This window comes from Otolemur garnettii, unplaced genomic scaffold, assembly GCF_000181295.1.
Source record: "Otolemur garnettii isolate 467f Iridium unplaced genomic scaffold, OtoGar3 scaffold00144, whole genome shotgun sequence".
Taxonomy (NCBI): Eukaryota; Metazoa; Chordata; class Mammalia; order Primates; family Galagidae; genus Otolemur; species Otolemur garnettii.
The window spans coordinates 1,539,505-1,610,182 of NW_003852539.1; the positions used below are offsets into that span (position 1 = coordinate 1,539,505).

At 50.8% G+C, this 70,678-nt stretch overlaps 1 protein-coding gene and 1 non-coding gene across 3 annotated transcripts; both read left to right on the forward strand.

Moving 5' to 3' along the window:
* The first annotated feature begins 6,074 nt into the window (after positions 1–6,074).
* HIVEP3 (human immunodeficiency virus type I enhancer binding protein 3) lies at positions 6,075–59,722 on the forward strand. 2 transcript variants are annotated; one of them, XM_003799014.2, is made up of 6 exons: positions 6,075–11,120; positions 15,243–15,388; positions 46,298–46,473; positions 52,496–52,582; positions 56,777–57,657; positions 58,803–59,722. In XM_003799014.2, the coding sequence occupies exons 1-6, from the start codon at positions 6,075–6,077 to the stop codon at positions 59,610–59,612; spliced, it is 7,146 nt and encodes a 2,381-aa protein (XP_003799062.1). In that variant the 3' UTR covers positions 59,613–59,722. The 2 variants fall into 2 exon arrangements, with proteins under 2 accessions (XP_003799062.1, XP_023374435.1); XM_023518667.1 differs by having other exon boundaries at positions 58,806–59,722.
* On the forward strand, positions 36,247–36,353 carry LOC111728222. The gene has a single exon (XR_002775595.1). It is a non-coding gene; the product is annotated as a U6 spliceosomal RNA (small nuclear RNA).
* Positions 59,723–70,678: the final 10,956 nt, after the last annotated feature.

The window sequence follows — 70,678 nt, forward strand, 5'->3', positions numbered from 1 at the left end:
CCAGGAGAGAATGTGTGGAAACACCCCTCAACCACCCAGAAGCCACCCTAGCACCCAGGGCCCCTGTCTGCAACTCCAAAGCTCAGCATTTCCTGTGGCCTTATTCCAACCTCCCATGCTTTGCAATGTATAAAGCCAAAGAGGACAAGATGTGAGTACAGGATGGAGAGAAAGGAGGCTGGAAAGGCAGAGTGGACCTAATTATAACTGCACTGAAATGCCACTGGTGAAATCTCTCTGCACTGGGGCATTACTGAGAGTTCTTGACAAAGGGAGCAGCCTGGTGAGGCTGGAAATGAAGGGATTTCTCTTTCCACAATGAAAGAAGTGGGATGAAAGAAGGCTGGAAACTTGGGAGGAAGGTGATTAGCTATAGTAGGCAATGAGAGGAGTTTCACCAGCTTTCCCAAATGCCAGAAAAGAGGGTATGTCAGATTTACATGGAGAATTTTGCAAAAATATAAATTCTGGCCCCCTTTTCTTAGAGATTCTATTTCAGCAGATCTGGAATGAAGCTAGAACAGGGGCTTTTACCGTATGCTCCAGGACATTTCAGAGGAAGGGACGGGCTATTAAATAATGGTGTTAAGACAACTGGCTAGCTATAGTGAAAAAAAAATTAAGTTTAAGACCTCACTCCTTACACCCAAATAAATGCCAGATGGAGCCAAGATGGCAATGGAAAGGAAGCAAGTGAGGAAGGGAGGAAAAAAATAAATCATAAAGGAGCTAGAAGAAACACCCTAAAAAATAAGCTTGGACATGAAACCTAAAAGTCATAAAGGGAAAGAATGATGACACATTTGACCACATAGAAACAGTAAGTTTTCTGCACAACCAAGTTAAAGACTAATAACAAATAAAGAGAAAGTATTTATAGCGATATATAAAGGATTGATAATCAAAAGAATTTATATAAACCCATAAGAAAAAATAATCCATTGGAAACATAAAAAGATGTGAAAAAAATATCAGCTTTGTATTCCCTTTGATTAAAAATTTTCCTTCCTGGAAGTTTATCCTGTGATATACAAGTACACAGAGGGTATTCTTCATAGCATTTCTTGGAATAAAAAAAGCTGGAACTAAACTTTGTATCTTTCAGTAAGGGATGGCTGAATTTGAGTATAGACAACAATGGAATATTATTCTGCCCCCAGAGAGAGGAAGGTGAACCCAGGTATCCATACATAGGTTATAAAAAAAAAAAAAAAGCAAGACAGATCAGCATGTATAAAAATTTCAGTAGACACACACATATTGATATAAATGCAATAGGACGTTGGAAAAACATAACTGTAGCTCCTTTGGGAAAGAGTACATAGGAACAGGGGGATTCAGGAGAAAGAGCAGAAGACAACACATTTCTATAGTGATTGAAAATTTCTCAAGTACCTTTTTATTAAAAAATTTTTTTCTTCTAAGAGAGACAAAGCATTCCAGAGTTTCTGTTCTATAATTTGTCTTCAGAATGTCTGGTCTAGACAAAGACTAGGGCTGTGAACTTGGGGTGTGAAGCTCAAGCCTTCACAAAGGAGTTGCAGGGAACAGAAACAGCCAGACTTGGAGACTGACCCATGGCTGGAGGCAGGAACAGAAGCAGTGAAAGTCCAGGAGAGTGAGGGTCAGCAGGCCAAGATCTGGCCAAGGTCTATATGGGTAGGGGGCTGATGTCCAGGAGGCCTCGGTTCCTCACCAGGGCACACGCTGATCCCTGAACAGGGGCAGTTTGCTCTGCCTGGAACCAGTCGATGGCTGGTAGGTCAGTGGCTGTGGGGGCTTCTGACCTGAGTGAGATAAGAATCTTATAACTGAGTCCAGCATTTGGAAGAGAGAGAGGCAGGACTTCAGCTGACATTTGAAGGTTGGTTGGTATCAGCAACCACAGCTGAGGCTGGCACAGAGTCTTCCCCAGCCCTCCCCCCATAGTAGCCAAGTGAACCTGACCCTGCCAGTCTACTCTCAGCAAGATTCATTAGGAGGGTGGCCTTTTACAAAGATCAGCACTTGCCCTAGATATATCCTTACTGGGTGAGTGTATATTTGGTGAGTATAAAAATGATTGGGATTTGAGGCTTAATTTACCCTGTGGAATTCTTCCCCAGCTTAAGATCAATACTGTGGCCAGCCTGGGCTAACTAGAAAATTGGCCAGTATTTTTCAGTTGACCACACTTCCACCTGGTCTTAGATTCCTAAATCCAGAATTGTCAGAATGGAAGCGACCCTTGAGGTCATTCTACTCAAATTCTTCATGTTACAGAAGGGAAAACTAAGGCCCAGAGAGGGGAGTGCCTTGCTTAGGGTCACACAGTGCCTGGTGTTAAGCACCTGAGACCTGCCATGGCGTATATAGCAGGCTAGCAGAGAGTGCTGACCCAGGAGTCCAAGGACAAATGTGGCTTGAGCTGGCCTCAGAGGTGCATGCAGCAGGCCCCCTCCCTGGAGGAGCACCAGGTCCACTCTTAGGTGCAGGCTAGATGTAGACCCCAGGCAGGCAGTCCTGGCCCAGTGAGACACCTGATGACACACCAGTCGCCTGTTTCCCTCATCCACCCCTTCCTTCTCACCTGGCCCTGGGAATTGTGTCAAACCCAGCCAATGAAGGCTTTCCCACCTCCCTTGGAGAGCCTTGTGACTCAGGGAAGAGAGAACACAGGACTCAATGGTCCTCCCTGGCCAACTGACCCCTGCTCAGACTGATCATTTCACCACCCAGTCACACGCAGGGTCCCATCCATCCATGGGAAGAGGCAAGGCTTACCACCAGCTAATGTCCTGGAGGGTGCTTTGAGATCCTTTCATGAAAGGGTCAATAGAAATAGTAATATAGTCAACTCTGCACAGTGGCACCTAAAGGCCTTTCTCACACACAGGTGCCGGCAGGGCAGGAGTCCCAGAGCAGCCCAGAGAACAGTTCTCTGTCTGCACTGCAGATGACAGCCACCTTGTCTGATTTTTCAGAAGGCTCAGCCCTTCTGTCCACCTCCACATGGATAAGTGAGGCCTGGGGTGATGTTGCCAGGATGGGCTCCCCCCATTAGCAGGCTACCCACTGCTTCCATCAGGCATGCTTTGTGGGGTTGGGGCATAAGTGGAAAAGCCACCTCTGCTGCTCACTGTGGAAACGGTGATGTCCCCAGGGGTCATGCCCCATGCTTCTATCTATCAATAGGGAACCCAAGACCACAGTGCCCATTGTGTCACTGAAGTCACAGAGAATCTCTATTAATGGAGGTGGGAAACAAGCCCTGGCTGAGGATCAGGAGGCACAGGATGGCCCCGCTCTGCTACCATTCCTGTGTGACTTTTAGCCCTCACCTGTCAAGTGAGGGAGTCAGACTACACAAGCCATCTCTAACAACCCTTTAGGAGACCATGGTGTGATAATTTTAGTCCTCACAGCAAAGATCAAAAGTTCATAACAGAAACCCAGAGACAGTTATAGCGCTTGTGCTTGGTTTCAGTCACAAGGTAAATATTCACTGTGAGGGAAAACTTTTATTCTGCTTTGCCTGGAATCATCTTGGCTCATTTTCTTTGTTCCTTCATATTTACTAGTAGTGACCCTTTTGCTCTCAAAAGCACCCCAGTTTGGATGATATGCTACATGGCTTCCTTATTAACTGAGATATAATGAAATGAGATTCCCTCCCTTCCCCACATTCAGCCTGCGTAGGGAGGATGCCTTCTCCACCCAAGTCAAAAGAGGCCTTTCACTGCTCAGAGAACTGTCTGTGCTGATTTGTGGTCTTCCATCCATGACTGCATTTGCTAGAGGAATATTATTGAAGACATAGATCACCTATATCATTCACTGCCCCTGACTGAAGTACCCCCTCCTATAAAAGTTCTTTTTAAGCAACCCTTTGCTTCTTGCAAAGGACTTAGATGTTTCGTCCTCTCTGACTGTAAGGACTCCATAATCTCCCTTTTTCTCCTTGGCTGCCAGGAAGCTCATATATGTATAGCTGAACTATGGAAACACTGTTAGTCCTTATGATTAGTATAGCTGTGTTCTTTTTATCCCACCAATCCTGACCTTCTGTCTTATTTGAATTTTCTTTGTTCAGACTTGAAATTCTTATTTATAGTTTTCCTATATTTATAATTTGTCCTTCTTCTACAAACCTGATTTTGTTATAGTTACTTTGAATTCTTTGTAAAAACAAGATAGAAAATAAACACAAAAGGAATAAACTTAGAGGATGTAATTTTTAGCTAAAAGGTCTATCACCTCCCTCTCCATAACATATCACAGCATCCTAAGCTCTGCCATTTGAGAGATAATTTTTTGAGTCTTACAGACTTGTTAACCTGAGCACCATGGGTGCTGGGGCATAGCATGCTTCAGGAGAAGAAGGAAGTGCAGAGGCACGGACTGCTCACTCAGGGCCTCACCCAAGGGAGATACACACCTGAGAATGGGCAAGGGAACAAATTCTGGTGCTGAAACATAGGACCTTAAGTAGGTGTCTTCCTTTGGTGTTCCTTAGTCTTCTCAATTGGAAAGTCAGGGAAATGGGGGAGATGGAGTCCACAGTGACTTCCAGCTTTGAAATTCTGACCATCCTCTTGGGAATAAGGGCCCTCAGGATGCTCCCAGAGCCCAGGAAGCCTAGACCACCTGACTTGCAGCTGGCCCTGGCATGGAGGCACGTACTTAGGGCTCCACACAGACCAATTTTACCCCTAAACTGGGCAAGGATCTCTACCCTGAGCTACTTCCAGGGCATCCCTGAGGCACCCATCAGACAAGGAAAGGATCCAAACCTGGAGGAACCTTCTAGAATAATCCTGCTGGCAATTACTTGGATCAATTAGGTGGTTGTACAAGTGTTCTTTTGTGAGTTTTCACAGGCTGTGACAGTAGTTTGCAGCTTTGCCTTGAAACACGAGCTGGGGAGTGGATTAGCAAGGAGGTAAAAAACATGAGTGATGTCCCTTGAGGAAACTTGTAGAATCCAAGACCAGGGAAATATCCTACCCCAAGAATAACCTCACCCTTGAATAACTGATGGGCACTGCCTCGCACCTGCCACAGCACCACTCATGCTTCAGCCAGAGACATCTATGCTCCTTATCTCCTTGAACTCCACTGTGGCCCCAAGGTACAGTTGTCATAATTGAGGCAGGATTTGTTATTATCCATGTTATGGATTAGGCAACTGAGGCTTAGACAGCTCAAACCCATCCAGACTGGATCACAGACCAGAGACAGCCACCCAGGCCTCATCCTACCTGCCCTTCTGTAGTTCCCAGAGTTCACCCTGCCTCTGCCCTCAATGCCCCACAAGGCCCCAGTCCTCAGACACACATTGGTATTCAAGTCACCAATGTCATCTCAGAAGTAGGTGAGGGAAGAATGGCAGTGTGTGGGGACGTGGAATGAGGGCCCACAATTTTGGATGTTTCCCTGGTTAAGCATTGAGGGGTCTCAGCCATGTGTGACATGGCGTCTGGGCACCCTGGCTGCGGACAAATCACAGTAACTCTCTCTTTTCTTCTGTGTGTGTTTCTTTGTGTGTGTGTTTTATCTCATAGAAGAGCGTGATTTTTCCTCTGAGGCTGCTGATCTCCAACACGGAACAAAAGGGAAAAAGGGGCCAGCACAAAGCCACCCCCAACACCCAGCGTGGTATCTCCCGTGCTGGGACCAGGGATGACTGGGCCATGGACTCAGATGTCACCAACCTTCAACCGTTCGCATAGCACACGGGGGACTTGTGGGGGACACCTGCCACTGCCAACTGAAATAATACAATGGCAATACTGACATCCCTCCTGACGTTTTCCCGACAGACATTCAGGCAGAAAGTGCTGGTGCATTTTCTGTCTGCCAAGTAGAGGGCCATGGCTCACCAATATGAATAGCTTGGGCCCCAATGACCTGCTCTGAGTCCACTCGCAGACAGTGACACTTGCAAAAAACTCCCAAAGCCGTCTCAGATTTGGCTTCTGCAGCTCCTGGCCAATGTGGCTAAAGCTGAACACCTCCTTGGGACACTTGGATCATTCGTAAATGCAGCCTGCCCTGACTCTCCCTGAATAGCATCTGAAGTCTCTAGGAAGGTCATGGATCCTGAACCAAGTATCAAGGGTACCAAGAAGGCTGAGGGAAGTCCCCGGAAGAGGCTGACCAAAGGAGAGGCCATTCAGACCAGTGTTTCTTCTAGTGTCCCATACCCAGGCAGCGGCACAGCCCCTGCCCAAGAGAGCCCCGTGCAAGAGCTCCTAGCCCCGCAGCCCTTCCCGGGCCCCTCATCCATTCTTAGGGAAGGCTCTCAGGAGAAAACGGGCCAGCAGCAGAAGCCACCTAAGAGGCCCTCCATCGAATCCTCCGTCCACATCTCACAGCTTCCACAGCACCCTCTGACACCAGCATTCATGTCACCCGGCAAACCCGAGCACCTCCTGGAGGGTTCCACATGGCAGCTGGTCGACCCCATGCGGCCTGGACCCTCAGGCTCCTTTGTGGCCCCTGGTCTCCATCCTCAGAGCCAGCTGCTGCCCTCCCATGCCTCCATCCTTCCCCCCGAGGACCTGCCTGGCATCCCCAAAATCTTCGTGCCTCGCCCCTCCCAGGTCTCCGTGAAGCCCGCAGAAGAGGTGCACAAGAAGGAGAGGAAACCACAGAAACCAGGCAAGTATATCTGCCAGTACTGCAGCCGGCCCTGCGCCAAGCCCAGCGTGCTGCAGAAGCACATACGCTCACACACGGGGGAGAGGCCCTACCCCTGCGGCCCCTGCGGCTTCTCCTTCAAGACCAAGAGTAACCTCTACAAGCACAGGAAGTCCCATGCCCACCGTATCAAAGCGGGCCTGGCCTCCGGCATGGGCGGCGAGATGTACCCCCAGGGGCTGGAGATGGAGAGGCTCCCCGGGGAAGAGTTTGAGGAGCCCACTGAGGGAGAAAGCACAGATTCTGAAGAGGAAACCGGTGCCACCTCTGGGCACCCCGCAGAGCTCTCCCCCAGGCCCAAGCAGCCCCTTCTCTCCAGCGGGTTGTACAGCTCTGGGAGCCATGGGTCCAGCCTCGAACGCTGTTCCTTGACCCAGTCCAGCTCAGCCCTGTCTCTTGAGGACCCCCCTCCATTTGTGGAACCCTCATCTGAACACCCCCTGAGCCATAAACCCGAAGACACCCACACGATTAAGCAGAAGCTGGCCCTCCGCTTGAGTGAGAGGAAGAAGGTAATTGACGAGCAGGCCTTTCTGAGCCCAGGCAGCAAGGGGAGTACAGAGTCTGGGTATTTCTCCCGCTCTGAGAGCGCAGAGCAACAGGTCAGCCCTCCAAACACCAACGCCAAGTCCTATGCTGAGATCATCTTTGGCAAGTGCGGGCGGATGGGGCAGCGGACCTCCATGCTGACAGCCACCTCCACCCAGCCACTGCTGCCCCTGTCCACTGAAGACAAGCCCAGCCTGGTGCCTTTGTCTGTGCCCCGCACGCAGGTGATCGAGCACATCACAAAGCTCATCACCATCAACGAGGCTGTGGTGGACACCAGCGAGATAGACAGTGTGAAGCCAAGGCGCAGCTCTCTGTCCAGACGCAGCAGCATGGAATCCCCCAAGTCCAGCCTCTACCGGGAGCCCCTGTCATCCCATAGCGAGAAAACCAAGCCGGAACAATCACTGCTGAGCCTGCAGCACCCGCCCAGCACCGCCCCCCCTGTGCCTCTGCTGAGAAGCCACTCAATGCCTTCTGCCGCCTGCACTATCAGCACCCCTCACCACACCTTCCGAGGTAGCTACTCCTTCGATGACCACATTGCCGACACCGATGCCCTGAGCCGCAGCAGTCAAGTGTTTACCTCCCACCCCCGGATGCTGAAGCGCCAGCCAGCAATCGAATTACCTTTGGGAGTGGAGTACAGTTCCGAGGAGGCTGGACCAAGTAGCAAAGACACAGCCTCCAAACCCTCAGAAGAACCGGAACCCAAGGAAAGTGAACTTAGTAAAAAGAGCAAGAAGGGTTTGAAAACAAAAGGGGTGATCTATGAATGTAACATATGTGGTGCTCGGTACAAGAAAAGGGATAACTATGAAGCCCACAAAAAGTACTATTGCTCAGAGCTTCAGATCACAAAGCCCATCTCTGCAGGTGCTCACGCATCTCTGGAAGTTGAAAAGAGTCAGGCTGAGCATGAGCCGTGGTCCCAGATGATGCATTATAAACTGGGGACCACCTTGGAACTCACGCCACTGCGGAAGAGGAGGAAAGAGAAGAGCCTGGGGGATGAGGAAGAGCCACCTGCCTTTGAGTCGACAAAAAGTCAGTTTGGCAGCCCCGGGCCCTCCGATGCTGCTCGGAACCTTCCCCTGGAATCCACCAAGTCACCAGCAGAACCAAGTAAATCAACGCCCTCTTTGGAGGGACCCATGGGCTTCCAGCCAAGGACTCCAAAGCTAGGGTCCAGCTCAGAATCAGGGAAGGAGAGGAGAGCCACGTCCAAAGAAATTTCTGTCATCCAGCATACCAGCTCCTTTGAGAAGTCTGACTCTCTCGAGCAGCCCAGTGGCCTGGAAGGGGATGACAGACCTCTGGCCCCATTCCCATCTCCCCCACTTGCCCCACACGGACGCTCGGCTCACTCCCTGCAGCCCAAGTTGGTCCGCCAGCCAAACATTCAGGTTCCTGAGATCCTGGTGACTGAGGAGCCCGACCGGCCAGACACAGAGCCTGAGCCGCCCCCTAAGGAACCCGAGAAGACAGAGGAGTTCCAGTGGCCCCAGCGCAGCCAGACACTTGCCCAGCTCCCGGCCGAGAAGCTGCCACCCAAGAAGAAGAGACTACGCCTGGCAGAGATGGCCCAGTCATCAGGGGAGTCCAGCTTCGAGTCCTCTGTGCCACTGTCTCGCAGCCCGAGCCAGGAGAGCAGCATCTCTCTGAGTGGGTCTAGCCGCTCTGCTTCCTTTGAGAGGGATGACCATGGGAAGGCTGAGGGCCCCAGTCTCTCATCTGACATTCGCTCTAAACCCTTGGGCACCCACATGCTGACTGTGCCCAGCCACCACCCGCATGCCCGAGAGATGCGGAGGTCAGCCTCAGAGCAGAGCCCCAACGTTTCCCATTCTGCCCACATGACTGAGACTCGCAGCAAATCTTTTGACTATGGCAGCTTGTCCTTGACAGGCCCTTCTGCACCAGCTCCAGCAGCCCCTCTGGCACCAGTGGCCCCACCAGAGAGAAGAAAATGCTTTTTGGTGAGACAGGCCTCTCTGAGCAGGCCTCCAGACACAGAGCTGCAGGAGGCTACCCCCAAGGGAAGACCAGAGAGTGAGGAACCATCACCCTCATCCAGTAAACCTGCTGCCAAAAGCTCATTGCCCCAGACTTCTGCAGCAGGTGCCCTGCACGGTGGGCACCCAGGAGGCAAGAGCCAGGGGCAGGACAGACCCCCACTGGGGCCCACTACACCCTACACAGAAGCACTGCAGGTGTTTCATCACCCCACAGCCCAGCCTTCCTTGCATGAGAAGCCATACCTCCCCCCGCCTGTCTCCCTTTTCTCCTTCCAGCACCTCTTACAGCATGAGCCGGGACAGTCCTCAGAATTCTTCTCCACCCAGACCATGTCCAGCCTCCTCTCCCCACCATACTCTGTGCCCCCACTCCCTCCCTCCTTATTTCAAGCCCCACCACTTCCTCTTCAACCTGCTGTTCTGCACCCAGGCCAACTGCATCTCCCCCAGCTCATGCCTCACCCAGCCAGCATCCCTTTTCAGGAGCCCCCTTCTTTTCTCCCCATGCCATACCCTCCTTCCTCAGCACTTTCTTCTGGATTTTTCCTGCCTCTGCGATCCCAGTTTGCGCTTCAGCTCCCAGGCAATGTGGAAAGCCATCTGCCCCAGATCAAAACCAGCCTGGCCCCTCTGGCAACAGGGAGTGCTGATCTCTCGCCCAGCACAGAGTATAGCAGTGACATCCAGCTGCCCCCCATTCCTCCCCCACCCAGCACCTCAGCTCCCACATCAGCCCCTCCACTGGCCCTGCCTGCTTGTCCAGATGCCATGGTGTCCTTGGTTGTACCTGTCCGTGTTCAGACCAACATGCCATCCTATGGGAGCGCAATGTATACCACTCTTTCCCAGGTCTTGGTCACCCAATCCCAAGGAAGCTCAGCAACTATGACTCTTCCCAAGTTTGAGGAGCCCCCATCCAAAGGAAAGACAGTGTGTGTGGCAGACGTGCATGAGGTTGTGCCTGGGCCATCTGGGTTAAGTGAAGAGCAAAGCAGAGCTCTTCCAACTCCATACCTGAGAGTGCCTGTGACATTACCTGAAAGAAAAGGCACTTCCCTGTCATCAGAGAACATCTTAAGCCTAGAAGGAGGTTCATCAACAGCAGGGGGAAGCAAACGTGTTCTTTCACCAGCTGGCAGCCTTGAACTTACCATGGAAACCCAACAGCAAAAAAGGGTGAAAGAGGAAGAAGCTTTCAAGGCAGATGAAAAACTTGAGCTAGTAAAACCATGCAGTGTGGTGCTTACCAGCACTGAGGATGGGAAAAGACCAGAGAAATCCTCAGGCAGCCAGGGACAGGGCAGGAGGGAGCTAGAAATGCTGTCTTCAAATCCATCTGACCCAAAGGAAATTCCGACCCTCCCACACTCCACATTGCCCCATGGGACAGCCCCAGACTCAGAAGCTTTGAAAGAATATTCCCAGCCCTCTTGCAAACCTCATCGAAGAGGGTTGCCCACACTGAAGAAAGAAGATTCCAAGGAACAACCTGACCTCCCTCCCCTGGCACCTCCCAGCTCTCTGCCTCTGTCAGAAATGCCCTCCAGACCAGCCAAATTGCAAGAAGGTACAGACTCAAAGAAGGTACTGCAGTTCCCCAGCCTCCACACAACCACTAATGTCAGTTGGTGCTATTTAAACTACATTAAGCCAAATCACATCCAGCATGCAGATAGGAGGTCCTCTGTTTACGCTGGTTGGTGCATAAGTTTGTACAACCCCAACCTTCCGGGGATTTCCACTAAAGCTGCTTTGTCCCTCCTGAGGTCTAAGCAGAAAGTGAGCAAAGAGACATACACCATGGCCACAGCTCCACATCCTGAGGCAGGAAGGCTTGTGCCATCCAGCTCCCGCAAGCCCCGCATGACAGAGGTAAGTTCAGCCTTGTTTTTCTTCCCACTACTGAGTATAAAAGTCCTTGCTGAGCTTTTAAAGCCACACTTTCCTTAGGTTCCATTTGCAGAACTAGAGCCAGATGAGTGGGTAGATTTCCTCTCTGGGAGCTGAAACTAGCCACATTAGCGTGTTTATTTGATTTCTTTGTCAGTGTCTGCCTCACATCATCAGAACATTTCAGTGAAGTTAGATGTAAAGTGGTCCTGCTTTCCCATGAGCTTCTATTATAAAGTCAAAGATACAATCTCAGCAAGAAAAAAAGCAATTCTCCAAAAGACTGAGTTGGAAAATTTGACCAATAGGAATGCCTACAGGCATTCTACAGCAATTTTAGGACTTTATCCCACTCCTTCAGTTAAAATATCACAGCATTGTTCTCTCTTGTCTTGTTACTCTTTTCCTGCTTTTCTTATTCCCTACGTCTATTATTTCCATTCTCTAGTACCACTTGAAATCTTCCCATTTCCAGAGATGCTAGAATTTGACACAACTCCTGAAATACTCCTTTATTTTCTGCGAGTAGGACATCATACATGTATAGAGAGCTGAGCTGCAGTATCCCTCTTTAAATGAAAATATCGCTCAAGTTTGACCCATCTATATGCTATGTAGTAGTGTTAGGCCCTCACTAAGGACTTGTACAAACACCTGCATTGCCTCTCACCTGAGGTTACATCAATCAGGAGCTATAAATTTTCCTGGAAAGAGGTCCTGGAAATTCAGGAATTCCAAATTTGCCTCAGACAAAAGACACTTCCATACACTGACAAGGCCAGCCTAGGGGTTCAATACATAATATGTTCTGCTAATTTGGCATTTGTGAAATAACAACAATTGGTCTTGTCTATTGTGCAGCCCCACTGCTCACTGTGCTGGGCTTTTGAATCCAGTTATTGCTCACCTCCACTTGTGAGATAGAGTTACCATCCCTATTGTATACATTAGGGAACCAAGGGTCAGAGACTGAGCAAGGTCAAGGTCACATGGCAAATGTTTGACAGACCCAGAATTGGAACTCAGACCTGTTTGACTCCAAAGATGCTATTGTCCTTCTTTTAATTATTTGAGGAGGGAAACCTTAAAAGATGATTGCAAATTGGGCAGTGCCTGTGGCTCAAAGGAGTAGGGTGCTTGCCCCATATACTGGAGGTGGTGGGTTCAAATCCAGCCCTGGCCAAAAACTGCAAAAAAATAAAAAAAAGATGATTGCAAATTTAAAGATGTTCATTAACATGTCTTCAGACCAGATAGATACTTTGATAATATCAAGCTTAAATCCTCTAACCTAAATTCATATTGCAGAAAAGTGAGCAAAACTGTATTTTATAACTTCCCATACATTCATATCTTCCTCTTCTTTTGTCACTGAGTAAATGTTGTGCATTGAATTTGTTCTTAGCTTGGCCAGATATTCTTCACAGAACTACTTCCCAAATTTGTTCTCTGGAGGTCTTTGTCCCAGTCCACAGCCATCCCTGACCAAGGGTTCCACTTCCGCCATAAACATCACACTGATTTGCTCTCAAGTGTCTCTTTTAAGCTGTATTTTAAGGCCACTTCCAAGATGCTATTGTAATTATATTCATGCTTATAACTTTTGGGGTATCTACTATGCTAAACTTTTATCTTCATAACCACCTTGAAAATTTGTATGCAATATCATCATTTTTGGATAAGGAGACCAAGACACAAAAAGATTAAGTAAGTTGCACAAAACCACATGGTACATGCCACAGCCTGGATGCAAAATTAGGTCTCACTCCAAAGCCATTTCTGATGATTGAAAATTACACAAATTCTTTTTTAAGGAAAAGACAGCATTAGTTTGGTTTAATTGGATCTGGAAATTATTTGTTTAAAATGCATCTTTCTTAAAATAAGCTAAAACATGCAAACTTTTCCTTGGAATTTTTTATTTGGTTCAGTGGTATGTTTCCTGCCAAAAGTGCACCAGTTGAATAAGTTAATGTACCTGCATGGTCTGTGACTTGAGGACTTTATACAATTACCCCTTTGGCCTCTGCTTACATATCTGCAGTGATGGAGAGCTTACTATCTCCTGACACGACCCAATCCATCTTTGGATGGTGCTTTAAGAACGTTCTTTATTATAATGAGATGACATTTCTCACCTTGTAGCTTCCATTGTCGATTAGTAGTTCTGAAAATGTCCTTTGTCTTACTTAGCATTTTGAAGCCCTTCCTAACCATCTTCCTGAAGGTCTTGCTCAACCTATTATGTTTGAACTTGGTCATAGATTTTTTTTTCTATGTATAATCCCTGGAGAAACCCAAGCTTGTTTAAGAGTCTGCTCTGTGGCCTCATGGCTTTCCCTAACCTTCTCCTTCCATTTGTTCTCCTTGGAGATTATTTGGACAACCACATAGCACTGTAACAAAGAGATTAAGAACAAAGGATTGAGGTGAGAAGTTGCCTAGATTTGAATCTCACTACCCAACCTATAGCTACACGACCTTGGGCCAATAACTTAACCTCTCTGTGTCTTGTTTTCTTCATCTATAAAATAGAGACAATAATTATACTTACCTTATAGTACTGTGGGGATAATTAAATGAGTTAAAATATGCAAAGCATACTTAGAACAGTAAGCATGATGTTGGCTCTCTGTAAATGTTTTTAGCTATGCTTATTCACATTATTATCATTGAAAGCCAGAATGGATTCCTGGTCCCTGTGCAATCCCAACACTGTGCTTCCTGGTAGAGTGGCATGAATTGCCACCCAAACCAGCCTCCTCCAGCTTAGCTCAGACATCACAGCAAGATGTGAGGGAGAAGCAGTTCCTTTACCTGTTGGAGGCCCATTGGCCATTTCATGATTGTCTAGAAGATCACAGGCAAGGGTGAGAGTGGAAAGTGTGCTCTGGAAACCCACAGGTAAATCAGCTGCCTTCTGCCAGAGCATCAGTCTAAATTCTTGCTTGGCTTCTACTCCCCACTTCCAATTCTGAAGACGTTAGTTGAGGGTTGGTCACCAAATCATAGAAATAGGTCCTGGAATGAATCTTCATGATGCTCTAAACCCCCTCAGACTCTGAGTTGAGGCCCAGAGGGGTGATTGAGCATGCGGTGGTGCTAGAACTCAGATTCCCTAATTCCCAACCAAGTGCCCTTCTGCCTAACCCAATCTTTCCTGGTAGGAGCAGGGGTGGTGGGTGGTATAGGGGACTGAAGTTCTTAGATTATCCTAGCAGTGGGAAACGTGGTGATTCTCCCACCAACTGGAAACAGCATAGCTTCCCATGACCTCATAGATGGTGGCATGAAGTAGGTAGGATGAAATTCTCACTCCTGGCACTGCTGACCCCACACACCAGCACAGTATCTTTGCTCCCTACTCCTGCCACTACTGGAGGGTTTAGAGGACATGTTCTTGAGATAACAGGAGCTGTGAGGGAGCTCAAGATCAATGCCAGCGTCCTTATTAAGTCAGCTCTTATCATTGAGGTCCATAGCTCTGTAGAGAGTATGGGTTCCCTTAGATCCACACACAGAGCCCACATAGCCTCCTTATGCATGGGGCCCTCAGGCTGCCTCCTGGCCTTTGTTACTAGCTCAGCAAGGCAAGGGTCCTTAAGCAGAGACCTGTGCTCTGCTCTCAGCACTGCCCCTTACTTCCTAGGTGACCTTGGCTTTCTGATCTATGAACAAGAATTGGACCAGTTAAGTTCCAAAGGCAGAACACAGATTTCATTTCTTTGATCCACATTCTTCTCTGAAATGGGCCCTGTTTGGAGTTCTGGGGCAATGGAGGAGACCTAGATGAAGACCCCTCCCCAGGAGCTCCCAGACTAGTATAGAAGGACAGTTGGCAAACACAGGTCTTGTGGGAAAGTTAACTCAAAAATTCTTTGACACCAGCTAACCATGTGGCCTTGGGGAAGCAACTCCTCTTTGGGAATCCATGTCCTTAATTCTGTGAAGTGGGGCTAATCACCTCTTCAGAGAGGAGTGTGAAGACTGAGGATAGGGGAGAGAGGGTGCCAGGGAAGGCATCATATTATCGTGATGATATTGCCCCTGACTAAGGATGAAAACGTAACCAGCAATGATTTTGTCATTCCTTCACTGGGCCAGGTTCACCTCCCTTCGCTGGTTTCCCCAGAAGGCCAGAAAGATCTAGCTAGAGCAGAGAAGGAAGAAGAGAGGAGAGAGGAGCCAGAGGAGGAGGCTCCTGCCTCCCAGAGAGGGGAGCCGGTGAGGATCAAAATCTTCGAAGGAGGGTAAGAACTGTTTGGTTTTCACAGTCTGGTGGCCGTTCTGTGTCCGGGGGCGGCAAGTGTCTCACTTGGCAGAGCTGTGCCCACAGGTGCCCTGTGGCCCTAGCAGTGCCTTTCAGCAGACACCACCTTGGTGGGACTCTCAGGCCCATCTGTCTGACAGCACCGGGGGCCTCTTTGGTAGGGATGGGCCTTGCGGGGTATTTGTTGAGGATTGGAAGCGGCGGCATGTCACCTCTCAGCATCCTGGTTTTCTGCGGAACACGCAGTCTCTGATGTTCACGGGGCCAACCACACGTTGTGCGCACCTACTGTTGACAAGGGCCCCCATTCTGACTGGCTGGGGCCGAGGGCTCATTGGTTGTGAACACTCTGAATATCATCCCTAGTTATTCACCTTTGATGCTTGTCTTTGGGAACCTCACGATCTAAACATCTCAGAACTCACATTTTGGGAGATCCTCTGGGCTCTCAGAGGGTGCCTTATTTCAGATGTGCATTGTGGAATTTTTGTGCCAACTGTGTTCTGTGTGGCCACGTGTTTGCCCCCTGGGTTTTGGGTGTATGTGAGCAGGTCCCGTGGCGTCTGTCTCAGGGTCCTGTGTCTGTGTCCCTGGTGTGATCAGGGTGGCCATGGTATTGAAGTTAGGGGAAAACTTAACCTCCCGAAGAGGACAGTCCCTGTGCACCTTGGCCAACATGGGCTGTCATGGAGACCTCTGAGTTTCCAGCATACAGCTCTCAGGGTCTAACTGGGACATGTGGGAGTTCTCTGTAAGGTTTGGGGACTGCAGAGATGGCCATCCTCTGGTGGCACTGACCAGCAGGGGCTCTCAGGAAAGGGGGTGTCTCGAAACATGGAAGCAGGGTTGTCACAGTGATGGAGAGGACATCTGGCAAATAGCCCTGAAACATGATGCTTCTGAAGACCAATAGTGGCTCTGTTGAGAAACACTGCACCAAAGGTCTGTCAAAATGCTAACCTCGCTCCCTGTGGGATGGGCGGGTTTCCTCTCCTGCTGCGTGGTTAGAGCGCCCTCGTGTGTCTCTGTGTTCTCCTACCACGGGCTCCCTGAAAGGCCACACAGAGGCTTGAAACCAGGAGTGATGGCTGGTCACAGCAACTGTCCCGGGTCCTCTTGCTTCCCAGGCTCAGGGGCAGCGAGGGGATGCAGAGCTTCCTTCCACTCCCAGCAGCCTTCTGGGTGTGTGAAGAGGTTTGCTTCTGCCCTGAGAGGCAGGCACCGCCAGGCTGGGCACCTGGTTCCCTGAGACCACCTCCTGCTGCCCTCATCCCCTGGGGAAGCCTGAGCCTCAGAAGGGCAGCTGGCAGAAGCCGCCCCCGCCCATCCAGCCATCTGCTGGGAGTCTCTGCCTGCAAGGTAGGCCTTCCACTGAAAGGGGAAAGATTACACCTGCGCCTTGCTCCTCCTCCATCCCTTACAGGTCTCCCCACCTGGTCTGTTTCAGAATCTCCTTCTGAACAGATTCTATCATCCTTGGCAAACAGGTGTCACACTTACCTCTGTTCCCCTTGCCCCCACTGAGACTAACCCCTCCCACCTCTCCAACTCCCAGTTTCCCTGTTTGTAAAAGGGGATATTACTAGCACATCCTGTGGGATTTTCTGAGGACCCCATGAGACCCCTGTGCTCGCTGTGGTTCCCAGGTGCTCAGCAGACATCCATGCGCGTTATCATTGGTATATTCATCTCTTTTGTCTCCTACCACAATAATCTCATTTTGTTCCTCCAGCTGTAGAAAATATCCTCTTTCAATTTGTCACTCCAATTTGAGCGCGTAAAGGGTTTGTGTAGTGTCACCAGTCAGCTCCTTTTCTCTTCCAACCTGACTGTCCTGGCTGGGCCCCCTCTGTACCTCCCCTCCCACCCCCACTCCTGGCAATCACTCTACATCCACATTTCTCTTGGGGCTGGCATCACCCCCCAGGGGTGTTTGGAAATGGAGGGGGAGAAGGAGGATGATGTTAGGGTTGTCATATAACTGGGGGCCCCTCTGGCATTTCACGAATAGAGCCAGGGATGCTGATAACCATCCATTCAACCCACCATATAACCACATGTCCCTTCAACTTGCCAATGCGCCCTCGGCCCAGAAACAATGAGTCTTGGGCTGTTCTGGAGCAGATTCAACTATGGGCATACCAGGTTTTTGCCTTAGACTCAGTTCTTCCTTTTATTTGTTTTCTTTCTTTGTTAACACATGAACATTTCAATTTTACTCTAGCACGTATCTGTGACAGTTCTGCAATGGAGCTCTGTTCCTTGGACCTACTGAGGAATCCAGGCTGGTGGCGGCCAAGAGGAGAAGGAAATAAAAAGAGAGAGAGAGAGAGAGAATCGTGCATTGGCTCTTACGGCTTCCACCCAGAAGCTTCTGCTCATACTTACTGGCAGAGCAAGTTACATGGCTGCGTCTAACTCCACAGGAGTAGGGAAACACAGTCCTACTTTGGGTTTGGGAGAACAGGAACTATTTGGTGGGAAGGGCTGAGGACCCGCCGATCAGTTTAATGTATGCCTGGTATGTTCACTCAGCAGCGTTTCTGAGATGTATTCATGTTGGTGCATGTAGATCTAGTTTGTAATGATGGCGCAGGAAGCCACAGACAAAAGAGTAGGTACTGTCTGGTGCGTCCAACATCTGGGTCTTCCTATCACTAATTAAGCCCTCCTTACTCTTTTTCTGGACATCCTATCTAGCAACTGATTAATTTATCAATCCATCAAGGAAGATCAGTGCTATATGGGGTGTTCTATCTCAGAAGAGGCAGTGACCCAAACAGGTTAATGACTGTCATCCTGCCCTCAAGGTTCATGGAGTCTGTGCCAAGGCCACAGCACAAGGTCCAGTGCTGGGGTGGGAATGGCCAGGGCTGAGATGCACACAGCCAGAGGGATTTCTGGGGGCTGGAGTGGCCCGAGAGGGCTTGGTGCAGGGGGCGGGGCCAGGCCTGGACCGGTGGGTGAGACTCACACCCGTGGAGAGGTGGGGTAGGTGGGTCAACAGTCTTGGTGTGGTGGCAAGTCAGGTACCTGATCTCTGGGACTCATTTCCTCTCACCTTGATCATTCTCCCTTTGCTGATGTCATCTGTTTCCTTGGCTTCAAGTCTTATCACTGTGCAGCGGCTACCCCTAGGTTTCCAGCCAGGCCCTCACTCCTAAGTGGCAGACTATTAGTTTTGATGTCTCTTGTGCATCTTTGCCCAGGAGACCTATGCATGCCAAACTCAGCATGGGGCAGCCAAGCCCTCCATGTCCACCAATAGCACCTCCTTCCACTTCTAAATCCCAGATGACCTACCAAGCCCTTCACACTCAAAGCTTTCTTCCCCTCCTTCCAAATTCTGGCATCCACACAAAGTAGTCAGTGATCCAATGTGGTTTTTCTTTGCTCCCTTGGCCACTACTCTGGCTGCTCTCTCTCCTGGCCTCTGATGTCGGTGCCACTGAGTGTCTTTAAACATAGTTCAGCCTGTGGCATGACTCCACTCCAGAGCCTTCTGTGGCTGCCTGACCTACAGGATCTGGTTTAAACTCAGCCTGGCAGTTCTGGCCCCACAGTCTGACCCACTCTACCTTCTGCGGCCTGCTGGGCTCTGCCCATTGCAAATCTTACCCAGCCTTCAGAGGCCAGAACTCAGCCCCTTTCCTCTAACAGCCCTCCCAGAAGCCTCCACACTGGAGTGTTCTGTTATTTCTGCCATAACACTAGTGCCTGAATCTATTCCTGCCTCTCCAAGTCCCTTCTTGACTTGAGTCCTTGGACAGTGCTCTGCACACATTGGATATTGACCCCTGTGGACCCCTGCATGGATTTCCTGGCGCAGGCTGCACCTCCCCATCACTTCCACACCTGAACAAGGCCTGCACCTCTCAAGCCTCTGGGAGTGCCCACCAGGACCGAGGTGGTTCTCTTACCCAGCACCCTTACATTCATTGCCTTCGTGGTGTAGAAGGGCTCTTTTGTAAAGCAGTGTTATTTTCATACATACAAAGTTATATTGTTCCTTGAGGGTAATGACTGTATTGTCCTAGCTCAAGTTCACTTGTTTTTTGTTTTTTGTTTTTTTTTGAGACGGAGCCTCAAGCTATCCCCCTGAGTAGAGTGCCATGGCATCACGCTCACAGCAACCTCCAACTTCTGGGCTCAAGCGAGTCTCCTGCCTCAGCCTCCCAAGTAGCTGGGACCACAGGCCCCCGCCACAACACCTGGCCATTTTTTGGTTGCAGCCATCATTGTTGTTTGGCAGGCCCGGGCTGGGGATTCGAACCCGCCACCTTAGGTGTATGTGGCTGGCGCCTTAGCTGCTTGAGCCACAGGCGCCGAGCCTCAAGTTCACTTGTTGCAAGGAAAGCTGGGAACTCCTTACTGTGGACTGATGTGGAAAAAGAAGATATTGGAATTGAACTACCCAGCTGCCAAAAGTGGTCATCCAAGCCCAGTTGGGGGTGGGTGGTCAGTGCTTATTAAGTCCAAAGGGAATGATGAAGTCAGATGCACCATCCAGGGAAACTAGGTCCAGCTGGGGTAGAGGTATTCAGAACGTGGCCATGGGCGGGGAACAGAAAGGGGTGGCTCGGGTTTGGGGAGGCAGCTCCACCTCAGCTGGGACCTGGAGTGCAGCCAGGCAGATGCCCAGTTGTTGGCTGAGCCAGTGGGTGTAGGGCAGGGTGACTCTCAGTCATGGAGTTGCCCAGGGCTGCCCCAGCCATCAGACCTTTAGCAGAAGTCCATGCCCGACCCCAGGGTTGCTTTCCTGGACCGCTCAGTTACTGCACCAAAGCTTAAGATTTCTGCCTTAAAATACAGGCCTTTAGTGAAAGGGCCACATCACCAGATATTTCTGTTCCCTTCAAAGAAAAACTCATAAGGAGCTAACTGTATTGCTCACCCACCTGTCTTTCCTCCCCTCCTCCTCGTACCCATTCCAGTTCGGGCCCCTCACACCTCGGAAGCAACCTGGTCCAGGTCAGCAGTGGCCTCCACCTTGTAGGAGCAATAAATCAGTTCTCACTTCTCTTCTCTCCTGATCTGCTGTCAGCATTCAACACTTAGCTTGCAGCTCTTCGTTGTTTCCAGGACATTATCTTTCTTGATCTGCCTCCTCCTGGCTGGCTGCTGGCTGCGCTTTCTCATAGCCTTTGGTGATTCCCATCATCTCCCGATCTCTAAACCCTGGGGCCCCATGGCACTCAGCCCTGGGCTCCTCTAAACTCACTCCCAGGGTGATCCATCCTGCATCAAGAAGCTCATGACCCAGACTCCTATCTCCATGGACATCTGCCTTGAGCTCTATGTCACTTGGCCAGTTGTGTGTGACATTCCACCTAACATCCAGTGAACTCATCCTCAGCACACAGCACAGAGCATGCTGAAGAGCTGTGACTCAGGAATAGTCCTTAAAAAACTCACTTTGAAAGTTTACTTGGCTCAGCGCCTGTGGCTCAAGTGGCTAAGGCGCCAGCCACGTACACCCAAGGTGGCGGGTTCAAATCAAGCCCGGGCCCGACAAACAACAATGATGGCCACAACAAAAAAATAGCTAGGCATTGTGGTGGGCACCTGTGGTCCCAGCTACTTGGGAGACTGAGGCAGGAGACTGAGGCGGGAGTCTGAGGCAGGAGACTCGCTTGAGCCCAGGAGTTGGAGGTTGCTGTGAGCTGTGATGCCACAGCACTCTACTCAGGGTGACAGCTTGAGGTTCCTGTCTCAAAAAAAAAGATAGTTTACTTAATTTGGTATCATTCCATTTGAAAGTATTCTATTTTTAACAATCATACTTATCTATCTTATTTATTGCCATTAGCTGAATTTATTCGTATTCAAGTTTTAGGAGTTCATGCAGTGTGCCCAGCATGTGTTGTTTGATGGTATAGCTATATTTTTTAAATTGTGTGTGTGTGTGTGTGTGTGTGTTATAAAATAGTGGCTTGGAGGGAATAGTTTTAATTTCAAAAATTTATTTTTTTTTCTTTTTTGAGACAGAGGCTCACTATGTTGCCTCGGTAGCGTGCCATGGCATCTTAGCTCATAGCAACCTCAAACTCTTGGGTTCAAGTGATCCTCTTGCCTCAGCCTCCAGACTAGCTGGGACTACAGGAACCCACCAGAACATCCAGCTATTTTTTTTAGAGACAAGGTCTTGTTCTTGCTCAGGCTGGTCTTGAACTCCTGACCTCAAGCAGTCCGCCAGTCTCGGCCTCCCAGCATGCTAAGATTACAGGTGTGAGCCACCATGCCCCAGAACTAATTTTAAAAAATGTAAAGATCATTTTCTTTTCTAACTATGTTTCACAAATTCATTTCTTCTTGGACTTTGAAACCCAGAGTATAGCATGTTTTTTACCCTAAATGTCTGTTCTGCCTAGTCCCATCTTGCAGCAAACTTCAGATTTAAGAATATGCCTTTGGGAGTATTTGTTGTTACCTCTGTATTTATTGGGGGGCAAATTGATTAAACTATGAATTAAATAAATAGTAATGAGCTGGAGCCTCTTGTATAGGTATAAAGAGTAAACTCTTCAGTAAACCACTCTAAAAACTTCTGCCTCAGGGTCTGTGCACTTGCTGTGACCTCTGCCTGGAGCACTTTTTCCGAAGAGTCCCAGGATCCCACTTCCCACAGTCACCCTCAGACCACCCACTATGAACTTGTACCCTCCAGCGTTTCTTATTCCTTTCCTTTCCCTTCTCTGCTTTATTTTTCTCCATATATTTGCTAGTATGCCTCTGTTTCTTCCACCAGACTGTCAGCTCTCTTGAGAGGGCAGGGACTGTATCTTGTTTTATCCTCAGTGCTAATAATATTGCCTGGCCCATAGGCAGCACTGGAGAGAATGTTTATTAAACTTTGGGCTCTTCCCCCAATGTTATTAGGAGCTGTTATGTTATTACCAGCTGTTAGAATCTGAGAGCCAGATCCAGGATCTGTGTGACAGGAAGGGGCAAGGACACAAACAGGGCCAGGCCAGGCCAGGCAGGACCCATCCATCACCTTGAAGTCAGGCTTGATCTAAGGAAGGTGAAGACAGGTGACCTTCACTGCAGCAGGCATCTGGGGTGGGGGCAGATGGCTCTTGTTTGCTTATCATTCTTTCTCTTTTTTATTTTTAATTATTATGGGTACATAAGAGTTGTATGTATTTATAGTGTACATGAGATGCTTTGGTACCGGCGCATAATGTGTATTACTGAAATCAGGATAATTGCATTAGCTATCACCTTGGGAATTTATTATTTCTTTGTGTTGGGAACATTCCAGTTTCACTCTTCTGGTTTTTTAGAAATATACCCTAACTTATTGATTATAGTCACTTTGTTGTGCTATCAGATATTGTTTATTCTATCTACCTAGTCCAAGTGGGAATGTTCAGGAAGGCATTTGGCCATTGGACAGACAAACCCAGCAGTAAGAACAGAGACCTAGGGTAGAAATACACTTTTGGGAGTTGTCAATATGTGGATATGATTTAGGGCTATAGGACAAGATGGGGTCACCTTAGCAGGTAGAGAAGAGAGAAAAGAAAAAGGCATACAGCCTGAGACACACCAGTATTTAGAGACACAGCTGCAAAAATGGTTCAGAAGGAATAGCCAGAGAAGCAGAAGGAGACCCAGCGAAGTGCGAAGCCTACCGGATAACAGCATGAGCCCCAGGGAGGGCACACCCAGCTGAGCTAGTGCTGCTCAGAAGCCAGGTCGGTGAGAACAGGCAGTGTCTGCTGGGTAGAGCCCTGCAGGGGTCACTTGTGACTTTGATAGAAGCTGGCTCCATGATGATGCAATTGCAAAGGCATGGGCTGAAATGAGGAATGGAGGTGATGTGTATAAACCCCTGTCCTAAGAGGGAGGAGGCAAGCAGTGAAAATGGGCGAAGTGGCACGTGGAGGGAGTGTGAGGTTGAGAAAGTAGATATTTGAACTAAGGGATCCTTGTGCACATGTGTGCCACTCAGGATAATTCACACCAAGGAGCAGGTGACAATGCCAGTGGAGCAGGGGCAGAGTGCAGGAACAAAGTCCCAAGGAAGATGTGGAAGTGGCCTGAGGCACTGACAAGAAGCAGGTCTGGTAGTGGCAGCAGGAAAGGAAGAGGCATGTTTGGGACTGGGAAGCAGGCAAAGTTCTCTGAACCCCAATTCAGGCCCCTTTTTGCCATTCTGGGCCACCTATATGCCCCAGCTCTTCACCCACAATTGATTTGTGAATGGTTATTTTGAAAACAAGAGGTGAAAAACTTCCGTTCCTAGGAAACTGCTTAGATTCTTGGAAATATTATTCCTTTGTATTATCCCCCAAATGAAACTATTAGGTGATAGTCTAGCTAGATTGACTCCACGCTAGCCTATCTTTCCTCCAAGGACACAAAGGACTTGGAGGCATCAGAGAAAGATGATTATGTCACTGAGAACAGAGAGACAGAAAGGGAAGAGACAGAGAAAGAGAGGAGGAGAAGTAGGAGAGAAGAGGGGACAAAGGGAGGGAAGGAAAGAAAGAAAAAAGTGTGAAAAGCAAAATGGAAAGAAAAAGACATTGATTGTGGGGCAGACCGACTGCCTGAGTATGCTGGGGCCGGGAAGGAAGGAAGGAAAGAAGAGAAGGAAGGAGGAGAGGGAGGAAAGAAGGGAAAGAGGGGGGGAAGAAGGGAGGGAAGAAAGAAACGTGAAAAGCAAAATTGGAAAGAAGAGGATGTATTGATGTATTGATCGTGGGGCAGACTTAGAGAGTCTGAGTGTGCTGGGCCGGAGCCCTCCTGAGTGTGTCAGGGAAGACCTCATTGCGTCTTATTAAAATTTAAAAGTGAATGAATTTTTCCATGCAGAGAGTGCTTTCAGCTCCTAGGTAGGGGGGATCCAGGGCAGCTGGTGATAACCCCCTGAGAGCTGTAGCTGCAGTGGGAACGTAGCATCACCTGGACCCGGACAGTGTCTACCTGAGTCCCCACCTCTGTTCCTGTCCTGGGGAATCGGCCACTCTCCTAGGAGGAAGCTGACTTCCCTTATTCCCTGTGGCCTGTGCTCACTCCCCCCCTCCTTGCTCCCTTTCAGTTTTTATTTTTACAGAAGTTAACGCATGCGTGGAGTATAAAGAATCAAGTATTTTCAGGCCGGGCGTGGTGGCTCACGACTATAATCCTAGCATTCTGGAGGCCAAGGCGGTGGATAGCTTGAGCTCATGAGTTTGAAACCTGCCTGAGCAAAAGCGAGACCCCATTTCTAGTAAAAAATAAAAAAACTGAGGCAAGAGGATCGCTTGAGCCTGATTTAGAGGTTGCTGTGAGCTATGATGCTACAGCACTCTACCCAGGGTGATAGTTTGAGGCTCTGTCTCATAAAAGAATCAAGTATTTTCATAAATTTTGTTACAGAAAATAGCAGTACCCTTCCTCTTTGCCCCACATTTTCTCCCCGCCCCCCCCACCCAACTTCAGAAGCAAAAACTTTCATCTCTTTTAGCTGATGATCCTGATTTACCACCCGTCTCTAAATAAAGTGCATGGATCCCTTGGACTTAGCTTTTCAGCTTCCGGCATAATCTATTGACTAAAGAGCCTTTCTGCCTTCCATGCTCCCCACACACACAGCCTCTGTCCTCTCATCCTCTCATTAGAGTTGTATCATGTATAATTCACGGCCAAGTCATAAAACCAACTGTGGTTACTTTTTCTTTCCTGTATTTTCACTGCAGATAATAAATGCATGTGTGTGTGTGTATTTAACTGCACTGGGTTTCCTATGTATCTGTCAATAATCCAACCCCAAATTCTCACCTCACCCAAATCTTCCCTCAAGACATTCAAGACATCCAGATACAGGCACTGTGCATGCTCCATCTTGCTGTGTTTTTCTGGAAACTTCCCGCTGCCCTGGTGCCTCCCACTGCTGTCCACGGGTCTCTATTTACCCCATCCTAGAGACCTCCTTTCTGGAATCTTCTGTCTTCTTCGCCCTTGGTTTACATCCTCATTTTCACAGAGACTATTCTTTAATGTGGTGTTCGTCAGAGGGTACATGAGAGATAAATATTTAGACCCTTTACCTGTTCAAAAATGTTGGATGTGTTTATTCTGCTTTGCAGTTGATTGAAATGTAGAATTCTTTTTTTTTTTTTTTTTTGAGACAGAGTCTCACTTTCTTGCCCCCAGCAGAATGCCATGGTGTTATAGCTCACAGCAAATTCTTGGGCTCAAGCAATCCTTTTGCCTCCCCCTCCCAAGTAACTAGGACTCCAGGCACTTTCCACATCATCTGGCTATTTTTTAGAGAAAGGGTGTTGCCTGGCTCAAGCTGGTCTCAAACTCATGAGCTCAAACAGTCCGCCTGCCTCAACCTCCCAGAGTGCTAGGATTACAGGTGTGAGCCACTGTACTTGACCAAAATGTAGAATTCTTGATTGGAAATCATGCTCCTTCAGAGTTTTGAACACATTGCTCCACTGTATTCCAGCTTCCAGGGTTGCTTTAAAAATTCCAAATCCATTCTGACTCTTACTTCATTTTCTGTGACTTTCTTAGATCTTCTCTTCATCCCCAGAGGGAGAAATTTGACGGGGATGGGTCTGAGTATGGGTGGGTTTTCTCGCTCAGTGGCCCTTTCAATCTGCTGACCCTGGAACTTATGCTTTGGGGAATTGCCTTGAATTCCTTGATGATTTCCTCTTCTCTCTTTTTTTCCTACTCTCTCTCTCTAGGACTCGTGTTGTTTGGGGGTTGGGCCTCCTGTCTTATTCCTTGAGTTTTCGGATTTCCCATTGCTTTGTACATACTATCACTGCACTTGGAGTGCTCCCCCCCATATTTTCTCCAACTGTTCCATTGCACTTTTCATTTCCACGATCATGGTTATGGTTTTCAGAACCTCTTTTTTTTCTGAAAGTTCCCTTTGATGGAATCCAATGTCTTATCTCTCTGAGGCAATTAATCTTGTTATTGTTGGTTGTGTTTTTCATTTTGATTTGGTTTTGGTTTTCTTTTCTGCATGATTTCTGTTTCTCTTGTGCTTGTTCATACATGTGTTTGCTTGGTCATATTTCTCAGGTTCCCAGAGTCCTTAGTGTCTTTTCATAGCTTTTTTTTTTTTTGATGGGGGTCTCAAAGATGAATGGAAGCAATGAGAGGCTCTCTGTTGACAGTAAGCATCTCTATAAATGCCCACCTGGGCAAGGTGATGGCAGTATCTTTCAGTCTTTCTTCTTGGCCAGAATCCCCGTGAAGACTCCAGTCTCCCTCCTGGAGGATGAAGGGTTCAATTTCTACATACTGGAAACCACAGAGAGAAAACAGTCAGGGAGATGGGGAGAGGGTTTCAGCATCCAGTTTACATGCATGCACTTTTCCCCCTTATTTCTTTGAGGGACTCCCTGCCCTGCCCTCATTGTGTCCAATGTCACCTCTCACAGGTGCTCAGTTCCCCTTTTACAGAGAATAAACCTCCAGGCTTTCTCAGGGTGGAGGAAGGGTGGTCTCCTGAGCTGTTGGTGCTGAGGAAGGGATGGAAGTCCAGCAGCTTCTAACAAGACCTTCCACCAACCATCCTTTTTTTGGTTCCCCCCTACTCCCCCCCACCAGAGTCTCTGAGGGATCCTGGGATGTGAGCCAGGGTGGTTCTCAGCTTTCCCTACTACAGATTTGGGATTCTGTAGTAGGGTCTGAAAAGTCTTTTCCATCCTTTCATCTCTTTCCAGTTTCTAAAATTTTACTGTTAGTCTCTGTCCTACTCTCCTCTTCCTTATGGGTTTATTATACCATTTTAAAAAAGAAAGAAAGAAAGAAAAAGAAAAGAGAAAGGATGAGAAGGATGAAATTTTCCCACCATCTTTTAGTAAGTGGTTTTCAAATACTTTTTAGCCGTGGAACTCATTTTTTCAAAGAACTTTTCAAAGAAGGTCACCCTTTCAGCCCTTCCCATGGACCTCAGAGCTCAGTGGCACCTCCCTGATCTTCTGGGATTTGGAGACACTGATGGGAAGTGGCAGTGTTCTAGGAGGTCTTTGGGCTTTGGACTCTCAGTGTAACAGCCTCAGTAATTACTGCCCAGTCCCTTTGCTCTCTGAACCTAATTTTCTTCATCTAAATAGGGATAATGGTACCTGTTTATAGGATCACTGTGATAAGTGGAGTAAGATGAGGGCTTGGCTATCCCAGGTAGGACAGACAGGAAGAACACAGCAAAGGAGGCAGTTTCTTCCTTCCTTCCTCCTTCCTTTCTTCCTTCTATTATTCCTTCCACCAGCATTATTCTGATTTTCTCTAGGCTAAGGTGGTCTTTCTACCCAGGCAGTAGAGAGCTGCTGAAGGCTGGGCATCTGAGTGTGACTTTGATGCCCGTTGTGACAGCACATCAGATAAGAGGAAATATTCTACTCCAATCCTGTAACTGCATTAAGCCATGGATGGTAGGAATGAAAACCAAAAGGAAAAATGACATATGCGTTGTCGGGCAGATGGAGTGTCTGAGAGCAGGGTGAGTGTGGGTGCACCTCAGTGCTCTCAGCTACAAATCACAGGACACTGTTACCTTTTCCATATTTGGGCATTGTTTGAAATGAGGAGTCCTGCAGGAGGGACAGCCACGAGGTCCTTGTTTGGAAGATACGAGAAAGGGCCTGGGTTCTGCAGTGCAGGGCCTGGGCTTTGTGTCCTGACTCAGCCATCACTAGCTTTGTGACCTTGGGAAGTTCCTTTGTTCCTTGTGAGCCTGGGTTTTCTCACTGTAAAAGGAGATGATTGTCATGTGGTTTGGAGGAGCCAGCTCTGGTTGTCATGACATGAGGTGTAGGGTCTTTCCAGCTCTTGTCAGCTGGTAGGCTGCTTCTATCATTATCATTATTATTATTTCAAAATACTAAAGGGATACAAAGGTTTTTGTTGCATAGATAGCTTTTGTAATGCTTGAGTCAGGATTATTAGTGTACCCATCACCTGAATGGTATTCATTGTACCCATTGGGTAGGTTTTTGTCATTCCCTTCCACCCCTCTTCACCCTTCCTGACTTCCCATGACTTTTATTTCCCTCTGTGACCTTGTGTGCCCAGCCGATGGGCTATGTCTGCTTGGCACCAAATACCGGGATGTTGCTCAAAGAGTCTGTGGCAAAAGGCCCAGGCGAGGGAGCCATGAGGGCTGCATCAAGCCATCACCCCTCCCTGAGGATAAGGTGGCCTTTTTCAAAGGTCAGAGGACCTAATCTGAGCTCCTCTGCAGGCAGGGTGCCCTGGCTGGAGATGAAGCACCTGCTGGGAGGTGTTTCGTTCAGAGCCCAGATTTGAACACACACAGAAGAAGGGATGAGGAGCACAAAGGTGACACCCAGTGTCCAGAGGGTGCCCTAGCCCCACAGGCCTGGACCAGGGAGAAGAGAATTATTCCCTACTCATGCTGGAGTCTCTTGGAATGGGAGTGGGGACCAGCGAGGTGGATGACGAGTGGGGACCTGTTCACAGCTACAGAAGTTCATAGCTGTCCAGAGCGTGAAGGCCCAGTCCTGGAAGGCACTGATGCCTGATACAACTTGGTCCCAGAGGCTTTCCAACCTGGCTGTCTGCCCCATCCCACACGTATACGAAGCTCCAGCCTCATCTGTCACCCTGCTTGGTGCTCTTGGGTGTCTATCACCACTCTGGGGGTAAAGGTGCATTTCATGGCTGTTAGGAACAGCCAGCATAAGGCAGGTGTCTCAGTTTAGCAGTAGATGACAAGGACACAGTTTAGGCATCAGCTACACTTGGCTTTGCCACTGACCAGAAAGCCACTTCACTTCTCTCAAACTCAGTATTCTCATCTGGAAAATGAGAAGAATAATAGTATCTGTTTCTCAAAATCTTAAAGATTAAGTGAAATGATGTCTGTCTGTAATGTACTTGGCACGTGGTAAGTACCTGGCATGTAGTAAGTTGGCTGCTGGGTACTAAGTTCTTCCTTCATGAATTATCAATATTTACTTCTGTGATTGCCTCAAGTGACAAGTAAATTCCTGGCATCTCTACAAGCACTTTGTTGTAGTACAATATAAACTCAACCAGACCACTGATGTGGAATTCTTGGATCTCTCAGAGAGGCTGTCTACGCATACGTTACACAACTATCTTATGCATCAGTTTCTCACCCATAAGATGGAAATGATAAGACTACTGTGAGTATATCACACAGCGTTTGTGTGAGAATTAGCCAAGATGCTACATATAAAGTATGCCTGTCACATAATAAGTGCTAAAGAAAAGTCTGCTGTTATTATTATTATAAAAGGATCCCTAGGAATCACTTGATCCCAATTGCTCATTTTGCCAATAATGAAAGTGTGGACTCAGTATATGCCAACAGGAAGAAGGGAGGAAGGAAAAAACACATGATAAGTGTACACAAGGACACGACATGTGCCATCCTGATGTGGCTACCTTGATGGCCAGGAGGTGGTGGTGTGATGGTGTCAGGTGGGAAACCTGAAGTGCCTTCAGCTCCCTTGCAGAAGGATGGCCAATCTCGAAGGATTCCTTTGGTTGAAGAGATAACATAGGGTGGCCTGGTTGTAGGGGTCACAGTACCTGCAGGTGGAAGAAGGCAGCCCTCCAGGGAGTTGGGCCTCAGCAAAGGAGGCGGCTGTCCTTGCTGGGAGGCCTGGGGTGGCCTTGGCTGCAGAGAATACACACTGATAAACTTGGGCATCATGTTGGCAACCTGCTCCTGTTGGTCAGGAGAAAAGAATTTACTTATACTCTGCTTTCAGCTTTTCTGTATGTTTGTAGATTATTTCAAAATAAAAAGTTAAAAAAAGATATAATGGATAATGGTTCAAAAAGGACTGGGGAAGCCAGGAATTGAAAGAATAGTTTTAAAGGGCAGAGGCTGATGGGAGCCGACCAGGCAGATTTCTGGGCAAATGCAGTTGTCTGAGCCCAAGAGGCATCAGACCAAAGGAAAAAGCAAGATCTAAATCCCGAGCAGAATTTTGGATCTGTGCTGTGACCAAGTGTCATCTTCTGCCATGGGTTACTTGCAGGCCCAAGATGCATAGGCACAGCTGGCAGGAGAATTGGGAAAGTGTGTGCCAGGGCCCAGAAGCTAGCAGAAGCCAGTCTGGGCCTGGAGAGGGCAACATGGGATAGCTGTGCTGGGCAGGCAGGCTCCCAAGAATGTGGTGACAGCCGACACGGATGGGTCCAAGAGCCAAGAAGAGCCCAAGGCAGCCAGGGAGAAGCCAGGTTGTGAGCAAGTCCTATGGCCCACTGATGAGTGAAGCCAGCAGACTGGGCCAGAGGATAGCCAGCAGAGGTCTGGGCAGGGCTGTCAGAGTCTGGAGCCAAGGGCAAGCTAGGCACCTCCCTCCCCCACCCCACCCCCAGGAAAAGTAGCAAGGAATAGAGGCAGCTGGCCTGGAAGTCAAGGGAGGCCTGTCTGCAATGTTGGTGTTATTCAATCTAAAGCCCAGGGCAGAACTTTAGGGGTCGGGGCTGGGGGCATGAAGTATGTTCCCTAGTTCAGGACAGATGGCTATAGGCCAATAGAGAAAAAAGGGTTTTTACCAAATCCTAGCAAAGAGGAGAAAGGTCCCTGTAGACTTTCAGAATGTCAGCAGAACTATCAGATGGGCTGCCCCAAACCCTCATCTTCCCACGGTTCCTCTCAAAAACTGCTGGGACTGATTAGCTGGAAGTCTCAGGAACCAGATTCTAAGCACCGTGACTTTCCTGAGCTTTGTAACTTCCCTGTTGACTGGGGTTGTTCCCCCATGCCAGTGAGTAGGAAAACCTCTCCAATGCACAGGGTAGCCCCCAAGAGGCAGCTGGGGACTGTGTCAGTGACCTCTGTGGTCAGTGCTGGGATGAGAAGCCTGTAAGGCATAGGGAGAGGTGACAGCTTGAATGGGTCTGGACCAGGAGAGCAGAGTTTCCACTGGGGAGACAGCCGCAGGTGAGCAGGGACCCAGGGGCTAGAAGGCAGCAGAGTGGTATGGATGTGAGCCAGCTCGGCGCCCACCAGGTAATAGGACATTCCCAGTCTGGACTCCAGCAGGGTCTCTGTGAGGCCTGGTTGCTGCAGGAGAGGGCAGAGCCGTGTCCCATGCGTGCCCCTACACTGGTCTAGGCTGTCTTCCTTCCCCTGCCAGAGGCTAACATGCCTTTAGTCTGCTAGCTCCACCTTCCTGATGGGACCCTGGAGGCAGGGCCCTTGCTTGAGGCCGGGGTAGGCAGTGGGAGGGAGGGTGCTACAAAGGTAGCAGGGCTTTGTCTCGGGTCCACCAGGGATGGGCATCGGCCTTGCTCAAGTCTTCATCAGAGGGGCCCTCACAGCCATGGCCAACATACTGAAAGCAGCAGGCTGCAGGAAGTGCTTAGATGGCCACCTCACTTTCCCCCAGTAGTAATGAGCCTGGAAGGGAGTCAAGGTTCTGGGTCTTCAGAGCAGGCAGGCTGGAGTGAGGAGGGAGCTGGAGCTCCAGCAGGCTCTGTAGGCCAACCAGCCTACAGCGTACTCCAACATCCTGCCTGCTGCCTGGACTAGGGACAACGTCCCTCTCCTCCCCTTTCACTAAAGAGGAAATGGAGGCCCAGGTAGAGCTCTGCCTCTTGCTGTGTCCTGGGCAAGTTCCTCCACCTCAGCGTAACTCAGTTTCTTTACCTGTAAGTTGGGAAAGATAACAGTACCTGCCTCATTACTGTGAGGTCACTATAAGGTGGCAGAGTTTTCCTGTCAGTGGGAAGTGCTAAGCCCTGGTGGGGGGTTAGCTCTCTCTGTGCCTCCACAAGCTCTTGCTCTGGATCCAAACTGTGGGGTTACCATTTAAATAAGATCCTTATTTTTGTTCTTTTTTTGGGACAGAGTTTCACTCTGTTGCCTTGGGATAGCTCACAGAAACCTCAAACTCCTGGGCTGAAGCGATTGTCTTGCCTCAGCCTCCCGAGTAACTGGGACTACAGGTGCCCATCACAACACCCAGCTAGTTTTTCTATTTTTAGTAGAAATGGGATCTCACTCTTGCTCAGACTGGTCTCGAACTCCTGAACTCAAGCGATCCAACCACTTCGGTCTCCCAGAGTGCTAGGCTTATAGGCATGAGCCACCACACCAGGCCATCTCATTGTTATTCCTTGTTCTCTTCCTTTCCTCAAATCACTGAGCCATCTGACCAGGTGCCAAGTGCACCCTCTGTAATAGACAGGAGGAGTCAGGACCTCCGGGGCTGCCCCTCTGTGCCCAGAGCAGAGTGCGGCTTGGGGGTCCACAAGGCTGGGCTCCCTGCCCACCAACCAGACTCTCCACTCCATTCCCTGCACCCCCTAGGCACCTCTGCGTGGCTGTTCCTAGTGCCTACCCTTCCATTCTGTGGTGCTGTCACACACTCAGTGCCTCTGCTCGGTACCCGTTTTCCACCTGGTAAATTCTTCAAAGACCCATGCAGTGTTTTCCCTCCTGTGAGGAGTTTCCCTGATCTCTTCCATGCCCATACCCACCCCTGCACCCAAGTCAGCTGGTCCACTTCCACGGCCCTCTGACACTGTGTGCATTCTGTCCTCAGACACTGCTGTTTGTCACTTGGTCCAGTAATTCATTAAAGGCAGGAGTCAGAGCTGATTAGCCTTTGTCCCCAACACCTAGCACATAAACAGATGCCATAGTAGTTTACTTTTTATCCATCAAATATTAATTGGGTGCCAGCTGTTGCAGGTGTTGGGGGTGTAACAAGGAACAAGCAGAGGAGAAGCAAGGGGCCCTGAAGAGTCAAACGATCTTGCAGAAAAGAACCAAGTTGCAGGTCTCACAGTGATTTCAAAGCTTACCACAAAGATGGAGTAATAGAAGCAGTGCTCGCACTCTCAATGAACCTAAGTAGAGCTGCGGGGGATGTGAGCAGGGTCTGTTCTCCTTCAGCCATTTAGATGACTCTGCATCTCATCTGGACTTGATGCTAGCCACAGGGTCGCCTCCTTGCTGGTGGTTGCTCTGAAAGGCACTATACATGTTTTAAATAGCATTTGTAAGTGACACTTCATCCAGGCAGGGCCAGTGTGCTGGAGAGCTGCCCATGGGCTTTCTGGAGACACTGTGTTGACTCAGTTCTTTACTGGGCACTGGGCCTGATGCAGGGTAGCATATGGGGAGTGAGTGGTCATCTGCAGCAAGGTCACGCCTGGTTATGTCAGCCCTGTTTGGGAAGCAGGAGTCTTGGCTCATAGTCCAGGCTATGTTGCCAGTGGCTGTGTGACCTTGGGCAAGGCCCTTGCCCTTTCTGGTTTTTAGCCACTTTGTTGATTCTACAAGGCCTAGTGGTTTCAGAGTACAGCACAGATCGTCCAATACCTGGTGTCTTCCTTTGAGCTGTCCTGGTATGTTTGTTCTGAGAAACAGAACAAGCAAGACCCTCCTGGGAGCTGCTTCAGTTCTGTCTTTGTATCTGCTGGGAGCACTCCCTGATTTTCTGTGCCCTGAGTTCCAACTGGTTCCAACACAGAGGGAGAGGGGTAGAGAGCAGCAGCTCCCTGGGTGCTCCAGCCCCACCTGCCTTCTCCATAGCAGTCCTCACTAAGCATACCCAGGAGGAACCTTAGGTGACTTAATCCCTGGTGACTGCTGGTTGAGGTGCAGCATGAGGCCCCGAAGACTGAGCCTATACCAGCTGTAGTCACCTGCCGGCCACCCACCATCCATCCTGTCTGCAGCCACACTGTTTACTGAGGGCTTGGCTGTGCAGAACCAAGCACTAAACTCAGAGGGGCAAAGGACTTGCCTATGGTCTTATAGGTAGCAAGGGGAGAGCTGGGACTTCCAGGCAGCACTGCTTGGCTTCAAAACCTGTGTCCTCTCCTTCACTCATTACCACCATCTAGATGGGCCCTGTGTCCTGCTTCTAATTCTCAACCACCTGCATAGCAAACCCCTTGTGAGACCTTGTTCCTGCCCCTCTCTGGTCCAGGGCCAAGTCTGGAGTGGCCCAGTGAATGCTGTGGATGAAGATGATGATGATAGTGGTGGTGCTTCCCTGGAGCCCATGGTGAAGGATGGGATTTATAGTCAAAAGCACCACTACCCCTTTCTGATAATCCTTCTGCGCTCTGGAACATTCCTCCCACCTGCAGCATGTCCTCCAACCATGAGAGCCAGAGGGTGTTTAATCCAGTGAGGAATGGGGTGAAGGTCAGTGCCCTTCTTCTGCTGCTCACTGGCTGTGTGACCTCAGGCAAGGGACTTCACCTCTCTGAGCCTCCATCCCCTCATCTGAAAAAAGATGAATGACACCATTCCCTTCACTAATTTCTAGTAAAGGATAATGGAATGAGAAGATGTTAAGTGCTGAAGGATCACAAATACTCAGTGTGTGTTACTGCCACTGCTGGTGTCTGTCCAGCACAGAAAATGGCTGAACAGTTGTGTTGAGCCCAGTTAGCCACAAGGCAAAGGCAGCCTCAGCCACGCCATTGGACCAGAGAGGCCTTCCTCGTCATCTTGATCATACCATTGACAGGGAGCTCTGATCAGCAAAGCGTTGCTTCACACTTGGACAGAAAATAAAGAAGACCATTTGGTGGCTGCGTCTGAAACACAGCTTGCAGCATCAGAGTGAGCACTTGTGACAAGGAATGAACAGAAGCAAGGTCACCAGCTCCGAGGACAATGCCTGTGAGGACTCCTGACAACAGAGCATGCCCAAGATGTGGCAGGAGATTGGACACTCAGACGATGTGCTACTCCCAGTCCATGGAAAACTTCTTATGTGCCATCAAGAAGCTTCCCCAAGTACTTCCCCTTCACTATGTCTGAGGAGACAAGACCAGCCACATCCGTAGCAGCCTCCACCTCATTTTCATGTTCTGAGTTTGTTTCCTTGTGTCTGGCATCTGGGTCATGATCAAGTCCATTTTCATGGGAACAGATTAATTGTTCTCCACTATCTGGTCACCATCTCCTTTAATCTCTGAAAAGGTTTCACAGAAATGGCCTTTCTACAGGGTAGCCTGGCCAGCAGGGACAACCCTCACAGTCTGACCCTAACAGATGACCCCTGGAAGCTTCTGATAACCCATTTCTCACCCTGCCTTTCTCTGTTGCACTAAGTACTGCCGGAAGCATCAAGCTCTTTCAACCAAAGGGAAGATGAGACCGGATCAGAAGCAGCAGCTCCAGCATCCACTCATCATTCATCTGTGACAGTGCCTCAGCTCCTCGACCCCAAGTTCTGTTCATGAGGATACTAATTTGAGCTTTGAGTGATCAGATGCATAAGCAGTAGAGTTGTTGGTGAAGGATGACAAAAATCTAAACCAACTCACCTCAGGAGTCTTATTTCATGTTTCTCAAGGGCAAATAACCAAATCCCTTTATTCTTCAACTTGGAATTCTGCTAAACCTTCCCACTCGCTTTGCATCCCTATCATCCTGATGAAAATCTAACAGCAGGGTTAACTTCACTGAGCTTTCATTGTCCCCACATAGTTTTTACCTGGACTGTGATCCTGCCTCGTACTGATCTCCATTTTAGAGGTATTAGAGTGGTACGAACTCCATGTCACTCAGATCGTGTGTAACAGGAGGAAACAAAGCTAGTCTTCTGCACCGTATTCAATATCAAAGTTTGGATGCTAAAATGCTTCCCGTTCTGAGTCGGCAATTCAGTCTTCATCACTAGAATTTGCTCCTCACGTCGTCACCTTCTCGGCCTTTGCCCACTTGGGGTACCACTGCTCTGGGACGATCTTTGCCCTTCGCACCCTCTCCTTCCTCTACATCCATGTCACTTCCCTCATCTTCTTCTACATCTTCTTTAGAATATTGACCTTCCTGGGACCAGGATTCTGAGCAGAGAGGGGGGCATAAAAGAATCTTCTCTTTAAGAAGTTTCCTCCCCAGTGCTTGCTTCGGCAGCACATATACTAAAATTGGAACAATACAGAGAAGATCAGCATGGCCCCTGCACAAGGATGACACGCAAATTCGTGAAGCATTCCATATTTTTATAAAACAACCAATAAATTTTTTAAAAATAAGAAGTTTCCTCTCCCTTGGACAGGACACTGGCATGGGTGTGGTCACCTCCATCCTCATCCAGTGGAAGGCTTAGTCCCCTTGGCTGTGACCTTGGAGGGCTTCTGAGGGTATCCCATCAGCATGTTTTGGATTCCTTTGTAAACCTGGCCATGGAGGAGGAAGAGGACATAGTAGAGAGTCTAAATCATGGCTTTGTATCTATCAACTGGTTCCCTGATGCCAAGACTGGGCACTTGTACCAGCCTCTTAGGCTTCACTTTTGAGTTGGTGAGGAGGACGTCTCCAGGCTCCCACCCTATCAACAACTGGGCTACTTCCTGGATTTCTTTCCATCGTTGAAGAGTCAGTCTGACTGCTTTGGGTGCTCTCAGGCACACTGCTGGCTGGAGCAAATGCTGATTGAGCCCCTGCTGTGTGCTGGGTAAGCACACAAGCTATATTAACTAAGTTAAACTTGCAACAGCTCTTTGAGCATGTACTGTTTTTTAGTTATTTTTTAATTGAAGCATACCATATATATAAAAAATTCGAGTCGTAAGTGGACTACTCCATAAGCTACTATAGATGAACATACTCACGGAACTGGGCCCAGTTACCTACAGGTCAAGAAATAGGACATCATACTCATTTTAAAGATGAAGAAACTGAGGCACAGAACCTGCTGAAGGTCACATAGCCTGGTCTCAAGGGTTTGGGCCCTTTAGACAGACTTTTTTCTACTGTCCCGTGCTGCCCCTATGGCAGGTATAACTGGGGGACATGAGTCATCTCAGGGTCAGGGAAAGCTTCTGAGGATGTAGAGTTGGATCTGAGCGCTATGGGGGGGGGGGGAAATTGAGACCCTTCCAGGCAGGGTGATCTGCTAAGAGGCCCTATTATAGGGAGCAACTCTGGGAGGACACAGGAGGAAGGAGGTGTGTGCAGGGCAGCAATGCAGACTCACCAGTCAACTGAGGGGCAGCCATGGGGCTCACAAAAGGATTCTTCCTCCCACAAAAGGGCTCTCAACAGCCATCTCTAAATAGCTCCCTGGATGAAAACCTGCTTGGAGGCTGGAAAGTCACATTTCCATAGAGATGGTTAGAGATATAGGGCTTTCATTGGAAGGGTGGCTCAGCCTTGGAATCATAGCTAGAGGGGCAATAATATAGTCACATGGCAGCCACAGCCCACAGCTGAGTGCTCTGGGAAGTCATCAACACCCCCACCATGGGTGGGAACCTGCCCAGGGTCATACCACTGGTAGGAATGAGGCAGGTTTTGAACTCTGCAGTGTGATCTGCCAGCAGTCCCCATGCCTAACCACTGTACTCTGCAACTTAGGAATCAGACAGGCCCCTGTGAGCCATGACCACACCCTTCCTTCCTTCCTGTTTTCCCACCCACTCACCTACTAGCTGTTTGTGGTTGGAGCACCAGTGTACATGCTGTGTCCATTTATATCCCAACTAGACCCACTAGACCTGGAGTCCAGCCTCCCGCCCACCATTGGAATCTGTTTGGCCCCAAAATTGCAAGGTCGTTTACCCTGAGCTTGAACACTCCTTCTATCAAGGAGCTCACTACTACTCAGGCTTGCTTTTCCTCAAGTCTGTAACTCTGGGATTTAGAAAGATTTTTCTTAACATGAGCCCAGATTTTCCTTTCTGTCCTGGTTCTGCCTGATTGCTGAGTCACCCACCAGGAGGCTGACAGGGGTCATAGATACCGCCTAAATTGTCCAAGGACAGATTTTCCATGAGCCTGGTTTCTCCTCTGTGCTCAGCTGGCAGGGAGCAGATGTGCTCAGGGCATGGAGCAAGAAGGTGGCTATTACCATGAGACAATTAGGGTGCCCTCTCTTTCCCCTTCACAGTTGGAGTCTGTAAGTCCAGGGCTTGAACGCATAGCCCCCTCATGTATTCCTCAGGTTTAAGCCATGAAGAAGCTGCAAGGGACTCCAGCCGGCTGCCTTTATGAACATTAATTACCTTGTCCCATTCAGTTGCATCAGAAGCTATTTCACAGCCTTTACACAGCTGATACCTTGCATTCATTGCAGGGTTTAAAAACTGTTCACAGACTTTTCTTACTTTATTTGTCCCTTCAGTATATGTGTATCTCTGTGCAAGCGGGAGCACTGAGGCCTCTGGTTGTGGTGGCCCAGCATCTTCATAGCCACTGGCCCACGGCATTGGTCAGGCACTTAATGTATACACAGCTGCCACCATATGTGGCCTTAGTCAGCGTGCCCTCTGCCTGCTGATCCACACAGCCCCAAAGAGAGGCTCCCCTCCTCCTGTGTCCTCCCCGCCATGGCCTGTAAGACACAGGCCAAGCTTCTGAACCAGGCACCTGAAGCTTTTCTGGGCCAGCCTGGAGGTGGCCTTCCTGCCTTAATTCCTGCTCCTCGTACCCAGGACTGTCATACAGAATTGTGGAATTCAGTAGCCACACAGTTAGATGCTCAAGAAATAATAGCTATTTCTTTTTCTGTGGTTAAAAAGATTGCACCTTTTATCCTGGTTGATTTTTTTTTTTTTTAGTGCTTTTAAGCAAAAAATAAGACATGTATTTATAAGTATTAACCAAGAGGAAGAGAGCTGTCCAGTGGAAAGGGTGTTGCACATAACCTGGCACATAGCAAGTGTCTGGTCACTGGGTGCTCAGCCCATCAACTCTGGCTACCGGCAAGGTATAAAGCATCAGCTGGGCAAGGACTCAGTTTCAGGGTCTGGTCACTTCCCTATTCTGGGTCTGTTTTCTGTCTGAGGCTCAAGGGAATGAAGCTGAAGAACACTGCAAAGAGGAGACAAGGACCTGCGTCAGGCTGGGCTGGATCCAGCCCCTCGCCGAGGGCCTCTGGCTGCTCTGGGCTATTTCCAGGAGAAGGTAGACATCATCCTTCCCATGTCAAACTGTTTGAGGATGTGGAAACGTTAGGACTGGAGGGAAGAAATTTCAAGCAGCATCATATCTTTTGGAGACTGTCAAGTGAAAGAGGAGACAGGCCAGCCAGAGCTTGAACCATGAAAGTGAGCACAGGTTGCCAAGCTTGATAACAACTTGCGAGAGAGCTGCCTGGGAAACTGTGAGTTCCCAGGGGCCAGAGAAATACTTGCCTGTAGGACGGTATGAACAGGATCCACCTGAAAATGGCCAAATCCAAGCATGCACAAGCTTTCTTTGCATTAGAGTCTTAAGGACCTTCTGAGCATGAATGTTCTCTAACAGTAATTTTCAAATTGCTTTAAATTCACAGAAGTCTTTTTTTTTACCCAGTTCAGTTTATATAGATTCCCTACTCAAAAAAACAACTTGATACAGAGCTGCTGTGGTTGGGGGAGGAGAACCCCAAGGCTCACTGCTCAGCCTCCCCACCCTCCCCCAACCAATCCTGGTCTAAAACCCTGTAAGCCCAGGCTGCTGAAGGCTGGAGTGACTCCGCCTGATCTCCACATTTAAGGAGTCTACTCCTCTCTGGCAGTTTCACTTCTACGAACACAAGGGGCCCAGCTCTGGCTTCCTGCCTGCCCCCTAATCTCACTGTCTGGTCGGAAGCAGGGTGTTGGCTGCATTCCACAGACCCATGCTGGCTTCAGCCCAGGCTTGGAGCCTGCTTGCTTGTCCTTAGGCATCTACACTTGGTCACTGAGAAGTCACTCCACAGCGTCTCCACCTGGCATACTCAGTCTTGTAGAATCAAAGCATGTCCTATTCCAAGAGCCATGCTGGGTGTCAGCCTCCAGCTGCTGCTGTCTTCCTGACAGTGACACTGAGAACTGATGTTTTCTTAGTATGAAAAGTCACAACAGTGAAACCGAGAAAATGGTGAAAATGACACTTCCACATTGCAAGCCTGCAAAACTGACAAAGGCAGGCCCTCAGCAGCAGGAGTCCTTCTGGACAGTATAGAAGAGAGTGACTTTGACCTGCTGTTGGCCTTCCATCAGGTCACCACTGAACTCTCTAGAATCTGGGTCCTCCTTCTTCCTGCCCTCACATCTACCCAGCTCAGGCTCTATGCAGCCTGTACCTGGCTCCTGGGCTCCCTGCCGATGCCAGGAGCCTCATAAAACATCAGTCTGGTCAGACCTTGGACATCCACACCCAGATAAAAGCTTTTCTCTACGAAAGTCAGCTGAGGCCCAACCTCACTGGTTCCATCTCTGATCATATAGCACTTTGCACATTGTCTCAATTACTATTTCTATCTCTTTGTTTTATGACCTTTTTTAAGTGCCTATTAGTCACTTGAGACCAAGATCAGACTCTGATTTAGCTTTATATTTATGGCCCTGGCCCAGCCCCAGGCTCTGACCAGGCCTTCCTAAGTACTGTCGAGTAAATACATAGAGCCTAAAGCAGAGACTCTGGCAGGCTCCATGCCTGTGCTGAATTACATGTGTGCCGTGGAATTCCTGGCACGGCAGGCCTGTCCCTGGATGCCATACTATGTGTCTCTCACACTCAATGCTGTGACATGATGTCATCTCTGCAGAACTCTGACAAAAAGAGAAACTGGGGTGTACCCAGAGCCCAGTGTGAACTTCTCAAGTGACCCAAAACTCAGCCTCCCCAGTTCATTTTTCACCAAGGAATGTGTTTCCTACCTCTTGGCGACTGAATATTTTTAGCAGATACACAGTTCCGCAGGCCATGCCACCTTTTTTAGTTTCGCTGGGGGAACAGTGTGTCATTGCAGACAAGTCAGCCAGCCCACTGTGGCTGGACCTCTCAGGGCACAATGGCCACTGGGAACTGGGCCCAACCCTCCCTTTACAGGACATAGGCTTCCCATAAAGGTGGGTCTCAAAGTGACGGTGTGTGCTTTCCTAATCACGTCTTCCTCTTGCTTCGCACTACCGTACCCAAATTGCATGCCTCTGGGGGGAGCATGTTTGACAGCAAGAGCATGATAAAATCAGAAATTTGGGAACCTTTAAAATGCCCAAATTTGGCAGGATGCAAGAGTTTTACAATTTAATATTAATAATATATGAAAAAGTCAATAATAAAAATGCAGGATAGCCTCATAGAATCTCAGATTAAGAAGGTAACTCAGAAGCCATTGAGATGTTCATCTTCTCATTCAAGGGCATAAAGCTGCTTGGTGGAGAGAAACATCATGGGCGTGAATGTCAGACATGCCGGATCCTACTAGCACATGACCTTGAAGAGATTACTTTGAGCCAGAAGTTTAGGGCCACACTGGATCTGCCTCTTGTATTTAATTTGACTTCCACAAGTTTTTTTTATTTTTTAATTACAGAATTATAGAGTGGTTAAATAAAGAACTTTATAGGCAGGTGACCTGAGTTAAATTTCAAGTCCATTAACTAAGTGACTGTGTGATCTTGGGCAGGTCACTTAACCTCTCTCACTGTTTTCTCATGTGTAAATGGGGTGATTAGAGTCCCCCAAAAGACTGTCATGCAATGTAATGAGTAAATGCATATTTAAAACAGTGCTTGGCACCTTGTAAGAGCTACATAAGAATTTGCTAATGTTTTAGCTTTTTTTAAAAAAAATCTAGATTCGGCGCCTGTGGCTCAAGCTGCTAAGGTGCCAGCCACATACACCTAAGGTGGCGGGTTCGAATCCAGCCCGGGCCCGCCAAACAACGATGATGGCTGCAACCAAAAAAAAAAAAAAAAAATAGCCGGGCGCCTGTGATCCAAGCTACTTGGGAGGCGGAGGCAGGAGACTTGTTCGAGCCCAGGAGTTGAAGGTTGCTGTGAACTGTGATGCCACAGCACTCTGCCCAGGGGGACAGCTTGAGGCTCTGTCTCAAAAAAAAAAAAATCTAGATTTGTGGTTTTCTTGACAAAACTGGAAGATATGATAAGCTCTTGCAATGCTTGGCTGAAAGGGAGTAGCCACTGCCCCTGCAGCGAGGATAGGCCCTGCCTCCCAGGTCCCCGCCACCCCTGCCCCTCCTGTGCCTCCTCTTTGTCATGTTGCCAGCCCATCCCCCTTTAGTGCCTGAGCTTCCGCTTGGTCCTAGGAATAAATATATCCATTTCTATTTACGAGTACAAATATGCTAAACCAAATATATCCAAATGAACTAAATGTATCTATGTTACAAGGTTGGGACAGGAGTAAACAAGCAACTTCTCCTAAAGCCCCTGTATCACTGTGCAGGACATGTCAGAAGCACACAGTAATCTTGAACTCCCTCTTGCTGGAGGATCTCACAGCCTGTTCATCTGGCCTCTGGGCGCACAGTGCTTGTGATGGGGAGCTCACTAACTTACAGAGCAGTTTCGTTGCTGAGTCTTTGTCATATTCAGAGCCAAGAATCAGCAACTTCGTTCACTACCTTGCCTGAAAGCCTATTTAATTTCCAGTACACCTCTCCTGGAACCTCGAGTATCTGTGTGCTTGGTGGAAGCTCCAGGTTTTAGAAATGCCTCTAAAGAGTCCAATATGTCGCATGCTGATGGTTCAGTATCAGCAGCTGAGGGGATTGGAGGAATAGCTGCTGATGGCAGGAGAGGACCTCACACTAGGTCATACCACGTCACATGTCAGAGCACAGGAGTCCAATCTGGGGTCCAGTCCCTGCCTTACCATTCTCTAGCTGCCTTCTGTCTCCTTTTCTGTTGGGTGAAGATAGTAAGACCCTCTTGATAAAAAAGGTCATTCAAGCATCTTTTTATTTTCCTTTGAGTCTACGAGTCTTACAGCCATAGCATAGGAATGAAAACAGAAAGCCTTCCATGTCCCTCCCCACGGCCTCCACAACCTCCTCCCACCAGGCGGCAACAGAAAGCTGCTTCCAGGCAGGGGTCTGGGAGCACAAGTGCCACAGCCTTGTCTCAGGTCCCTCAAAGCAGCTAAGACTTTCACAATCCACAGAAACAGTTCTTTTTCTTTAAGAATAAAACCAAACATTACTTTCCAGACTGACTGATGCCTCTGGTTTGTCAGGGCAGCAGAAGACAGGTGGGCAGTGGGGCTAGGAGAAATCGCGCCCTGTCCCAGGAACTGAGTCAGCTCCTCAGGGCTACCAGTGCTGGCCTGTCTTGCAGCCTTGGAATGGGCAGGCAGCTGGTCACTTGGGTAAAGAGCAGCCTGTGGCACAGGCTGATGGTTTGGGTGAAGGAAGGAAGAGGCCCACAGACTTGGGAGGCAGGACCATGCCCCTAGGGTTGTCTGGTTTCCTGTCCAAATTTCTTTGCAGCCATCAACACCTGGGGGCTCTGCCCCATGGCTGGCAGCCTTTCAGGAAGGGCTGAATGGAGAAGGATACTATTCTTGTTTGTTTGCAGTGTCCCCGGGAATACTGGCGAAGGATGGTGCTAATGAAAACTTGGTCAGCATAGTCAGCATAGTCTGAAAGTGTTTGAGCAGCAAGTCTGTGCAGGAACTGGGAGCTGAGGGGAAAAATCACTGGCTGGGTGATCCTGGCCATGTCACATGAACTTGCTAGGACTCAGCTCCCTGTTCTATAGAAGGGGGATAATTGTACAGAAATCATAAAGGGTTGATAGCAGGATTGGGTGACATCAAGCATGTGATGGTGCTTTGCTGTCTAGGGGCGAGGAAGATTATTTTTTAAGGGAAGGAAAGTGACTTGCCTGAGGTGATCCAATGAGTTCCCATAGGAGCCAGAATCAGACCCAAGTCCCCTGCTGCCCTCTACATGAAGCTGAGTTGTTCCTACAAGAGAGTGCTCGTGTTCACACAATTCACCATGGTTCTGGGAGACTGGCTATGTCCTGTGTCCTTGGAGAGCCCATGGCATCAGGTTGCACTTGTGCTCAGAGGTTCGGTAAATGGGAATAGGAAAGTTCATGCTGAGCGTGATGATAGCAGACCTGAGGAAAGAAGGCCTTGATTTGTCTCTTTGATGTGGAACTCAAATTCAGTGAGCACCTGCTGGGTACTGGATGCTGTGCTAGGCTCCATGGATGCGCCAGTGGATAAGTAGATGTGGCCCCTGCCGTCACGTGGATAATGGGGACTGTGCTTGTGAGAAGGCCATTGCAGTCCATGTGGGTTAACAGTACCCTAAAGGAGTGGGTGAGACCCCCTGGAAGGGTGTGTGAGAAGCCTCTGAAGGGCAGGACATTCGTGCAAAGCCCTATAGCAATGGACGTTCTGGTCAGACAGGAGATGGGCTAGGGCCAGAACAGGGACTTTGGGGCTCCAGGTGATATTGGGCATGGCTAGAGGGGGAGTGCAGCAGGGGATAGGGGATCAGTGAGAATTGGTGGGAGAGGAGCTGGAGAGGTGGCCAGGGCTAGATGGTGCCCTGAGCCTTCTGGGCCAAGGAAAGGGTAGGGCTTCCTTCTGAGGGTAGTGAGACCTCCAGGCTTGGAGGAGTGGCAGGACCAGACAGATTCAAGGAAAGATCCTGCTGGCTGTTTTATGAAGAAAGGATACAGGGGTATAGGAGAAGAGACAGTGGCCAAGGCCGAAGGCAGACATGGCACTCTTAGAACATGTACAGCTACAGCATTATGACTGCGCTGGGGGACTGAATGTGGGGAGGGAAAGAAACGGAGCCATGGGTGAAGGAGCTGTTCATTGAGACAGGGGCCCAGCAGGAGAAGCTGCAGGTGGAGGAACTGGGGAGAGGCTCCAGGCACATAGGGGTCTGAGGTGCCTGAAGACCACCAAGGGTGATGCTGAGGGCCAGAGGATGTACAGTAAGGTGGTTAGAGCTGGAGAGAGAAGGGACAGCCATCAGTGCCCACGTGGAAAGTTACCTGGGAAAGGTGGGAGGTGAGAGGGGCACAGGGTGGAGCCTGGGGTGCCAGCATAAGAAGGAGTTTACAAAGAAGACACAATCAGGAGAGAAGAGGGTCACCAAGGCCAAGCATCTGCCCCTGGGGTAGTGCAGGGTGTGGAAGGTCTCACACTCAGGCTAAGAATCCACACCTCACCTGAGCTCCATGCCAGTGTTGCCCACGGCTTCATGAGTCAGAATGCTCTTCCTCCTGGAAGTGTGCCAGGATCCCCTTTCTTGCGCCCACTGCCTGCCACAGCCTTTCCTACCCTGTCTGGACTGGACACCACACATGTATGGCATTAGACCAACAAGATGGCCAGTGGGATCCTACTGAGCCTGTGGGACAGTGAGGGCTGCCTTCTGAAGGCAGAAGTAGGAGCTTTTCTATTGGGTCTTCAGGGGCATCTGTGGCCCTGAGCTCCAGCAAGGGGGGCTGGCTACCTCAGCAGGCTGCTGAAAGCTGGTGGCACTTCCTGGCATATCCCCAAGTGCTGAACCAAGGGCGCTGGGAATCTGGGTCCCGCGGAGCTCCTGGGATAGAAGTGAGGGAGAGCGAGCAGGGCTTCTGGCTTCCAGACTCTGGAGCTTAGGAAACAGTGATGGTCCCTATTACCCCTCCTCACAGGAACATCTGGGTGGCTTCCTGGCAGACTGCAGAGACTTTGGAGCAGGCAGGTTTGGATACTGGTTCCGTCTATCTCGGGCAAGTCTCTGTCTCTGAGCCTCAGGGTCTTAAGAGCTCTTTGTTGTGAAGTGGTTGTGGTTTAATTTGACAAATTCCCAGGACAGCCTGAGCACTCAGTAAATGGTAGCTGCCAGACACGCTGCAGCTGTCTCATTATCATCAGTTTTACTGTCACTCTGTTGGCCTACAGTGGCTGTTCTTATGAGCAAAGCTGCTGCTGGGGCTGGCTCTGGAGAGGTCTGGGGACCTGTGGCTTCACTTCCTCTGGCAAGAAGCACCAGTGTACGCAGCTGCACTTGTCCAAGGGGCAGGGGCACAGGGTTCCATGGTGGACCTCCAGGGCAATTTGTTCCTCCCACCCCAGTGGTCGTCTCGGTTCTGCGGCCTCCATTCCCAGTGTCCATAACTGGCTGGATGAAGCTAGGAAGCGTGTGCGTCTTCAGAGGTGGGAACCTGCCTCTTCTCCTTTTTTTTTTTCCTTTACCATGACGCCTGTTGCTCATAGGTACAAATCAAACGAAGAGTATGTATATGTGCGAGGCCGCGGCCGAGGGAAATATGTTTGTGAGGAGTGTGGAATACGCTGCAAGAAGCCCAGCATGCTGAAGAAACACATCCGCACCCACACTGACGTCCGGCCCTATGTGTGCAAGCACTGTCACTTTGCTTTTAAAACCAAAGGTAAGAGACAGTCAGCTGGGGCACTGCCCCTGCCTGCTGCAGGGAGCTCCCCTCTGGGGGTCCCAGAACAGAGCTCAGGGGCCCAGACCTCTCTGCCTGGAGCCTGGAGCACCCCCTGCCCACTTCTTGGGTTCCCACCCTACTTGGTGCCCAGTGGCAGAGCAGCTGGCTCCGGACTGTGCCGTGGCACCCATGGCTGCTCCCAGCCGTCTTCCTGGATCCTGCACATAGCCCCAACCCGAGGCCACCCTGCTCTGCCCTACCCGCAGCACTCTCACACACAGCCCTGGTTTTGTACCTCCTCTCATCACCCCTTCCTGTTGCATGCCTCCTGAGCCATTTATCCACTGATCTGAAGAACTCCAGCATCGACACTGGTCACTGCCACTCTTGCATTCAGAAATCCATTCCACTCCGAACCACCACCACACTCGCATGCTCACTGCTCATGCCACAGTCCGCCCCGCCTCCACCTGCCTCTCCACTCCCCTCAGCCCCTGCACTGCCCAGCTTCTCTGCCGCTCTCAGCACAGGGCCAGACTAGCAGCTCTGTCACCCCTGTCCCCAGCCATGCCTCACATAAAGGTCAGGAAAGGCTCTGTAGTCACCTGTGAAAGGAAGGGCTGGCCGTTGAGGGCATGCATCTCAGAGCTGTGACGAGTAAGGGTGGCAGCCTAGTCTACTGCAGCCACGCAGGACCTGGTGCGGATGAACGAGCTGAGTCCATATGATTCTTGGATTGCACTCTCCCCTGCAGGGCACACAAAGAGGGTGCTCACTGCAGACTGGGGTGCCTCAGAGGGAGGCCCAGGGCTCTTGGCACCTCTGGTGGCTTCAACCTCCTGTGCGTTGCAGATTCCTGGTTCAGGGTCTGGACACAAGGGTCCTATCTTCTCCTTTGAACAAGTTGGGGGCCTCCCCCCAGCCACCTGGGAGCCATGTGGTTTCCCGGGGATGAAACTTGTGGGAAGCCTTTGGCTTTGCCATTTGTTGGCTTTTCTTCCATTGGTAAAGCTGCTTCCGGTGACAGTGTGGGCAGCCGCTTTGGAGAGGGCCTCCAGCCTTCCTCACTTCCTTTGTGCTCCTGTTGCCTCTCTGCACAAGGTCAAAGGCCAGGTCATCATCCCCTGGCTCAGTGGCCTCTTCTCTGACCAAGTTCCTGTTCCTGGTCTCCTGACTACATGGACAGACCCCTGCCCTCTGTCCTCTTGCCATCGTCCTCCTCAAGTTGAACTCAGATTTTCCTGCAAGGTTTTGGTTTAGATGGAGGTGCCTATCCTCCTACTTCCTTTCTCTGATCCCCTCTCTCTTAGTGCCTCATAACACTGTCCCAGAGGGTGCCCAGAGAGACCAGATGGGCCTGCAGCCCTCTCCGTGCCCCATGGGTACATCAAAGTCACTCTCCACCCCTTGATCCCTGCCATGTCCCACCTCCTGTGGCCTTAGGGCAGCTGCTTGGGATTTCATAGAAAAGAGAGATGGAAATTGGCTATTTAAATAAGTCTTGAATTCTGAAAACTTTCCCCTTGAAAGTGAAGAAAGTGATCGCAGAATGATGGTGAATGCTAGAACCCCAGGGGCTTGAACTCATAGACACATCCCACCATCTTCCTCTCTGGGAATATTTGTTCTCTCCCCTCTCTGGACAGGGTGGCAAGAAGCTACAATCCGGGTGGGTCACAACTGCTGTCCCCAATCCAGTATATGTCCATGGGACCACACTGTCTCACCCTGAGGAGCCCCAAAAGCCTCCCAGCCCAGGCCAAGCAGGGCACACCTGTGTCCAGCACACCACCAGAGCTATGCACTGCCCTGGGAGCCATCACTGACATGCAAGACTGGAAAAACCCATCTTGACTGAGTTCCCAACCCAAGTAATCTCCCAGGGGCACCCCTCTCGACTCCCTCTGCCTTGCCCATGTTGCCAGGTCTAAGAGAGGCCTGTGACCCTAGCAGGGCCCCCACCTTCCAGGACATGCCTTCACTGGAAGCCATGCCAAGCTTGTCTGCAGTCCCTTCCTGGGTCTCTCTGAGCCAGCACAGAGCCCTGGAGGGGCCCAAGGGCATGATCTGAACAGAGGGGCTGCAGACTTTTTGCATTTCCAGAGCTGGGAAGCATCCCCTGAGAGCAGGTCCATAGGGTGTGCTTTCAACCAGTGACCACGGTGTGTGCTGAGCGCTTCCTCACATGTGTGTAGTGTGAGGACAGAAGCCTTCCAGAGGCAAAGCAAGGGTTGGGTGGGAAATGGCAGAGTCTCAAACTCTGACCAGCAGAGCAGGGACCATGTTAGAGTGGTGGCAGATGGAAGCACACTCTTCATGATGAGTGTGGGGAGGGAAGACAAGGAGCTCCTGTCTGTCCCCATGGTCAGGTGTCTCTGCAGAGTGCTGGGTCCTATCAGTCACAGCTCAGACAGATGGCCCCTCCTGTCGGGCCGACTGCCTCCCCATCAGGTGGTCCTTGGTCCTGGGCCCTCCCAGGACCACCACCCAGCTGTGCCTGTGCCTGGGAGCCCTTCCTGTCTGTCTCTGTCTGCCGTCTGTGTCTCGTCTCTGTGTCAGACGTCGTGGCGGCAGTTCAGGCCTCTGGGAGCCAGCTGAGTTGCGTGGGGGGGGGGCAGGAGAGGCCTGCAGTGGCCCTGTGGAGGCCAGAGGTCCTGTTTCCTCTTCTCAGATGGTCCCCAGAGGCCAGCGGGATGGCTGTACTGTGTCCAGGCCCTTGCGCCGAACAGCTCAGGGGACAGAGATGGCAGCTGTGGACAGACTTCATGCCCACCAGGCTGGCAGGGGCGGAGGCAGGGCCATTGGTCAAAGCTGAAGGAGGCAGAAAGGGGCAGGGGGCAACCCTCTTAGCGGGGCTTCTGCCTCCTTCAGACGCCCGTCACTCCCCACCTGCTTGCCTCTCTCCCTCCATCTGGGGATGTCAGGCTTTCAGTGGGTGCTGGGGGACTGTGGGGAGCTGCGGACTCTGCCTGAGAAGCGGAGGCTCTGCCCGACAAGCGGAGGCTCTGCCCCTTGACAGGGAGGTGGTCTCCGGGCACCCGTATCCATTTGCTGTACCTCCTGCAATTCAGAGAGGAGACAGGCCCAGAGAGGGGCATTGCAGAAGGAGCCTGGACAACACTCAGGATGGCTCATCCAGCATTCACTCCTGTGACCCACAGAGTCACCTCCGACTCCCTGCCTCCTCCCTGTAGCCTCCTTGGTGGGGACAGAGGAGAGGCAGGCCTTTGGAGGGCCCTGGTGCCTTCTTCTGAGAGGCTCTGAGGCCTAGACTAAGAGGCAAAACCATTTCACTACGGGCATCATCTTAGCATCTCTCCTCCATACCTAGCATGGTGTGTGGCAGAGTCCCCGGTTCTCAATAGAGAGTGATTGCCATGATGGGGGGTGGGGGAGTCTGTTCTCTGCCAGTCACACTCTGCTGCCATCCGTATGCGCCACCTCATCAACTCCTCCCACATCCCACAAGGTAGGTGTTACTTCATAGCCACAGAAACTGGGGTTCAAAAGGTGAAAGAATTTGCCCAAGAGCCAGTAGCAGGAGCCCAGCCAAACCCAAGGCTACCAAGCTCCAAAACCATCTGGGTTCCGTTCTGCCACCTCATGGAGTGAGCAAGGACCCCAGCGTCCTGAGGCCTGGTTCCAGAAGGCACACTCTGTCTAACCAGCCCTGTGACTTTGGCTAGTTCGCTGCATTTGTTATAGGAGGCCTGCCAGCACCCGAGACAGCCAGTGACATTGCCTAATGGTGTAACCAGCACCTGGGTCCTGAGTGAGATCAGAAGCAGGGAAAACCCCGCCTGGTGGGGGTTGAGTTACTTGGGCTGTGAGGTGCCTTCCGGCACTTGATTTCTGAGATAAGAGGATCATTTCCCATACATGGCTATTGCATGCCTGACATCTAACTTGGCCGGATATAGACCAAAGGCAGAACATGTACACCAAGCAGTGCTCATAGTCCCCTGTGGCCTGAGGTAGTCAGGGGAGGGTGGGCCTGGTTCTAGAACCTTAGGACAGTTGGTATCTCTGACTCATGGAAGACCCCAGATGGCCTTTTCCCACCTCTTGACTGTCCTGCTCATGGCAGTGAGGGCAGAGGTCCATAAAGTTGGATGAGGCCCTTCGGAGACCCCTCAAGATGATTCTGGAAGTTATAGCTGTGCTCCTTCTATGGTCAGCAGTAGAACATCCAAGTTTCTGTCCAGTGGTAGGAGGAAAACCCAAACCAGGAAGAAGGACGGAGTCATGGCCTGGGACCACAGGGAGGAAAAAGGAGGGGTACAGTGCCTCTCCCATCCCTGCTACTCTTGCCTCAGACACCTAAGGGAATCCCAGCTACGGCTCCCCATTGACATCTTAGCAACACTCCAAAAATTCAAGAATGATTAAGAAGCACCCTTTGGTTCATCCAGGGGCTCTCTCCCTGTTCACCTTTTCATCCATCCATCTCTCCTACCCGCTCATGTAATAGTCTTCCTGTCCATTTATGCTTCCATTTACCTTCTCATCCTATCCTCATTCGCTCCTGTTGCTCCCCCATTTGTCCTCCCACCCATCCTTCTTGCCACCTAACTTCCCATTCTTCTCTTCTCCTATGCATTTACATATGCCCACATCCATTCATCCATCCCACCAACCATTCTTCCACTCATCCAGGACTGCATCCTCCCATCCAGCTCTCATCCTCCCTTCTTCTTATTGGCCCATTTGCATCCATCTTTCCATTTCTTTTCTTCATCTGCTCATCTAACCCCAACTGTCCATTTAATCTTATCTACTCATCTAATGTTCCATCCCTCTCTCGATCTACCTCCTGTTCTTCCATCTCTCTATATTTCCTCTGTTCATGTATCTATCCATCCATCCACTAGTCTCTCTGTACATCCATTCCAGGAGGCTTACCTCTTTCCATTTTTCTCTCTGTCCATTCAAATTTACCAATTAATAAGATTAATAAGACAGAACATTTGAATCAGAGAACTTATGATTTAGCATGTGAACGACCATATGGAAATACAGACATCCCAGAGCAGCAGTGAGGACATCACAGTTTGGGAGCAGGCCCAAAGGAACATTCTGGACATCTGGCCTGTGTTCTCCTGGGGCAGACTAGGATGCTCTGCCTCTTTCTTTCCAGAATATTCCTGTCCACAGGGCTTTGTTGCCCGTGCCATGCTATATACACGTGGGGAATGGAAGCTATTGTTAGTGTTCCCCTGATTCCCAGAGCTTCTGCCCCTGCCCGCCAGCCTATGGGGCTGGACCCATAACTGGAGCAGAGTTGACTCCCCTCCAAGGCTTTGTAGGCATGGAGCAGGGTAGAGCCATACTTGGGTCTTCCTTGACTCAGCCTAGTCCTGTGTCCTCACTGTACATTGGCCTAGGGAAACTAAAGCCCAGGAAGCAACTTCTCTAAGGAAATAAGACTTGGGCCCCCAGCCTGTGGCTCTGAGGTCCCTGGCCAGTCGATGTCCCTCCTCTCAGCTTCTGACCCCTCTCCATTCCCAGTATTTTTGTCCTGGCTCTTCTTCCAGACCCTAAGATTCTGCCCTGTGAGCTGTTCTAGGAGTGTGGCCACCTGCCATGCTAGTCAGTGGGAGCCTCCCATGGCATCCCAGCACCTGAGATAGTCCAGAATTCTGTCTGAAGAGTGTCATCAGCTCTGTGCCCAGCCTTAGATCAGAAGCAGAAAAAAACTATTGCAATTGAGTTGTCTTTTAATTTCTTTTTTGTTTGTTTTTTAACCAGCATCTCACCTCCTCATTATACCCTCTGTCCCCTCACAGCCCCTTGCCTACCCACCCCCAGCTCATGTGTACCACCTTGAATAGCAGCTGTGGCTGCACATCTCGGCCAGGGCTGAGGATGCCCTGGCCCCTGCTCAGCCCCTGCAGCTGTCAGGCCCTCCACTGATCTGAAAAGCCATGGTCTGCCAGCCAGGTGCTGCCTTCATGAGCCCGGGCCCACCCTGGCTTCCTGCCCTACGACAGAGCCTAAGTCTCTTCTCATTTCTTTTCAGGGAATCTGACTAAGCACATGAAGTCGAAGGCCCACAGCAAAAAATGCCAAGAGACAGGGGTGCTGGAGGAGCTGGAAGCCGAAGAAGGTAACGAACTGCCATCTTCCTCCTTCACCCTCTTCCTTCCTCCCCATTTGCCTGCCCTCCTCCACCTTTCCTCCCTGTCCGCCTTCCTTTCTGTCCTCCTCTCCTCTTTTCTCCTTCTCTCTTTCCTTCCCATGTCCTTTCCCCCAGTTCTCCAGCTACCTGGAGACAAGGTTAAATTCAGCAAGATGCCTTCCATCTCAGCACGTGCTTTCGGTCATGGCTACCATGCATTATAGTCTGTCTAGCCCCATGGGTGCTCAATAAATGTTTACCGATTAAATGAACCAATCAGTTCTTACAGTCCATGTTAGTTGAGCACCTGTTGTCAGGCATGTTCTAAGTGTGTGCCCTGAAATATCTCAGCAAACTGTCATGATGGTGTTGTGATGTTATGTACTCTTGTACATAAATCACCTTTACATGTGGCACCCACACTTGTGCCACACACTCAGGCATGGGCCTGACCCAGGGGCCTTTTGGGGTTAGGAGGATTTCAAGAAAGCTAAAACCAGATCTGACAGTTCCTTGTCTCATCTCAATCCCATCCTACTGCCACACCCGGCCAGGATCATCCATCCATCCTAGCAGGCATATTAGAGCCAGTCTCTGAAGATGCAGGACAGGAGATGAGTCAAAGGCAGTGGGTCTGGCAGAGCGTTGTCCAGCCTCAGCATGCAGGCAGGAGGCCAGAGGGGCCTTGGCAGTGGACAGCAGGCCCTCCAGCAGGAGGAGGCTGGAGGCCTTCCTTTAGCATCAGGCAAATCTTTGGCCACAAATTTCCCCAAAATCACTACTGGGACTTAAGAGGAGTGCATGTATGTCTGTGTGTATCTGGATTTTTGTTTGTTTGATTTTTCTGATTAGGGGATGCATTTGCAGTCTTACAAAAGAGTTAAATCATTATTGCCTTTCAGGTGGAATAAATCACCTTTACATAACAGAATGCAATGAACCTGGAATTGTTGCCCAAACCTAGACATGGGTTTACCATGCCCCAAGAAAGCACATGGGGCCATTTACAGACGTCCATCACTGAGTTCTCCTAACAGGTGGTAGAAACTGGTGCTGCCCCATTTTAAGCAGAGGAAAGTAAAGCTCAGACAGGTGAAGGCAGGTACCCAGATCACACAAAAGCTCCAGGCCTCCCCACTGCCTAGTGAGCTGGACCAGGAGCCTAAGCTCAACCCAGAGCTCTCCCTAGGTGGTCCCTGTCCCCCTCCCAGCCTCATTTTCCCAGGGGGGCAAACAAGGATGACCACCTTTTGCAAGGATGAAATTCATGCGCATTCGTTGCAGAAGTAATTACAGAGCACTAGCTCCTTTCCAGGCTGTGTGGAAGGTGCTGGAAACTCAGCCGTGTATAACACACCGCTCCTGTCTTCAGGAAGCCTACATCCCAGAAGGGAGCCCTAAGTGAACAAATGCGGGACAGAGCAGGGATGATGGGTATGAAGAAGCAAAAAGTAAAGGTTGGGCGTGTAGGGATGGCAGGTGGTGTGAGCAGAGAACTTGGGTGAAGCCGGGGCTCCGTAGCCGGCAGGGTCTGGGAAGAGCGCGCCCCCCGAACAGGGATCAGCGGGCGCGGGGCCTGGAGAGCCTCAGTGCTCGGTCCGCGTGGCTGCAGCCGGCTCAGCGCGGGGCCACGAGGGGCGCGGGAGCACATAGCTGTCCTCCGGGCGTGCGGGGCGCGCAAGCGAGGCAGCCACCAGGGCCGGGCGCACGTCAGGGTTGAGGGGTGATCGGGCTCCCACTGGTTCTGGAGGAAGCGCCCACAGGCGTTGGTGGTGCATGGCAAAGTGGAGATGGGAGAGATTGGTAGGAAAAGAGCTAGGGATGACTCCGACGTTAGGGCCCCAAAAACTGGAAGGATGAAGCCGCCGCTTCCCGCGGTGAGCCGGCCGCAGGGAGCAACCGCAAGGGGTCTAGTCCGTGAGCGTAGGACGCAGAGCGCCAGCGGGGGAGGACAGCCGGGAGCCATCGCCTCCTGCCGCCAGTGCCTCAGCCCAGCCTCTGGCGCTGACCAGGGTAGGCGCCAGCGCCACCGTGTGGCCAGTGCCGGCGGCGCCCTCAGCGCACTCCCCTCGGGCTTGCCGGGCAGCCACTGGACCCTGCGCAGGCGGGTGGGTCTCCTGCAACGTTGGCTTTGACCCCAGCAGGGGCCTCAGTTCCAGGAGGGGCGTCGGGAGTGGGCCAACTGGCCAGGGCATCACCCAAAGCCTGCAGGAACCCAGATGTAAAGAACCCGACAAACCCTGAGCAGGGCAGGGAACCTTTGGTTCCCAGCATTCATGCCCTGGGTGCCCAAAACAGGCCAACATCAACTCTAGGCCTCGGCTTCCCTATCAGTAAAGAAAGCCTTTGGAAACCCTTCCTGCTGGACACCAGGACACTCTTGTTCTGATACTGCCTCACTGGTATCATCATCACCCTTACCTCCATCTGCAAAGGGCCATGTGTCCCCAGCTACCTGCCTACTGGGAGTGGGGAGGAGGAGGTAGAGGCTGGAGGTGACAGCAACTGAAGTTTATTGGGTACTTATTAGGTTCCAGCCTCTCACAGTCCTACAATAGCTTAATGAGGAGGTATTTATTATCATTACCCCATTTTATAGATGAGGAAACTGAACGCAAAGAGAAAGTAAATTATCTTAACATCATACCACAAAAAAGTAGTGGTGCTAGGATTCAAACCCAAACCATTTCCTGCTTCTTGAGACATAAAATCATTTTTAAACTGTCAATGTGATAGCCCAAGAGTAGTAAACTTTAGTTCTGACTCAGCCACCAGCTGGCTGGATGACCTTGAGTAAGCACTTGCCCCTTCAGCCCTTGGATTTCACTACATGTAAATAAGGGGTAGGGCCAGGGGAATTCCTGGGCTAACGCAGGGCCCTGTCAAAGTTCTAGGTCAAGGAAGGTAGATCCCTCCCAGTCCCATCCCAATCCCCTACTCCCCTCTGTTCTCTTAGCATTCTACTCCCAGCTGCAGGAGACTCTGCCCTCAGTTTTGTGACCATCCCTTTGCCTGCCAGCCCAGCTCCACCATAGTTTTTGATCTGTGTCCTTTTGAATGCCTGCTTTTGTCCATTTTGGGCATCTGACTGCTACATGTTGGATTATTTGGAAGATATGATGCTGGGCCTTCTGGCCTTGGGGCAGCTGAGCATGGTGGAGATCCAAGTTTGGCTGCACCAATGGCCTGGGTCTGCGTCTGTGTCCAGCTTTCCTGGTCACCAGTGGGTGCAGTACTGGCATGTGTGAGTGATGAGGCTGGCTGTCTGACTCAGCCAACCTATCACCAGCCTCACTCTGCAGGCCAGAAAGATGGGTCGTGATGGTCTAGTGAGTGGGCCAGATGTTAGCAGAACTCTACCCTGTGTCTGGATTGCTGCCCATTTCAGAGATGCCCAAATGAGACTCCTAACATGTCAGATGGGACCTGGCTGGTGGGAGCCACCGCCCAGAAGCCAGACCAGGAGGCTGCTATATCAGAGCTCCACTCCCACAAGCCGGGAACAGTGGGCTTCCAAGAGGCAGTGGCTCCTCTGCACAAGAGGGTGACTGGGATGGGCTGTGCTCTGCAGCCTGAGGCCAGCTGAGCCAAGTCATCCACAGAGCCCAGTGTCTGCCATGTGCCAGATGCTGTTGTGCCAGCCAGTGGCAGCCTGGTCACAGTGGCAGATGTGTCTTGGACTGACCACAGATGGCTCTGTGCTGCTGGACCAGCCAGCATGAATGCTCTATCCTAGAATAATAGATTTCATAATTAATGTATTATTAGTGGTATAATTATTTGAGCCCTTGCTGTGTGTGTGCTAGGCCTGTGAGGTGAGACTTTCACACTTATTTGAGAAAGGAGGATACTGAGGCACAGCAAAGTGACATAACTTGCTCATGGTGAAGCCAACACTGGGATTCTAATGGGGAAAAAAATAGCTGTCTTATTTGCTATGGTTAGTTCCAGCTCTTTTTCTATTTTACCTGGGCAGGTTACTTCATCTTCCCATTGCTCACTATTATCATCTACAAAGTGTTCCAATGTCTATTGTGTCACTTGCTCTTCTCAAAAGTCTTGTGCCAGCTATTGTGGCCAGTTTGCAGCTAAGGAAATTGAGGCTTAAAGAGGGGCAGCTATAGGGCCTGAGTGGCCCTGGGACCTGACCGTGATCTTGGGTCTTCTGTGTTTGCCCCTCAGGAACCAGTGACGACCTGTTCCCAGACTCGGAAGGGCGAGAGGGCTCAGAGGCAGTGGAGGAGCACCAGTTTTCAGACCTGGAGGACTCAGACTCAGACTCAGACCTGGAGGAAGACGAGGATGAAGACGAGGAGGACAGCCAGGACGAGCTGTCCAGACCGTCCTCAGAAGCACCCCCACCAGGCCCACCAGCTGCACTGCAGGCAGATTCCTCACCCATTCAGGGCCCTCTGCCCCCAGATGCCACCTCTGGCAATGAGGGTACACGCGGCAGCTCAGTCTCAGAAGCTGAGCACTTGATAGCCAGCAGTTGCTCCCCATCCAGCCACAGCATCCTGTGCCTCCCCAGGCTGGGACTGGCCCCTTCGGGCCCTGTGGAGAAGGAGACAGTCTCGGCCCTGAGCTCCAAGTCCATGTTGCCGAGAAGACCATGGTCCCCAAGCAAAGAAGCAGTCAGCCGCCTACCACTAGCCCGCAAACACTCACTAACCAAAAGTGACTCATCTCCCCAGCAATGTTCACCGGCCCGAGAACCACAGGCCTCAGCCCCGAGCCCACCTGGCCCCCAAATGAGCTCTGGAAAGGACACAGGCCCTCTCCTTTGTGGGTCTCCAAGACTTGAGCTGTCTCCTCTCACCACCCGGCCCCCTCGAGCACATATTCCCCCCAGACACTCACCCACCAGGAGATGGTCTCCGGGTCAGGCCGAGTCACCACCACGGTCAGCGCTGCCAGGGAAGTGGGCCTTGGCGGGGCCGGGCAGCCCCTCCACGGGCGAATGTGGCCCAGGCTTGGGGCTAGCCCCGCAGGTTCTCTTCCTGCCCACGCCTCTACCTCACAAGTTTCTCAGCAGAAGCCCCGAGCCCTGCGCCTCCTCATGGGTAAGTTCTTGCCCCCATGATGGCTGGGCCACTTCTCCCCTGTTGAGGGGGTAGGGTTTGCAAGTTCACACTTTCTAAAGTATCACACCTGGAGCCAGACAACTCCACCAGCTCAATAATTACTAATAGTTTATCAAACGTTTATTAGGCACCTACTGGGCCAAGCACCATGCTGGGGGACCTATATCAACTAGTGTATTAAACTTCATTTTAACTTCAGAATCAGCAGAGCATGGACTTTGGAGTCCATGGATTCTGAGTTCTATCACTTACCAGTGGTGTGGACTTGGATGTGGGTGTAAATACTTGTATAATTAATTCCATGCCCACCTGCCCCATTGTTGTCTCTATATATCCATCAAGCAGATGGCAGAGCTTAACCAAAATCATCACCAGCACCACCATCACTGTCAACAGTGTCCTCAGAGACACCACAGCCAATGCATTCCTGTCAAACTATCAGCATGGTCCCCATCACCTCTGGCATGATTGCACCATTGCTGCCACCCAATCAGTGTGACAGTGGTGTTACATCACCAGCACCCTCTCCCTGTGGCTGCCATGCCACCACACTGACAGAACCATCATTGTCAGTTGACCTCTAACTCCCAACACCTTTCTGTCCTCATGTTATCATGACCCAGCCACATCACTCTGTCACTGAAGTATCACTGATCTAGGAATCTGTCCTCGATTTTTAATTTTGGGATCACATTGAAACTCCTAGTGGTGGAGCTCACAGCCAAGAGTGAAGCTGGTTTGAGATCATTTTAAGAACAGGAGGGGCAGCAGAAGCACGATATAGGGCCGTGGGCATGGGTGGCAACAGGGCCTCACCTTGTCCAAGCACCTGCCTCCTCCAAGGACACATGTCCTGGCCAGAGGCATGGAGATCATGAGGCCTGAATGTATGCTAATGGTTACCTCTGGGCTGGAGAGGGCTTATGCCAGAGAGGGCATCTGGCTCAGGGTGGTGCTGTGGGCAGCATCAAGAACTCTGGTCTGCCCAGCTCAGCTGAGACTCAGGACTCACACTGTGGTCTCTGGCCTGTCCCCCTCACCACCTCCACATGCCCAGGGGCCTGGGTTTTCCACATGCCCAGCATGTAACCTTGACCTGATTCTGTCTTGTTTTCTGATCCCAGCAGAAGGCCGAGCCCCGAAGTCCCTCCTGCTCGCCCGGCCCTGCTCATCGTCTCTCCTCTAGACCCTTCTCTGCTCCCCATGACTTCCACAGCCACACCCCAGCCCGGACAGAAGATAACGTCTTCAGCCACCTGCCTCTGCACTCCCAGCATTTGGCCCGCGCCCCATGTCCCTTGATTCCCATCGGTGGGATCCAGATGGTGCAGGCCCGGCCAGGAGCCCACCCCACCCTGCTGCCAGGGCCCACTGCCACCTGGGTCAGTGGCTTCTGCGGGGGTGGCAGCGACCTGACAGGGGCCCGGGAAGCCCAGGAGCGAGGCCGCTGGAGTCCCACTGAGAGCTCATCAGCCTCCGTGTCACCTGTGGCTAAGGTCTCCAAGTTCACACTCTCTTCGGAGCTGGAGGGCAGGAACTACCCCAAGGAGAGAGAGAGGACAGGAGGAGGCCTAGGCAGACCTCCCGATTGGGAACCCCAAGAGGCCAAGGCACCCACAGAGCCAGCGCCCACACATAGCCCATGCGCCCCGCCACCCCAGGGCCACCGGGCAGCGCAATCCTGGAGCCCCTCTTTGGAGTCTCCGCACACACTGGTCAACCCTGAGGCTTCTGCCACCCCACAACTGGACCGCAGCAGCTCTGTGGGCTGCTTGGCGGAGACTTCCGCTAGCTTCCCAGCCCGGAGGAGGAACCTTTCTGGGGAACCCAGGACCAGGCCAGGCTCTCCACAGCCCTCAGGAAGTCGGGAGCCCACGGCACCTCCACACCAGCCTGAGGACTTGGGCCCCTCAAAGCACTTAGCCTCTCTTTGACCGCTTCAGCATCTGGCTTCTGGTGTTCAGCAACAGACATTTCCAGCCAACTTCCTCGAGTCATCCTGCTTTCATGGGACCCACTTCCATCTGTCCCTCTGTCCAAGCAGTTTCTGCCCAGCCCCCATCTGCTGTATCTTCCCACGTATGCAGTTATCTGTGCCTTTTTCTATACCTTTTGTTGCTTGAAAAGAAACAAATCACACACATACATAAAAAAAAAAAAACTCGAGGAATGTGAGGCTGTGAATAGTCTGTACTTTCTGGGGAGAGGCTGTAGGTGGAGCCTCCTTACCCTGCAGTCAGCAGCCACCTCACCCCCAAGGCTGGCAGACGAAAAGGGGATGCACTGAGGGAGAGAAAAACTTTTAAAATATGTAATGAAATGTAAAGGCAAGCACTCCTCTGTACAGATGTTTATGGTTTCTATTTATTGCCTCTTTATCCTGCCCTAACAGGTGGCTGCTCCTCTCTGCCACCAAAAAGGCCAGTGTCCTAAGGCAGAGGGACATAAACACACCCACCTAGGAAGACCCCAGAAAAATCATCTCTTCCTTTTTTTCTTTTTTGATGCAAGAAAACATTACTTTTCCTAGGATTTCAACACAAAATTACAGGAGCAAGTAGAAGGTAGGAGCTGGCTGCTTCCCTTAGGGCTCTCAGATACCCTGGTAGTCTGATTTGTGGGCCCACCCTGGCATTTGACAGGTGGACAACCATCCCATCCTCCCAACCCTGGTTTTGTGCCTCCCTTCTGCACCCCAACCCTGCCCCCGGGGCTGGGAAAGAAGCCCTGACCTACTGTTTCCCTGTTCCCAAGCAGATGGCCCAGGCCATAGGCTGCCCTCTCTATTCTAAAAACTATCTGGTGGGAGCTACCAGGGCCTGTTTGTTGACTTAAACCTCTTCTAAAAAGAGAGAAAGAAAGAGGATGACATTCAATTCTTTCTCCAGCCTTCTTCTGATTCACTTGACCCAAAGGATTAAATTGTCCTAAATCATTTGGATTTTTCTTCAAAGCAGTCAGAACTGGCTAGTGCCTCTTCCTTAGACCCATCTCTACCTAAAGCTGCCCTGCACTTCCTTCAGGCAAAACCTACTTTGTAAGAAACATAATATGACCAGAAATTTAAATCCCCATTTGAGATATGGCACTTGAACTCTAACATGTTCACTGTACCCTGGGAGAGGTAGTATTTCCCCAATCTTCCATAAACGATGTCCTTTACTTTCTACAAGGGGGAGAAAGTGCAGGAACCAGGGTCTCGTTTATGTAGCCTGGGTGCTGATGGCACCTTGTGCAGAGCAGCGTTCTCTCTGGCCTGCCCACAGTCCTCAGTCAGGTTTTTGGAAGAGCCAAGCGCTTGCCCAAGGGCTCCTGAGCTGTCCAAGTTGTTTAAAAGGATGCAGTAGGTGGGAGGGTCAAGACCCTTCTGCAAGCTCCCTGTGCCTAGCCATACTTCCCTCTTCTGCCAGCTCATGGCTTTTCCTTTGCTTGGCCCCAGCTGGATGGGCACACCAGCCACAGGTCCAGACTATAGTCAGACAACCTTATTTACCCCTGAGGCTCCGCTGTGCAACATGGTCCTGGGAAGTCTGGTCAGCCAGGAGCTCCTGACTGCTTGACTCAGAATCCAGGGCTCTCATCCACCCTGGGAGAAACCAGTAAGCCCAGCCTGGACCATACTGGTGCTGTTTTGGCCTGGTGAGAAGTGGGCAGGAGGCCAGGGCTTTCCTTGCCCTTGTCTTCCCTGCCTTCTGGCCCTTCCCCATGGGGCTGCCCACAGACGGGACACTTCAAGGGCTGAGGCCTGGGAGTTGGATAAAGGGCATTGCTTTAGCCCAGGTTGGACAGCTTTCTGGGCAAGATCTTCCAGCTCTAGGCCTACAAGGCAGCAGACTGGGGACTGTGCTGAATCAACCCCCAACTTCAGGGGGTGGCCATCCTTCACCCATCCTGCACCCCAGCTCACCTGGGCACTGCCCCCTGCACTCAAACACCCACCCACAAAAGTTTTCCTTCTGGGAAGCCTAGTCATCGACAGTTGCCAATAGGAGAGAGTCCCTATAGTCAGGGGGCCCTCAAGCTCTGGCAAAGGAGAAGTAACTAGGGCCACCAGTCACTAGAAACCTAGTTCTAAATGCTCAGGGGGAATCTGGCCAAAGGGCTACTGCCCCATCCAGAGGGATGGAATCCATGCCCCCAACCTGGGGTGTATGTCACTGGGCAGATCTAACCCTCTTCCAGACCCTTCAAGATGCTGACTCCACTCGTTTCCCCCCCCGGGCCTTCTGCCCCGCTGCCAACCACTTCTGCAGTTCTAATTTGCCTATAATGGTATTGTCCCTGTTAAGAGAAGAATGGAGAAAGCGGTGGCTGATTTATTGACACAATCACCTGTTCTGTGCTCTGTTGAGATGACTTTTCCTTGGTACACACTAGCTCTGGTCCTTGGGTGTTAGCAGTGTGGGGAAACAAACTGGCCTTCTGCTAGGAATTCCAATCCACCTGCCGCCTAGGCCTGTCCTCCAGGATGCCCTTCACCCTGGCACTCTCAGAGTTATTCTGGGTACTAACCTATTCCCCTCCAAAGGCAGCCTGCCCTGCCTGGGTCCCAACCACGGCTCACACACCGGCCTCAACCCCTGGGACCTCCGGGAGCCTAACAGCAAATCTCACCCCCACAACACCCAAATCCCAGACCCAGAAGTCCCCCCACTTCCCTCTTTTGGGAAAGTCTGAAAGAATTAGCTTCTGGATTCCTCTACCCCCTGCTCCATTCCCCCCACACCCCCAGCCCTTCTGAAGAACAACAAACAAGTATCTGAGCTGAATTTCTCTCTAGTCCTTTTTCCAGACAAATCCTTCTTAAAATAAAAATCAGTCCTAGCTGAGCAGGGGAACTTGAGGACCAATCTGCCATGTTGATGGGGGTGAGGGGGAGGAGAAAGCTCCTGAAGGCCTGTTCCACAAAATTCTGCTTATGTGTTGTGAATCCAGTCTGCTTTCCATTAGAAAACTGCTTCGGCACTTGTGATCACTTTACTAAATCTAGTGTTTATACGAAAAGAAAAGAAACATGCAGGCAAATGTAAGATATACGCTTTCTCTAAGATAAATATTTGCCTTTTTTTTCTAAAAGGTATACGTATTCTGTATGTGAAATTGTCTGTAGAAAGTTTCTATGTTCTTAAATGGCAATACATTCCAAAAATTGTACTGTAGATATGTACAGTGATTGCACTGGGATGGGGTAGTTTTGCCTGTAATTTTATTTAAATGCCAGTTTCTACACTTGCATCTTGCAATGTTGGTATGGTATATATCAGTGCAAAAGAAAAAACAAAAACAAAAACAAAAATCCTTGCAGGTCTAAAGCACAGAGTCTGATGTACAAAAGGAAAAAATGCTCAGTATTGATGTGTGTGACCTTTGTTGTAAATTACATCTGTACTGTGAATGAGAAGTTTTTACAAGTATAATAATTGCCTTTATTACAGCTGTGGCTGAGTGTTCAGCCTGAGGATATTTTTTAAAAAAAATAGCACGTTGGAATAAATTTGAAAATCCCAACACAGCCTTGCTTGCCTGGCTCATGGTTTTTCTAGAAGGTTGCATAGCATCAGAGTTGGAAGGACAGGTGGTATCCCAAGCGTTAATTTTACTACAGAGCAATGAGGCCTAACGATGGAGTCACACAGCCTAGGACCCTTTTGCAGCCCTTCACTTCCAGGCCTGGTAAGGAAGCACCAGCCACATTGCCACGGGGTTTAGGATCCGTATTATTGCCTAGAGCTGCTGTAACAAATTACCACAAACTAGGTGGCTTTAAACAACAGAAATGTATTCTCTCACAGTTCTGGAAGCCTGAACTCTGACAATGGAGGTGTTGGCAGAGTTGGTCCTTTCTGAGGCTCAGAGGGAGAATCTTCCATGCCTCTCTCTGACCTTCCTGGGCCTACAGGCAATTCTTGACCTTCATATGGGCATTTTCTCTGTGTGTCTCTTCCCTTCTCTTGACATATCATTTTATTTGAGGCCTATCCTAATCCAGGATGATCTCATCTTGAGATCCTTAACTTAATTGCATTTGCAAAAACCCTTTTTCCAACAGGACCACATTCAACAGACTCCAGGGATTAAGACATGGACTTAACTTTGGGGAGGCACCATTCATCTCACTACAGGATGAGTAGTGAGTGAGCTGGTCCTTGAGTGCTAGCAGTCGGTGAGGCACAGCCACTTATTGCCTGTGTGACCTTGGGCAAGGCGCCTAAACTCTGTGCCTGATTCCTAATCTGCTGAGGGGAGGGCAGTGACCTGTATATGTAAGGATTGAATGAAATGGTACATACAGGGTGGCTAATGGAGCTTTGAGCAGGTCACATGGCCCAGTGCAGGCCAGTGGGGAAGGAGAGCCCCCAGCAGCTCCAGCAGAAGAAGATTAGCACAGTATGTGGCAGGCCCTGGGTCCAACATTTCATAAGCCAGGAGGAAAACAGAAGCTCCAAAGGATCTTCACCAGCCAAAGGTACACAGCTAGTTAGTGGCAATATGAGGACCAGGACTTTACTGTGGCGCCAATGTAGTCCTTCAGGAGCCTGAGTTCCTCCCTTCTCCCCACCCTACACTGGGGCCTCAGGGGAGCCCTGGGTCAGCCTGATCAGCCACTATCACCCAGAGTCCAGCCAGGGGTCTTCCCTTTAGCAGCTGCCTGGCTTGTCAGCAATGCCATCTGGTAGCCACATTGGGTCCCTGTGCCTGATGTCCCAGGTGCCAGGGCTAACCAGCAGACGTCAGGGCTTGGATTCCAAAACCTGAGAGCACAAAAAGTGCTTGTCAATTCTTTGGAAGATCAGCCTCCTACCCTCTCTGTCTACCACTGGGCTCAAGGCTGACCAGTCGTCATTCACACATCACTGGTCACCAGGCCATCCCTGGCTGCTCTCTAGAGTTCACAGAGCGCTTTCCCTTTAGGCATGGATCAGGACAGGGTACACACCCCCACTTTGCAGGTGAAAGGTAGAGCCCACGGTCATGCCAGGGCCACTAACTCTTTGCACTTAACCCAGAACTTCAGAGGGCATTGGCCATTGTCTATAGCTACCAGGTCTTAACCAGGCTTTGCCTGGGTCCTGACCTGGCACTGGACTGGGCTCTGAGCTGCAGGCCTCGGAGATCTTGCCCTCACTCCTAGACCTGGCCCTGCTCAGGGCTCAGAACCTAGAGACTTCTGGGACAGGGCCACTGCAGGGAGGATGGGCCTGCCCAGGGTAGCCGTGAGAGAAGAGAAGTGGCAGGGGGGGCCGGGGAGGGTGCAGAGCAGGCTATCCTGCATGAGACTCACTGTGGGTGCGACTCAGGAGAGCCTGGGAGAGGGCACTTCTCACTGTGTTCTCTTTTCTGGAGCAGGAAGACTGGGTTCACAGAGGTAAGGCTGCTTCCTCAAGGTTGTAATGGTGAGTGGCAGGGCCAGGTTTCGAAACCAAGTCCCTTCATTTGGGCAATGGTTAGCTTCCCATGGAAAAAAAGATAGGCATTTTTGCTACCAAGCAGCCTTGGACCCTTGGTTGGGGTCAGGGACTCCAGCATACACATACCCCAATCTCATTCAGGCCTCATCCACTTTAGGGAGACCCAGCTGTCAATCACCTCCTTTTCAGATGAGAAAACTGATGTACAGAACCAGGAAGAGCTTGGCCCAAGGCCAAGGCTAGGATTCCCAAACCCTCCGTAGGGCCACCTGCACTACCCCGCCCATCCCACCTCTACCCCAGGCCTGACTTCAGCTGCCCATCTTTCCTGCCCAGCTCTACCTTTTTAGGAAAGGAAAAGAGCAGCCCTGCTGGCAGGCTGGCAGGCAGGCAGGCAGGCTGACAGGCTGGCTAATCCACTGGCTCCCGGCGTCTCTGGTTACCGTGGTTTGGGGCCTGGGCAATCCCAGCAGGGAGTGCCAGCTCAGCCAATGGGTGCCACTGGAGAGCTACCCTGCCAGAGCCATACAAGGTCTTGCCACAGCTCAGTCCCAAGCCAGCTGAGAGCAGGCCCAGCTCCGGCACCCGCCCCGCCCCTGAGCCTGCCAGCCCAGCACGTCCTCGGACTCTGCCTAATCCAGCCTGGGAGCAGTCAGGGCTGCAGTGCACGTGCACCAGACCCTGGGCTCTCCAAGGTCAGAGAAGTGGCACCATCAGATCAGAGGCCAGAGTCAGGGCAGGGGAGATCCCAGCCAGGGGATCCCAGCTGGGGTGTAGGGTGATGAGACCCAGGCTTCATCTAGGCTGCATCATCTCTTGACTAGATTATCCTGTTGCCATCATCTCTTTGGCGTGAATGGCCACATATTTTGTTCTCTACAGCTCTAGAAAGGATCTCAGCAAAGTTAGTATCTGACCCCCACTCCTTCTGGGATCTTCCCAGGGTCCAAGCCTCAACCCATTTAATTCACCCTGGGTCTAAGGCCACATGCAACCCTCAGAATTAGGGATGTCCCTTAGCATGTGCCTGTTGGACCTGCAAGTGGGGACAGGCAGCCCCTACTCAGCAGAACCTCTGATTTAATGCTCACAGATCCCTAGGAGGTAGGAAGTATTGGCCCCTTTTGACAAACAGAGAAACCAAGTCAACAGGTCAGGGTGCTAAGATTCAACTCCAGAGCACTCTGACTCTAGAGCCTATGGTCTAAACCTCTGCATCATGCAGACCTGCTCTGTGAATTAAGATCCTAGAGGAAAAGGGGGCTGATGTTTAGACTAAAGTGTGAGTGCTGGAATGAAAGGTGTTATCTAGGAGGACTCTTGGTTTCCGAATGGGTCTTTCCCAGGCCTCCAATGCACCAGCATTGCCCAGGCCATGACCACAATTGCAGCAACCCAATTTGGAGCTTCCCTGGCCATCACTGACGATTAGATTTGTCATGGAAGCCGCTGAGTTCAAGCATTCTTATATGTCCTACATGGGCCAAGCTGAGTTTGGGGCCAAGATTGCAGTACTCTCTAGGGCCACCCAATAGGTGAGAGAAATGTGCTGGCATGAGGGCAGGGGAATGGTGAAGTAGCAGGCCTGGCTGGCATTGGGCTCTATTTGATCACCCAAGAAAGGAGGAGATAAATATAGACACAGGATTACTCAGACACAGCCTGGGAAAACCGGCTCCCGAGTCTCGACTTCAGGCCTAGCCCAGCCTCACCTTCACCCGCTGGCCCACACAGTGCTCCACCTCCTCCCAGGATTCTCTACCAGGAAATTTCTGGACAGCCCTGCCTGCCTGCTCGCTCTGGGAATGTGGCAGAAACTGCAGTCCAGAGAAAATAGGTACTTGCCTGGAGTCCCAGAGCAAGTCAAGAGTCGGCAAAGTCAGGCCTGGCCTAGACACAGGGATTCACCTCTGCAGGCCCAGCCATGACACCTATGTAGACTCAGTTTCCTTGGGGCTGCATGTGGAATGGAATTGGAGACCACCTAACAGAAAGGGGGTGAGGCTGGAATCTCATGCACAAGAATATGCTAACCAGAGTAGCATGTGTACAGGGGTACCCTCGGACCCTAGAGCCAATGAGCTAAAATCCCAACTGTGCCACGTGTCAGCTGTGAGACTTCAGGCAAGTTACTTAAGCTTTCCGTGCCTCAGTTTCCTCATCTCTTAAATGAGAATGGTAATAGTCTGTTAACTATAATTATTTCATGTTACAATATGATAAAAGTGTTATTCGTAGTATAATAATAGTAATAGCACAAGCCACCTGGGGTATTAACGAGAATTAGAGGAGTTGCTATAAGCAAAGCACTTATACCTCTAGTGCCTGGCACAGAGCAACAGCTCCATACACATCTATCAGTATCCAGCCAAGGCAGGTGGGGTCCAGGGTGCAAGTGACCCAGGTGGGCACTGGCAGATCACACCTTCAAGGGAACTGTAGATGTTGATCTGAATACTGGCTTTACTACTTACAGGCTACATGACTTTGACCCTCTCTAAATATCAAATAGAGAGAACATTTCTTTCAGCTTCCTTCCTGCAGGAATTGGAAGGAGGGTCAAGTAGAGGAACACATGGGAAGTGTCCAGCTTAGCAGGGCAAGTGGGCCCTCCACATTTCGTCTCATTCTCACCCGCTTCTTTCAATTCCTTCTGCTTCCTCCAGTCACTTAATATGAGAGGGGCCACATTGGGCACATGATTGTTATACATGCAAGGGCCCTCATGTATGGGAAACATGCATGTCCCCAACATCATACAAGGCCTATAGGTCCCCTAGGGATCAATGGTCCCTGCACTGCACTCAGCTATGTGCCCACACAGGTGACCATGTTCCCATGTGCACAGGCTGCCGGGACACAGACACACATCCATGCACACACGGACACAGAGGCATGGCCATGCACGGGCATGGGGAGGCAGGTGTCCACAGGTGTGTCTCTGTGTATCTTTGCCAGCACGCAAGCTTCCACTCTCAGGGGCTGTCTAGCCAGGCCCAGCCCCAAGGTGGCCCTCTTCATGGCAGAGGAATGCAGACAGCTGGGGATGCTCTGCCAGAGGACGTGAGGGAGAAGCCAAGAGGAAACCACACGGGCAGGGACCCAAGCAGGCATGCCAGGCCAAGGCGGGGCCCTTGAGTGCCAGGAATTGTGCTGTGCAGGGAAGGGAGGCACGTGCAGACACTCGCTCCAGTCTCTCCTGTCACCCCGTGTCCTCACAGCCTCTGGGACTTGGAGGTCAAAGGGGCTCAAAACCATTAGCCTCCACAGGAGGCAAAGCGCAGGTTCTACCCGCCCAGCCGTGAGTGGCAGGGCTCTGCCTTTCTCTGGGCTGCAGTGGCCCGGCTGGAGCTGTGAGGGACCACACTACTCTGTCTTTCCCACTGGGGAGCCAGCAGAACCTATGACCACAGAGCTCTGCAGTAGGGGGAGTACTGTCATTGACAGGGAGATGACGTCAATGACGTGGAAGTCACTATAACTCTGGGGGCAGGCTTGGGGCAGGTGAGAGGGCTTGTGCCGACCCAGCAGCCACTGTGTGCTTGGACATTTGTATCTACTAACTCCCTGGATGCTCACAAAAGGGGGCAGGCTCCCCACTTATGGGCACAGAATCTGGGGTGCAGGGGAGTTCCACAGTTAGCTGACTCCAAAGCCCAGCATTCAGCCACCATGCTGTGTGCTCTCTGCCTCTGTGCACATTTCACACCCTGGCAGAGAGCTTTGCAAGTTCTACTGCTGGCAGAATGAAAGGCACTGTCCCAAATGCAGAGACCTTTGGTCCCAGGCAGGAGAGAGGCCTCCCTGGACCCCTGCAGCACCAACCTGCCCAAGGTGCAGCCCTGCTACCTTCAGGTAAAACACACACAGGGAGGGCTCAGGAAGAGCCAACTGGAGGGCTTCGGCCTCTTCCACCAGTGCCTATCACTGGGGAGCAGCTGAGGTTGGGTGGTGGCATGTTAGAATACCAAGAGAGGACAGACACTAAAGTGGGGACAAGGCCACTGCAAGATCAGCCCTGGGGTAAAGGAGGTCATCCCCATCTCTTCCATACAGAACAGATGGCCTAAGAGAGACCAAAGAGTTCCAGAATACACTGAGTCAGGGTGGGACTGCCAAGGACCTGGATGAGGACCTGCTCAATTGCAGAGTCCCTGAAGCCAGGGCTGACAAAGGACTCCTACAAAAGGCCCTGTTTGCTGGGTGGAGCTGTGGGGCACTATGCCCTGGTGTTAGGGATTTTGTAGATGAGGGGAAGAGAGGGCAGAGAACATGCATAAAAATTCCCACCCAGAGGAACCTTACTGCAGCCCGGCTGGTCACCCTGCCTGCCCCCTGCAGGTCCTATACACAGACTCGGCCATTTAGTTTCTGGCCCTGCAGCTCCACTCCAGGGTCGGAAAGCTAAAATGGAATTCCCCATGTGAAGACAAAGCAGTCAGGGGAGGGCCAAAAGGGAAGTGACATGCCCAAGGCCACACAGAGCAGAGAGGATTCTGATTGCAGCATCCTCTGCTCCTCCTCAGAACATCCCCAAGTGAAGCTTCAAGACACCATCATCCAGGGCTGCCCACATCAACAGAGTGCCAGCCCAGGAGGTCTCCACCCATTGGGCGGAAGTGGGGGCCCAATCAAACTGACTTGGGTCCATACCAGCTCTGCCAGTACTCCTGTAGCCCAGAGCAGATGACTTCATCCCTCTGAGCCTCAATTTCCCTGACCACTACTCAGAGCGGCTCTGGTCATTAGAAGTAATTGCATTTTGAAAGCTCCAGACATAGCCTAGTGTGCAAAAGTCCCCCCATGTGCCAACTGTAGTTTGCAAAGACTTTTTAACACCTCTACACGCCTTTCCAAAGTATATCTAGGCTTGAGACCTCATTACCCAGCTCAGGACCCTGGGGAAGAGCAAGACAGCCAGTGACACCCCATTTGCCAGCTGGAAAGGCCCGGGCCCAGAGAGGGGGAGTGACTTGAGGGAAACACACAGCCAGCTGGAGGCAGGACACGGAGGAGGACTTATCCCCTGCTTCCTTCTCCCATTCCAGCCTTGGTGCACAGCGGGGGCAACTGGCCACACCAGGCTCCCCAGCTTAGCCTCAGGGCCTTGCTCCTCCTGGGCAGCCTGTCCCCCCACCTCAGTGGTCGTTTTATCTGTGACCGAGGCAGGAGCTTGTGCTGCCAGGACCTCTCAGAGCCAGGTGCGCTGAGGCCTGGGAGGCGGCCGGGCTTCCCGGGACTCCAGGAGTCTCGGAGCCCGGAGGCGGAGCCGCGGCAGGGCTGCCCTGTACTGGGTGCGCACGTGGCCACGATGCCTGCGGTGATGTCAGGCACTGCCGCGCCCTGGTCCCAGCACGTTCGTGGATCCGCGGAGCGGCGAACAAAGCGTCCTGCGCATTCCTGGGCACTGACTCACCGCCCGCACGTAGCGCGCCACTGTGGCTTTGCCCAAAATTGGTCGGGAGGTGAGGGCGGGCCGAGCGCAGCAACCCGAGTCCCCGCTTGCTCGCTACTCTATGCTCGCCGCGCCGCTTTGCGTTCGGCCTTGGCCAGAGGATTTCCCAAAACAGGCATGAGAAAGAGGGGCGTGA

Bases quoted from the DNA above. Each gene is read 5' to 3' on its own strand.
- HIVEP3 (XM_003799014.2), top strand. From the start codon at position 6,075: ATGGATCCTGAACCAAGTATCAAGGGTACCAAGAAGGCTGAGGGAAGT. The intron at 11,121-15,242 runs GTAAGTTCAGCC...TCACTGGGCCAG, and splicing joins GCAAGCCCCGCATGACAGAG to GTTCACCTCCCTTCGCTGGT. The intron at 46,474-52,495 runs GTAAGAGACAGT...ATTTCTTTTCAG, and splicing joins CTTTGCTTTTAAAACCAAAG to GGAATCTGACTAAGCACATG.